Source organism: Marmota monax, unplaced genomic scaffold, assembly GCF_021218885.2.
Source record: "Marmota monax isolate L192 unplaced genomic scaffold, Marmota_monax_Labrador192_F-V1.1 WCK01_AAM20220418_F8-fsc00099, whole genome shotgun sequence".
Classification (NCBI taxonomy): Eukaryota; Metazoa; Chordata; class Mammalia; order Rodentia; family Sciuridae; genus Marmota; species Marmota monax.
Window position 1 is genome coordinate 213454 of NW_026692126.1, and position 60948 is coordinate 274401.

The following is a 60948-nucleotide window of genomic DNA, read 5'->3' on the forward strand; positions in this document are numbered from 1 at the left end:
GAAGAAGACAATACTTTTTCATGAATGTTGAGAAAGGGGGAAAAAAGAGAGAGAGAGAAAGAGAGAAAACATGGAAGTTGAGCTGCAGTGGGAAAGTTGGGCTGCAGGAAGAGTGGAGAGAGGTCCTGGCATTGCCACCAAATTCCTGTGTGTGGAACTAAAAGCAGCATGTCCCTGCTCACAGTTCAGAACCCCTGAAGTGGCAATGTCCTCCTAAAGTGGCAATTTCCTGCCATCACCCTGACATTCTCAGTCAAGTCTCTGGCACTTGCCATGGGAACAAAGTTAGGGTGTGCCTCCAACTTGGGAGCAGGACTCTGGCCAATGGGATATGACTTGTCCTTCCTATGTCTGCCCCCAAAGGAAAACTGCCCTCTGGGATGACAGAGTAGCCCGGTGGAACAAGCAGCGGTGTCAGGACTGAGGACTGGGAGTGAGGAATGTGGAAATAGAACCTCAGGCACATCGAGTGGATCTTCTGGGGCTTGGTCAATTTCCCGTGCACACAGCAGAGAGGAGCCTCCTTTCCCCCCTTGAATTCCAAGACTGCTCTGGAAATAAACAAGATCATGTGCAAAGAGTAATGCATTAGGCTTTTCAGAAACAACTGAGTCACTTCAGAGATCCACTGCACATGGCATCTGCAGAAAGAAGGTGAAACCAGGCTTTCTAAGTACAGGAAGTCCCTCTAGGCCATATGCACACATATGTGACATGTCTCCATGTGCAGGGAGACCAGCAGCAGAGCCTCCTCCTTTTGTTCCAATTTTTTGCCCACTATTTGCATCTGTCTTATGTTATCAGGTGTATTTGTGCCTTGGGTCTAACTGGGTTTGAGGATGGGGTGCACATTACTATCTGATTGTGACCTGAATAAACATGAGGAGTCCCTCTTTTCTCTGAATGTTAGTTCTCATCTGTAAAAAGGAGAGCAGGAGGTTGAAGGAGGGTAATCAGTTCTATTACATGACTTCTGAAGCCCTTTATACTCTAAGAGCCAATGGATTGGAGATTCTGTCTCCCTGAAGTCATGGCCATGGGCCATGTCCCTGAAAGGCTGAGGGCCAGGGAGGCACAGAGAAGAAGAGGGGAAGTTTAGGATGTGCAAAATTTGTGGAAGGGAGGAGGGAGTTGGACTCTCAAGCTTCTGGGAAGCCCAGGAAGAACAGACTGCCTGCTAAGTGGAGTTCTTTTCCAGGGGTGCTTAACCACGGAGCCACATCCCCAGTGCAGCCCCCTCCATTTTGTGTATTTTATTTAGAGACAGGGTCTCACTGAGTTGTTTAGGGCCTTACTAGTTGCTGAGGCTGGCTTTGAACTCACGATCCTCCTGCCTCAGCCTCCTAAAAGGCTGGGATTATAGGCATGCGCCATCATACCCAACCCTAAATGGAATTATTGAGAGTGGCCTGGAAACCTGTGCTCCTCAGCATTGGACTCCAGATATCTGTGCATTTCCTGAAAATAGGTTAGATGGGCCATACCTGCTGCATGTAGTTTAGTGGGTTTTTTTTGTTGTTGTTGTTGTTTTGTTTTGTTTTTTTAATATAGAAAGCCTAACTTCATCTTCTCTGGGTAGTCTAGTGAACCAAGAAGCAGAATTGCCACCATCTTCTGAGGACAGTGAAGACAGAACGTCACAACCCAGGCAGCTCAGGCCTGGTGTTAACACAGCTGAACATATTATATCAAGCAGTGTGGACAAGATGTCTAAGTCCATTAGCGAAACCAGCCAAAACAGTCTTGGAAAAAGCATGCAGTTGGTGGCCCTGTAGGAAGTCATAGGGTCTGTCCTTTATGTACATTCACCCACCCAGGGTCTGCAGGCCTTCATATCAGGTTGATTTCCTCTGAGAAGGAAGGTGGGAGGGGAGGGAGGCCCATATCCACACCGCCCCCACCCCAGGGCCCGGCCCTCTCTCCTTAGCTCTGTTGTATCAACAGGCAGACTGAGAAGGGCAGAGACTCTGCAGACACAGAAGGATCAATGGTGAACCCCTCTGGCTCTCTGAATTAGGTCAGTGTGTCTTCAAGGGAGAGCCAAGAATTGCTCTATCAGAATCACCTGGCTCGCTCATTTTAATGTGTGTTGCTGGACTCTTTATCACAGAATCCGAATCTCCGTGGAAACTGGCATTTTTTTCGAGCTACTTGATGCGAATTTTAGGCCCAGGGGTATTGAAAGCCGTTTGAGAGGGTAATGTAAGACAGATGAGGCTGGACACCCGTGGAATTTTCAGGAAGCAAGTTTATGTAATTGCAGTGGTCCAGAGGGGCTAAGCCTAAAAGTCTCTGGACTCTGGGTCTAGAAATTCTTTTAGATTTATACTCAGCGGGGTGGTTATATGACAGCGGGTGGATACATAACAGTTACTCTTTGTCCCATACTCTTAGGCTAGACAGAGCTTTCACAAGTTTTTACCACAGAATACAGAGATAGTATCTTTTGCACAGCAACAGGCTTAATTGTAGACCTAGATTTTACAAGAAAGAGAAACCTGGCCTTTACCACAAAGAGGAAGCTTCACACCACACTGAGCTCTCTGCAGAAGTCCTGCTGACCTTCTTTGTAAAGATCTTGTTGACTAGGATAGGAGCTTAATTATGGCAAGGGTCTTTTGCAGTCTCCTCCTTTCTTTTGGGGGCTACTTCAAGGCCACCAAGAAGCAGAATTGGACCCAAACGTCCCTAGTTGAGTACAAGTTAAAGAATGGTTACTAACATCTAGACAATCGATCTCTGACAGGTACCTTGTCCAAGAAAAATGGGAACCAAAGAGAGAACACTTTTACATTGTATAAGAATTGCCATTTTGTGTTGCCAAACATGTTATGCTAAGCAACTGCTGATGGGTACAGAGGTGGGGCTTTCCCTGGGAGAAGGATTTTCTTACATGACGTGGAGTATCAGGGCAAAATGGAGTCTGTTTGATCATTGCCCACATAGCCTGGCCCATAACGCTAAGAGAGGTGTCACTATTGTTAACTCATTTACACACCAGAAAATGAAGGTTCAGAGAATATTCAAAATGTCCCCAATATCCTGCAGCTACTAAAGGACAGACATGACTCAGATTCTTTGACAAAGAGCCACAGGCCAGGCCATTGCGCAGTATATCAGCTGCTACCACCCATCCTCACCAAGCACACGATGAAACTGGGCTTGAAGGATGCACATGATGCAGAAGGGAGGAAGGAGACCAGGTGTGGTTAAGGTGGGTTGGTGAAGACAGGGTAGGGTTGGGCACAGGGAGAGGGTAGAGAACGGAGGCTGGCTGAGTACCCACCGTGCTCACAGCCTTGCCCTGTATATGCATCATCTCATACAGTGCTCACAAGCACCCTAAAAAGATTTTATTGCCACCATTCTGTAGATGAGGATAATGAGGTCCAGAAAGGAGGACAAGCATGTGTCTTGACCAGGCATTGAGCACAGCATTATGAAGGGGCACTGTCTGTTCTCTAGTCTTGAGCCCAAATTCAAAGTCCATTCACCTATTCTTTTTTTTTTCCTTCTTTCTTGCCTATAGTTGGATTGATCTAGTTCTTATAATTTTTAATGATTTTTTTCTTTGCTTAGGTAATTATACATTCACTTATTTTTCTTCTAGGAATAATGCTTGATTTTTATTAGCATCTGTGTTAAATTATTTACTCCTAACATTTAAAATATGTACTTAACAAAGCCTAATATGTTTAACATTTGGTCTCTCCCTCCTGTCCTTCAAGCTACTGCTATATATTAGGTTGCCCTATATGAAATTGCCAGTGCTCAATAATTATTAGCTGATGAGAATGGCAATTTCATAAAAATTGTTTTTAAATAAAATAATATTTTGGTTGTGTTTTATATTTAAATTTCCCCAAATTCATTTGATACTTAGATTGACTTAACACATAAACCAATTTACTTACTCACTATTAATTTTGTCATTGTGCCTTTTAAACACAGAATTTATTTATTTAATCACAAAAGGAAAAATCAGCAGGGATCAGACCAATAAATATTGCCCTGGGCACAGAGGCCCAAATCCTGTGCAGAGCAGCATCCTCTGCCTTCTCACTTTCCTCCTATGACTGCCTGGTTTGGTGGCCTCTTCTTTCTAGCTAAACAAATCCTGAGATAGGACTGAAATTATAAAACGATGTGGGAAAATGCAAGTAGCTCTTCCTCTTCCACACCAACCACCACATTTGACCTAGGATAAGATATTTTTACTTCGCTCACTTTCATTTGCACTTAAGTAAAATCCAGGTTTTGGCTCAAGTCTGTTGATCCTAGGCAAGGGTTTGTGTCAGAATCATAGGAGTTTTTACATATCACTATTAGTTTTGAGAATCATTTCTTCTTCTTCTTCTTTTTTTTTTCTGGTGCTTGGGATTGAACCAAACACTCTATCAACTGAACTATATCACTAGCCCATCCATTCCTTCTTTTTGTTCAGTTTCATTAAAAGTGTTTTTCAACATGAGTTTATGAGAAATAAACTCTCAATTCATGAATATTTAAAAACATTTTTTACTTCACATTTACTCTTGCATGATAGTTGAACTGGGTATAGAGTTCTAGGTTGACAGTTATTTATCCTAAGCATTTTGTCTTTCCCTTTTCTCTCTTTTCATAACTCTTGAATAATGTATGAACCCAGGACCTCATGCATGCTAGGCAAGTACTCTGCCACTGAGCTATATTCCCAGCTAATATTTTAATATTTTAAATATACTTATTAAGGTAACTTTTACATCATTTTATTATGTCCCAACATTGGGGGTGCAGATCTCTTTTGACATATCTGCTGACTACCCCTTAAGGTGGTTTGTTTTCTTTTCTTTTTAAAAAAAAAATATTTATTTATTTTTTTAGTTGTAGATGGACCAATATCTCTATTTTATTTATTTATTTTTATGTGGTGCTGAGGATCGAACCCAGGGCCTTGCACATTCGAGGCAAGCACTCTACCACTGAGCCATAACCCCAGCCCTGGTTTGTTTCTTTTGTGATTATAATATTTGATGGTGAATTGCTCTTCATGACATTCCCATGTGGCCTGGGCTACAGAACAGTCTGGAAGTGTTTCTTGTTACAAGGCATCTGCAGAGTCCTATAGGTTTCAACAGATTTTTTTTTTATTAGTTTCTCAGCTGGAGCCTCTGAGAATAGTGGGAACAAGGAACCAGAGTCTGTCCATTGGTTTGGATACCAGTTTCTCAATAGTGATGCTTTGATTAACCATGACCACAGCGGACATCCAGCTTCCCTCGTCAGTTCCCACAAGAGTTTTTCTTATGTCATGGGTGCAGCAGGTCTCAAGGTCTCCACCTTCCTGATAGCTCAACTCCACTTCAGGGGACCCACAACCAAGACTCCTCAGCATTCCAGCCCCCGTGGATTTGATAATTCCACAGCTGTTTTGGCTCTAGCAACAATGCCATCCTGACTCTGAGCCTTCTCTTTGTTAATCTGAGCATTAGGCCTTCTCTCTTGGCTTTGACTTGGCTGTGTTTCTGAAGTTTCCTTTATTCTATTTTACCCAGCAGTTCCACGTGCTTGGAGAGGGTGAGGGGTGCAGCTAGAGCTCTTTCTTGTCTCCTCTGTGCACCCAGCTGGCCAGAAGTCCCAGCCCTCAATTTTACCAAGCATAGCTCCTTCTTTGGGGTTGGAAGACACTTGCTTAACTCAAGTTCTGTTTTGTTTTATGACTGTTCAGAAGGAAGAAAGCCCCCATTCCCTCAGAAGTCAGATAATAAAATGAAGAATTCTCATGTTGAAAAGAGGCAGCCTGAGTGAGTGAGGTAGAGAGTGCCAAGGGGAGATGCTGGCAAGAGGAGCTCTTTTAAAAAGAAGTCCAGCCAGACGGGGTGGTGCACACCTGTAATCCCAGCAGCTGGGGAGGCTGAGGCAGGAGGATTGTGAGTTCAAAGCCAGCCTCAGCAAAAGTGAGGCACTAAGCAACTCAGTGAGACCCTGTCTCTAAATAAAATACAAAATAGGACTGGGGATGTGACCCAGTGATAGAGTGCCCCTGAGTTCAATCCCTGGTATTAAAAAAAGAAGAAGAAGAAGAAGTTCAGAGCTACTTGGGGCAAGTAGAAAATGGAGGCGTCTCCAAGAAGGCTGGAGCAGGAGTGTGCAGGAGATAATTAACATTAGTGACCTGAGCAGAAACTTCTCCTAGTCTGTATTAGACCTGAGAAGAAGGCTGCCTGGAGATGGGGAGACATAAACACATCAATGTTCTGAGAAAGGGAATTTGTAACAGTTTTGTTCATGACAAAGTGTTTGATGGGTATCATGGAGGTTTTTTTTCTCTTAACTCTCCTCTAACAGGAGTTATCTTATCACTTCTAAGAAGAGTTTTCCATGCCATTAGCTAATTAAATACTGTATGTGTTTTAAGATTGAAAATTAGGGAATGCTTCCAGTATTCTATTCCTTTTTTTCCGTTATTGGATAAAGGAGTTAACTACCATCTAGCCCCTAACCGATTCTGGAGACATGGATCACTTGGGGGCCTGGTCTCTAGAAATCGTGTGAACTGAAGAGCAATCTATGGACCTTTAAAGGATGCTCAGCCCCCTGAGTGGTGAGAGTGTCACAAAGGAATCCTGTGGAGCTCTCTGCTATATACAAGGGCAAAGGGGACATTTTCTGGATGCTTAATGCTAAGAGTGTGAGCTACCTCAGCAGATTCTGGGAGAGTCCAGGACAGGGGCCACCCCAGTCTGCTGCCCACCATGCTCCCCACTCACTGGCCAGCTGGGAGCTGTGGTAGTGAGTGTGTTCTTTTGGGATCCGGTGACTGAATTCTGTTCCCCTCAGCTGGTGTGACTCTGTCGCCAGAGCACAAGCGGGCTGATTATGGGAGCTAAATAAATACCAGGAACACAAATATCCCAGGGGTCAGGATGAGGGGAGAGGAAAACACAGGGAAGAAGGTTATCTTACTTGCTGGCTTCAAGCACGCATTAGGGAGCAGATGCTAGGGGATGGAAAGGAAAATGGAAAGGCAAACCTTTAATCCCTGATCTGCAGGGGCTGGGGTCAGAGCTGTCATGGGAACCAGGGTCCACTTGCTCTGAGGCTGGAACCCAGGGCTGCTGAAGGCCAGGGGATTTAGGGACCCTTTCCAGGTGGTGATGATGATGATGATGATAACAATGATAGCAGACACTACCTCCGTGCTTACAGTTCCCCAGGCACTCTTTAAGGACATTACAAGTAATAATCCATTTAATCCTCATAAAACTTTGCAAGTCAGACAAACCAAAACTCAAACTGAGTTAGAAAGTTTCCCAAGTTCATGCAACTAGTAAGTAGCGATGCTAGGTTCCCTGTCTGGGCAAACTAGAGCAGGTGGACCGTGTGTGTAACCACAGAGCTCTGCTAGGCTTCTAAGTGGAGGTACATGTCAATGGATTGTCATAATATCAACAACAATGATGACAGCCATGGATGTTCTAGGCCAGGATGGCCCTGGGTATTTTAGAAACCTGATCACATTGAACCCTTAGGACAACTCCATGAGGAAAGTAGCCGTGTTACTCCAACTTTGTAAATGAGAGAAGAGAGTCCTACTGGTGAAGTAACTTGGGAAAGATCTCCAGGCCATGAGCAGTGCTAGAATATACAAGCCCATTGGGATACAAGAACGAAGTGAGAGACCTATTCAAGGGCCACAAAAAGAGCTCTGCTGGCCGGTTTCCTTTCTTAAGTAAATACACGCCCATGCCCACCAAAGTCTACAATATCCTTTCCTATCTTACTTCTGGAAGAGGATGAAGGGCACCCAGGATGGCCCTTTTTATCCCCATTATTTTCTTTTGCTCACAAAAGTTTTGAGATAAACTATAGAGCAGATGTCTGAAAACGGGCTAAATCCTGTCCACCCATGCTTTTAAATAAAATTTTATTGGGACACGGCCACACCCACTCATTCATATTGCTTTCAGAACATAATGGTAGAGTCTTGAGTAGCTGCAGTGGAGATCACATGTTCCACATGCCTACATTATTTACCGTCTGACCTTTAATAGAAAAAGTAGGCTTATCCCTGCTCTAGAGGTAAAGACTAAAAGGATCTGCTAGTGGGTTGGACATGGAAGAAGCAGGGAAGGGAGGAATCCAGAGTCACTTGCAAATTTGGGACACTAAACAACTCATCATGGCTCGACTGAGCCCTATCACCAATGTGTCAAGCAGTGTGCTGCTACATGCTGAGGCTACAGACAGGCAGAGTATGACCTTCTGCAGGCAGCTGGGGGACGGGGGGGGCACACACATAGGCAAGTCATAGGGAATAAAATTGGGGTAAGCCTGGGGAAATGAGCTGCATACAGCACCCACGAATGACGAAGACAGCAATGACTCATTCTTCTTTATTATCAGATATTTAAGTCAATGTAATGAGATCTTCCTCTTGCCTTCCAGAGGTCTATAAGCAATTAAGAGTGACCTAACCAGCCGGGCAAGGTGGTACATGCCTGTAGTCCCAGCAGCTTAGAAGGCTGAGACAAGGTCAAAGCCAGCCTCAGCAACTTATTAAAGTCCTAAGCAACTCAGCGACACCATGTCTCTAAATAAAATAGAAAAAAGGGTTACGGATGTGGCTCAGTGGTTAAGCATCCCTGGGTTCAATCCCTGGTACAAAAAAAAAAGGAGCGACCTAACCTATCAGGAAAGGATGGAGGCTCCATCCATTCATTCATCAATACGAGGAAGCTGCTGGGTGCGAGGCACAGTGCAATGTGTGCAGGACAAGACAATCCTCGGGACTCTCAAGTCCCCGACACTCGATTGTAACAGGAGCACAGGGCAAAGAAGAAGAATGGAAGAGGAAAAGTTTTTGGAAAGAGAGGAGTGTGCACAACTGGTGGCCTCTATCCTTCCGATAAACTGAGAGGACAGAGGCGGCGTGAGAGCTTGAAAGGGGAAGAAATAGTGTCCAATAGTCATGTCCTGTAGCAGGGAGCAGTCCCAGGGGTGACCAGGCAGAAGGAGCCAGCCTGAGGGCGTGGCATGGATTTAGGTGAGCAGGCTTAGCCACAGGGTCTTGTTCCAGAGGCACAGCGCTGCCCAGGAGCAGGCAGAAGGCTGGTGTGGGAGAAGGTGTCCAGGGGTGGTGGCCTGGTTCCTGGCAGGGAAAGCCATTAGGAAGTACAGGGGCGTGGAGTCTATTAGAGCCATAAGCATTTGTTAACTGGAGTAAGGTCAGGGGTCACAGTATTGGAAGTATTGATTAGGTCGGGGTCTGCTGAGCACACCCAGCTTCCCGGGGGAGGTCTTGAGACCTGAGCTCTTGCGGAGGTTCCTGTGATTCTAATGCAGCCAGGACACTTTGGTTCAGAGAGACGATTAGTGTTGTCAATTAGGCCCAGGTGGATTGATTTTCTAATTAGCCTTCGGGTGTGCAGTGGCCTCTTTCCTTGTTAGGCTCTGGAAGCGTACACTGCCCCCTATGTAGGCAAAGCCCCCACTCAAGTGAGGAGTCAGACGAAATATTACCTACATCCCCTTAGAAATTATAAATGGGCATTTGCTAATTTTTGATGTAAGACCGTGACCTTTCTTGTAAGTATAGATACACTTTTCTTCCCCTCAACTGCCTTTCATAAATCACACCCCTAAGATATTGGCTAAGATTTCTTTCTATTTTACCCAATGACTTGAAAACACTAGGCAACAACCTGAATGCAGAGTCCTTGCGATTTTATAATTCTGTTTTCCAACCACTAATCTTTTACAGACAATTCAACCACAGCTACACAGAAAGCTTTTTTATTTTAAATAAATTGCCTTGAGAAACTCTTTCCAAAGGATTCAACCTAAATTTTCTAGAAACGGTGCCTTTGACTTATTTAGTTTTGATCATATTTCATTGGTTTAAATACTATTTAATTAAAAGTCTGTAATTACAAAAGATTACACTGGCACAAACAGGGTTTGGACCAAGCACTGCTGGCTGTTGGCAAGCAGAGGTAGGAGGGGTGTGTGGAGGGGCGGGGCCCTGGGAGACTCCTACCTCTAGCCCCTCCCTGCATCAGAGACTCTTTTCCTAGGGCTGCAGGTTTGGTTAAGAAGTCGTGGGCAGGGTGCAGTGGCACATGCATATAATCCCAGTGGCTCCTGAGGCCGAGGCAGGAGGAAGGTAAGTTCAAAGCCAGCCTCAGCAACTTAGTGAGGCCCTAAGCAAATCAGTGAGACCCTGTCTCTAAATAAATTTAAAAAAGGGCTGGGGATGTGGCTCAGTGGTTAAGTGCCCCTGAGATTGCCAGTAGAGAGACATGTAAGGACACCTGTACCAATGCCTGTCACGTTAGTGCCTAAATGTCAACGCAGTGGAGTTCTTTCTTTAGGTTTGGAATTGCCCCATTTCTTAGTCATCTTTCTGACTACAAATGACCTTGTTGAGGGATGGAGACTCAAGAAGTTTCTGGCTCCCAGGAAGAGTTTATCAGGTTAGCTTTCTTCTCATGGAGAAACCTGTCAGGTGTCCACAAACACCAGCTTTTCCAAATTGCCAGTTTTGTTTTTTTTTTTTTCCCCAGGTGTGCCCTTTGAGAGACTGGCTTAGGTGTGAAGGTGTCCCAGGCTCCAGGCTGAGTGGGTCCTGGGTTTGGAGCCTAGGCCATGTGTCCACACTAGAGGGCACCAGGCTGGGTGAGAAGGACTTCCTCCTCCATGGGAGGAGTGGGGAGTGGAGAGCTGGGCAGTGGCATTTGGGAGGACGAGTAAGAGACAATCGGGCCATCTCTGCCATTGACCTTGACTGCAGCTGCTGCCAAAACTAGAGACCTCTGCGTGAGCCCAGCACCCTGGCATTCAGTCAGGGTGTTGGTGACACAAGAATTCTGGGTAAACAGAGGGGGCTGGTTTCTGGCTTCAGTTTCTGGGATTCTGGAAATGAGAAACTGCTGAGAAAGCCAGACAGGGACTCAGTGAGAGTGGATTAAAATCTTGGGATCAGCCCTGCCTGCTCATGGCGGAGTAGCCTTGGCTACTGGTACAGCATGGCCTCTATACCTGTGCCTCAGTTTCCTTGTTAGTTTTTTTGTTGTTGTTGTTGTTACTGGGTATTGAGCCCAGGTGTGCTTAACCACCGAGCCACTTCCCCAGCTGCTTTTTATATTTTACTTAGAGACAGGGTTTCACTGAGTTGCTTAGCGCCTCACTAATTTGCTAAGGCTGGCTTTGAACTTTTTTTTTTTAAGAGAGAGAGAGAGAGGAGAGAGAGTTTTTTAATATTTATTTTTCAGTTTTCGGTGGACACCACATCTTTATTTTATTTGTATGTGGTGCTGAGGACTGAACCCAGCGCCCCGCGCATGCCAGGCGAGTGCTATCGCTTGAGCCACATCCCCAGCCCATGGCTTTGAACTCTTGATCCTCCTGCCTCAGCCCTCCGGCCGCTGGGATGACAGGAGTGGGCCACCACACCAGCCTCCTTGTCAGTTAAAAGGGAAAATCCATACCTACCTCAGGGGGTTGTTAAAAGGATAAAGGGACCTGAGACCCTTAGCACCCTAAGGGCACATTGAAATCTTTCCAAAAAGCCGGCTTCTGGGTGCATCAGAAGAGAGATGTGGTGTGGAGAGGTCAGACCTCCTGACCCTGAGTCCTCCTGGTCACTTCCTGTGCCTCACTAGACCCCTGAGTCAAACTGCTGGAGGCCCAAGGGTGAGTGTCTTTCCTGTCCCTGTCGATTCTACTCCTGGACTCCCTTCTCAGGCTTTCCATGTTATGGTTTTAAGTATTTCTGCAAACTTGTTTACTGCTCCCTTCTTCAGAAAGGGAGCCTATTCCCCTCCCCTCGACGGTGAGCCAGACTTGGTCCCTCAATTCTAAAGAGAGGATGTGGTAGAAGGCTGCCATGTGACCTCAAGGTTGGGTCCTTAGAGACAGCCACTGCCTCCCCCTTTCTCTTGCTGCCCGACTGACACCTGCGCTGTGCCCTCCTGAGAGGCCTGAGTCAGAGCTGCCTGGCTGTGCTTCTCTTGGATGCCTGAGGGGCAGACTAGGCTGATTGGGTTTGTTTCCATTGTGCATGTTTTTATTATTGTGCTGTCTATGAATACGCAGGCTAGATAACCCAGCCCATCTCCTCGGAGTTCACTGACCTGTGTGTCTCTTGTCCCCTGCAAAGGCAGCGACACCTGGCAGGTCAGGAGCAAAACCCCAAAGATAAAAAAATGTTGGCTCCCTGAGAAGAGCTAAGCGAAACTCTGAAGCCACCCATGGCTCAGCGGAGAGGTCAGCGGGGACATTGGCATCAGCAAGCAACCGCCTTGCCTCAAAGGACAGGGAGGGCCCTGGGACCCTGAACACAGCCGGCGAGCAGCCACAGCAGGCCTGGTTTCTGGAAGGGTCTCCACTGAGTGGCTGTTCTACCATCAGCTGTCCTCTCTTCACAGAGAAAAAGCATGGCCCCAGCCTGGTCTGAGCAAAGCAGTGTGCCGAGGGAGGTGGATTCCGTGAGGAACCCAGTCAGCCAGAGCTCAGTCCTGACCTCTGTGTGGACCCCTCTTCCCCAGGTGGGCACTGTTCTCCAGAGTTCCATCTTCCCCGAGTCTATGGTAGGGTGGGGTGCAAGTGAGAAAGTTACTGAAAAGTGGTGCCTGTCCGTTTTGAAAGCAATAAATTGCACATAAAATGATGAAAATGTTTGAGTAGGTTTCACATCTCTGCAAAAAAAAAAAAGTGATGCGGGACTGAGAGATGTGGAGAGATGGTCACCTGTTTACATGCTGGCCCTTCCCCAGACAGGTGCACTCTGAAGTCAGAACTGAACACACCCCTGTCCGAACACATTTGTCACTCTACCTGTGATAGTTAAGGACACTCATTCCATGCTTCCTTGCAACATGAGGCCCTGTGCCTAAATTCAGGCAGTGACATAAGCAATAGTGAAATGTGGGAATTCTCAAAAACTGTTTGGAGGAAACTGACTCAGATGGAGGGAGGGAACTTTGTCCTTGCCTTTCTTATTTCTGTTGCCTAAAGTTGAGATGTGAAGGTAGAACTCTGGCAGCCATTCTGGACCATGAGGTGACCTTGAGAAGGAAAACCGTTTGCTAAAGATAGGAGACCAAAGTATATATGACACTGTCATATGCCTGGTTCTGTTCAAAAGATGTTTCTTATATTAAATAATTTCATCCTTACACTATCTTCACAGTTACTTTTATTACCATTGTTTCATAGCAGAGGAAACATAATCTTCCCTGAGGTCTCAGGGTCTGAGAAAGAATGAAAGCCCAGGTAGGGTGACTGAGTCTGTGCTCTAGGCAGCCAGCCACTGTGCATTGCCTGGGTTCCTGAGGCCTGAGGACCATCCATCACACCTTGGCTGCCCAGCTCTGCCCTTCTTTTATGCATGAGAGAAATAAACCCCTAGCTTGCTTAAGCTCCTGCTATTTTGAGTTTCCTATCGTCAGCTGCCAGGCTTAGGCCTGCCTGATGCATTCTGCAGATTGATTTTCATGCCTCCAGGTGCTCGTTCAAATTGTTCCTTCTGCCTGGAAAGCCCCTGTCCCCCACACACTCCTGACACAGGACATCATCACACTTACTTGTTTAGCTGTCTCCCAACCCAGGTGACCACCTTCAGAGCAAAAGGACAGTGTCTCAGCTGGGCCCACAACATTTAACCTACTCTGGCGCATAATAACCGTTCAATAGATGTTCCCTGAATGTAATTGGATTGAGGAAAGAAAACTCCAGTCTTATAAAAAAGTGGGATAAAAATAATATGGCATCACCTATGTTGGGGTACACTACTCCCCACCCTCTCCCTTGCCTGACCAGGTTGCCAAAAAATCCACTTTTTATTCTACAGTGAGATGATACAAATTTGTTTAACAAGCACTGGGTATATAGTGGACGTTTTGCGTGATGTTTGATGTGCTACCACACTAAGGAAGAAACTGAGGCTCAGAGAGGTCATGTGCTGCTGGTAAGAGGCAGATTTAGGTGAACCTACGCCTGTCCCATGCCATACACCCATATCATTATAAATGATAGTCCATTGTTTAATACTGTTTAATCGTCCATTGTTAGTATTGCATGGCCAAGACTACAAATCTGGGATTCCACAGGCCTGCTTCTAATCAAGCCTCATAACTCTGAGTTGGCCTCAGTTTCCTCAGCTGTAAATGGGGTGATCACTGAGGACCATCCTAGTTCTAATGGTGCATGAGAATATGACCCTAAGTCTAAGCAATTGAATCTTTTTTAACGGAAGCAAGTGGGGGTTGGGGGTAGGGAGGCCAGCTTGGTCAGTTCTGCTGGACACTGGCCCTGAGCATCTGCCAGCCAGCACGCCAGACCCTCTCTCCATGTCTTATCCCACATGGCCAGCCCTCTGCACTGGGAAAGGACAGCAGGAAGGACACTTGCTGGGAGAAGCTGAGTCCATGAGCAGATCTCTGTCCCCACAGCCCCTAGGGATGGAGGGGTTCGTCTAGATGGGGCCTGGTGTGTATTGACATTCTCCAGCAAAGCTCCTCTGCATCAGGAATTCCAGGGAGGCTGTCACCTTGGCAGTCGGGGAGAGGTGTACTGAGTGGAAACAAATACAGCGTGTGCGCTCTTGGAGGAACCAGAGTGCCAGAAAAATCCCCAAGGGGGTTCCAAGAGCCACAGAATGCTAAATGCATTCTGTGGCAGATAAGCAGGCTGATGTGTCTTTCTGACACTCTGATGTGTCTTTCTGTCTTTTAGCACTCTGCAGGGCACCCAAATCCACGGCGTCTATATCGACAGTCCCAAATTCAAGTACAGCTTTAATGACACCTGCCATGTGGATTTAAAATTTAAATGTGCTTCTTCAGGTTGCTATTTATTACGCAAACAGAACTAAATGAAATGATCCTTCTGCTGAAATATATAAACTCTAGCTTGCCACCACATATCGATAATAATCAATACTGACATTGTACAGTCCCTTACAGCTTATAAATCACTCCCACATTCATTAAGTTCCTCGGCTCTGAGATGGAAGGGTTATGTTAAATCATGAAATTGCTGATACTCAATTGATTTGGACTACAAAAACGGCACTTCCACATGGCTTAACTCAGTGGTTGTGCCTTCACGCTCATTTTGCAGATGAGGAAACCGAGGCTTTTAAGCCTCGTGTGATTTGCTCGAGTTTTTTTTTTTTTAAGCACACAATAGAGCCAGATCTCTGATTCTGCTTCCAGGCATATTTGTTGATCCCACCAATATTTACTGAAAACTTGCTATAGGCCAGGTACTTGCTAGGGACCAAAGACAGAGGAAAGCACATTGTCACCCTGTCTGTCTGGGTTTGTGCATGAAGTCCCAGGGCCCCGTGGGAAATTGCAGTAACGAGCTCACAGCAAACAGTCATCCTGTGCCAGGCCACTTCTGTGTGTATATTTATGCTCATGTATTATTTATTTATTTGTTTATTTATATATTTATTTATTTCCAGTGCTGGGGAGAGAACCCAGGGCCTCACACATGCTAGGCAAGTACTCTGCCACTGAGCTGTCCAGCTCTCCATGTATTATTTATTCGGATATTTCTGTTTCATTATTTACTAACCTAATGATTACTTTATGATTATTAATACTTGTCTATTAATTGCTCCTCACACCAACCTTACCTATTTTATAGGTGAGGAAATTGAGTCACAGAGGGGTTAAGAAAAGTATCTAAGGTCACCCAACTAGCAAGTGACTGAGCCAGGATCAAAGGCTAAGCAATCTATCTCTGGAGACTACTACAGTAGCTGGCTGGCCTGCATCTGCCTGGGACCATCTGGGCAGACTTTTCAGTAAAGGCGGCCTCTGAGCTGACCCCTGGAGAATGACCAGGACAGAGTGCTGGGCAAAGGGGAAGACGTGTGCGGAGGTGCAGGAGTCCGAGAAAGAAAGGCCATGCCCTTGGAATCAGCCTGGAGCATCAGAAAAGGAAATGTTTAAGAGGTGAGGTAGCTAGATGGGCAAGAGGCTGGTATTGCAAAGGCTTCTTCTTTAGCCTGTAAGTGACAGGAATGGAGATTTTTTGGGGGAAATGACAATTAGATTAACCTGCTGGCAAGATTGCTTAGGAGGGCAGAGGAGGAGTGGAAGGGAGACAGAAGGTTATTATGATTTGGGGGTGTGGGTCCACCCACCATCCCTTCTCCTAAACTTGTCCCTAATTCTCCTATCTTGTCCCTTCACATCCCTGGCCATCTGGCCAAATCATTAACCATTGCTTATGAATCACCTGAGATGCTTCCCTCAGGCCATCTCTTCTCCCGGGAAGACTGGCCACCATATACTGCTGGAAGTGTCCCTGAGAGGGTGTGTCTTCTCTGCTGTCTTTCCAGGCTGGCCCTGAGGGCTGTTCTAAGGCTACTACAGTCCATTGCTATGTGGGGCCAGTCACCTGTCAATCAGGCTCCAGTTTTTTTCCCCCTCAGTCAACAGGTCACAGGAACTGCTCTATATGAAGTCACAGGTATGAACTGAGCGAGCAGTGGCAGTGCACCAGGAGCCAGTGTTGGCTTGTGGGCCACCTGCAACTTGGTTGTGCCTTCAGGATCTGCTTGGCCTGGTCCCAAAGGTACTGCTTCCACCCAATCGATGGGTGATGTGGTGGTTCTGGACACGCCTTTCTTGGATCATGATCAGATCATACCCAGATCAGGACGGGCTACTTGGGCTGCAGTGCTACCAGGTGTCCTGTGTTCTCATGTTCAGTCTTTGACTAATAGTAGAAAGTCAAGAGCTAGCTCTAACATGAATAGTCATAAGACAAAGAAGTGGTCCTCCCTGAGAGTGTCCCTTGGTGCTTTCCAACAGCTCCATACCAAATCCTGACCAGCCATAGACCTTGATCATCATGGCGTGGGCCTGGTCACAAAAGGCACAGGGTAGAGCTGTTTGCATTGAGATCTGAACTCACAATGGAAACTCCTCTTGCTCTGGGCCCCTCTCAAAGAGAGAAGCAGCTGATGGTTGCATTAATTTCTCCAATGCCCCCATGGCTGTGAGAACCCCAGAGACTCCCTCTTGGTCCTTCTCTATGGAAAGAGCCTTATTCCATGGATAAGGAGTCAGCTGGGGATTCTACCAGTTGCTGAGATAATATATTCTGAACTGAGAAAATAAAGGAAAAAAAACAGGATGGGGTAAGTGCCCCAGTGGGTCTACCATGAGACCGACTCAGGTAAAAATCCATTCATCACCTGGCCCACAGAAGCCTTCCAGTGACAGTGGATAAAGTGGTGTTTTGGGTCCCCAAGAATCTAGGTCCAGTGTCAAGAGTCCTTGAAAGACATGGGCAACCCAATACACAGTTGCCCTGGCAAATGGTGGCAGATCACTTAGGGAAGGCTGGAGGGTTCGAGAGGCATCCTGTGCTGTCATTGAAGGGTCTTCCCTCAGGAGCTGGGCCTCCCCATTGTTCACAGTCACCATGTCTGTGATCTGATCCAGGAATGGGGACAGGTAAAGGGCCACAGTCCTGTATCAATCAGTTCAGGTCTCAATTGTCCAGTCTTGGAGTTTTTAGCATTTATAGAATTAGGTAAGGAGGAGCAGGAGGAAGAAGACAAACTCCTTCCTTCTTCACTGGGTGAGGCTGTTGCTGCTTCTCTGGCAGGTCTTTGAGCTCCTGACAGGTGTCATATGCTGAGCCTCTGTCATATATATATATATATATATATATATGCTCTTCAGTGGACCCTGTGGGGACCCTGCACTGCACATTTCCCTGACCCAGGTTATTTGACTCTGGCTTGCCTGTATTCCCAGCCCCCATTAAATCCCACCAAACACAATCAACACTGGACCCCAGCTGCCAGGAGCCCTGGGTGGGAGGGTAGTCCCCTGGTGCGGAGTCACTCGCAAGAGCAGAAGCTTTGGCTTTGTCCACCCAACCATTGGAAAACTCACAGATCTTTATTATGCCCAATGGTGGGAGCACTGGCTGCTCGACACTCTCCCTGCAGCATACCCCTCTCCCATCATCTTCCTCCAAGTCTCCTTTCTTTGGTCAGATCAGCTTAGCAGACATCAACCAGGACAGAAAATGGCAGTCTCCTCTGCTTCCAGCTTTACAAATGATCCTCTTGAAGTGTCCTTTCTCCTCTCCTAACCTAAGAGGCTATGAAGGGAGGGAGCAGCTTCTCATGGTGTATACAGCACCCCCAGGGACCAAATGACTTCTCCTGGGCATCCATCATACATTACAGGGGCAGGTGGGGTGTTGGGACTGTTGCCCCTCAGTATGCCCTTTGTGGAGGTAGGCTGAGGACTCTAAACAGAATGTCTGATACTGTTCCAAGATTTGACCTTCAATATGATTCCAGGATAAACTGAACATGTCCTATTGGACATCCTGATAAATATGGAAAAATAAACTTCTAAGTCTTAGAATGATTGGATGGGTCTCACATAAATCAATCTCTCTCTCTCTCTCTCTCTCTCTCTCTCTCTCTCTCTCTCTCTCTCTCTCTCTCTCTCATTCTGTGTGTCCTTCCCTTCTTTTCAGCTTCTCCATCCTGTTCAGCAGGAACTCATATGGAGTTTATGTTTCAGTCAAGTAAACACAGAATTAAGTCTACTCCCAGTGACTTAGACTTGGCCATTAAATCTAGAATCTCTAGCAACTGTCCCCATGTATTTGAATTGGCACTCTATTCTTATCTCCTGGGCTTTATTTTCTTGTAATTTGTTCCTATATGAATTTCCCAGATTTTTGGTGATTTAAATTAATAACACCACACAACACTTTCAGTGTGTGCGTTTTCAACTCCAGAGTTAAACTGTGTCATTAACCACCTCGGCCACCCTCTGTCCTACTGGGATCCGCCTCTAATTATTTGTTTCAGTCTGGAGATGAAGAAGGGTAGTGATTCCTCCCCTTGCAAGGTTGCTCCATAAGGTTTCCAGGAATAGTTTGGTGGGTAGGGGGTGGGGGGTTGACTCTACTGGGTCTGGCAAGAAAGTCACAGTTTGGATGAGAAGATCACAATACTCTCAGCCCACATCTTCCCAGATATGCCAACTGTTGGGGCCCCATCCTTTCCTGATCAATCTCTTACCTTCCACATTAGAAATGTGGAGGAACTGCGATTTTGAACTAAATTTGCAATGCATGTAATTGGCTTTGAGTGGTTTAGACCTGCTATGGTGAGCCACAGGACCGCGGTGTGGTCATGCAAGCAGGTCATGTGGGTCAAAGAGAGTTCCCAGGTCTCTGCCCTCTTGCCTTCTGAAATTCCGGACAAGCCTGCCGCCCACCTCCCCACGCATCGCCCCACCCAGATGTGTGGTTCCTCCCCTCTTCGCTTCTTCACCCTCCTTTCGAGACTGTGCGCTTCTGAAAGCTAGATGGAGCCACGTTGGGGCTGTCGTAGTTATTTGGGGTGTCCTTCAAAACGCAGATGAAGGAGCAGCAAGAGTGAGAGAGGAAAAGGGAGAAATGCACAAACGTGGTGGGCTCGCTCCTTTGGAGCACGAGAAGGGGCCTCAGAGTTTTCTTCAGAAGAAAAGGAATTGCAACACTTGTCCCCGGGCTCCTAGCCCCTCTGAAATGGTGACATCCCCTCCTGGGGGCTGGCTGCACTGAGCGGAGGGTTTCTCCGCGGCTTTGGAGAAAGCCTTGTGTCGGGAAAGCACAAAGACAAGGACACACACTTGAACTTGAGGTCCACACCAGCACCGAACCCCTCCCCCCTCCAGTGCCGAGGGGGCGTGGCGCAGGCCCCGGAGCACTTGCAACAGAAGTTCCAGCGCCCGCCGCTAGGGGATGAACCTGCGGCGGGTCCCCAGGAACCCGCACGAGAGTGATCCCCTAAGGAGCCATATTGACACGTGAACTTTGAGCTGCTGGAGTTCCGGGCTGGATTTCCACTGCTTTCAGCTCCTGTCAGCCAGATGACAGGTCCCAACACCCCTTCCTTTTCTCTGAGGGTCTGTTTCCTGCCACCACTTAAGATGTCAATTTCTGTATCTAGTCAGGTTCCTGATGGCAGACAGCAGGACCGGCTTAGACTGATGTCATCTGAAAAAGGAATATATGCAAAGAATATTGGCTAGCTCAGGAAAGAGCTGAGCCTGGAAAACCAAGCTCAAATGACAGGCGGGAAAGTGGGCAGCCGGACCCCGGGGACTCGAGCCAGCCCCCCAATCAGAATTTACTAAAGGTCTCCCAGGTACTGACTGGGGGGTGCGCTGTTGAGAGCGTAGGCGAACACATCCAAGGAAGTGTTGGACAACCAAACCTCTGATGAAGAGATCAGAGTTCTAGTGGTCTGCAGTCCCAAGGGAAGAAGGGCCATCTGGACGGTTGGGAGATGCAGGTGTAGAAGACTCCCGAGGAGTCTGCAGTCACATCTGGCCACTTGGACTCTGAGTGATGAGGCAGGCCTCCCCTCCCTTCTTGGACCTCAGGACATAGGCTCTTAACTTCCCATCCTTCTATTCTAAGGAAGGTTATTAGGATTAATAAGCTCAGTCATTCAGGCTATAAATCTACTTTGCTATGGGGAGAGAAAAATCTTTAAAATGTATACACATTGAATCCAGTGGAGTAATTTATAGGTACTCAACCTGATCATTGAATCCAGCTTGGCAACCACAGGGTAAATGTGTCTTTCTTCCATTAACTTGTAGTAGCTCCTTGCTCATGGAAGATCTTGCATACCAGAGGCAGGAGTCGCTACTGCTGGTCAGTCCAGCCTCAGACTGGCGGACTCATCCCAGCCTCTGTCATAGCAAGTATAAGGAGCCCCACCGTCCTTGAGTCACCCAGTCCTGTTTTGACTGCATGACTTAGTTCAAAGCCTTGTTTCTAGGGTGTTCTGGGGTGTCCAGGTTTTCAACAAATACCCATCCCTGGGCAGGATCTCAGCCTAGAAAACTCAGTTCCTTCAAAGCTGAGAGCAGTCTCACACCCATTCATCCTCCCAAGGTTCTTAATTCCATCATTCTTTCCAGAAATCTTGGACAGAGCCCAGCTTGCTGTTCTTCTTAATGCCGGCCACCTACCCATTTGGCTCTTCCTTGGTAGCTGCTATGGCACACCACCCTACCCACCCCTCACCCACCACCCTACCCCATCCCTCACCCTCTCATGTGGTCCAACTCTGCTGGGACCCTTTCTTTTCTTCTTTGATAGGATTGCCTAAGAACTCCATCTCCACCATCATCTCTGCCTACATGCACACAGAGGAGGGTGCCTTGCTAGAATTTCCCCACTGCCTGCAATAGGGCTCCCCATCTGTCCCCAGTAAGCAGTAAGAACTGATTTCTCTAGTCTAACCACTCCTGCTTTGTCCCTTCCTCTGTTTACTGTGTTCTACACTCCTATTTATAACAACAACTTGTTTCTTTGCTTGAGCCTGCCTACTTATAATTCATGCCAGCCCTAGATAATGGTTCTTTTGTGCTGGTTTCCAAGAATGAACAATCCATTGATTTCAGGTAAAAGCTGTCTTTCTACAAGAGAATAGCTTCAATCCTGTTGTTTATTTGTATGGGAAAACAGCCTTTCTGTTATCTGTGTGCTATTACATTTTGTTCATTCACTTAATTCATGTTTATTGAGCAACTACTATACAATCAGGCACTGTGTTAAGTGCTAAGAATGGAGAGGTAATTAAGGCATGGTTCTTACCTTCGAAGAGCTTGTAGTCTGGAAGAATAAATAGTCCAATATCAAAAGAAGTATGAAACAACATGGTAAGTGCTATTTTATTTGAAGCACAAGCAGAATATGATTTATTTTAAAATTGTTTTTATTGTTATAGGGAATAGTGCACCCAGAAAGAATTGAAATCCAATCCAAGGAATGCTTGAAAATGTTACAGGCCGCAACCTCCTAGACAACACTCAGAGGTGGGGTGGGGGGGAAGGTGGGGAGCAAGACTCAGAAGTGAATGGAAGTGAGAATATGAGCCAAATACAAAAAAATTGAGTCCAGGGACTGTCAATCAGCATTGTTCAGCAAGCAGATTTTCTAAGGGATAATTACTCCACATCTTAGACATCTATTTTTCTATTAGCAGAAACTGAATCCAGGAAGAAAGCACAAAGAGTTAATTCCCCAATGTTTTTAAAAGGTGTACAGGGTGAAGTAAGTTGCTGGGCCAAGCCCAGGTGATGGGCACCATCTTATGTGATGTGATTTAAAAAATTAACAAAGAATAACAGATAAAAGTGAGGCTCCCTTAAAAACAGAAAAATCCATCCCTTTATTCTTCCTTTTGGAATCATTAAAAAGGTGTTTTAATGTGGTGAAATTAACATTACATTAAAGTAACCATTTAAAACTGAACAATTCTGGGCTGAGGGTTTAGCTCAGTTGGTAGAATGCTTGCCTTGTATGCACAATGCCCTGGGTTCAAGCCCCAGCACCACAAAACAAACAAACAAAAAACCTGAACAATTCAGTGGCATTTAATACATTGATATATGATGAAATTATCACATCTGTCCAATTCCATATTTTCATCACCCCAAAGGAGACCCCACACTCATTAAGGAGTTACTCCTAAACCCTGGGAAAGCACCAATCTTCTCTCTGTGTGGATTTTACTATTCTGAATATTTTGTATCAGTGGAACTTCATGATGTGTGAGTTTGGTGTCTGGCTTCTTTCACTTAGCATATTCTTTTTGAGGCACAACTACATTGTAACATGTATCAGTACGCCATTCTTTTCTGTGGCTGAATAATATTCCATTGTATGTCTGCACCACGATTAATCCACCCATTCCTTTGATGGACATTTGGGTTGTTTTTACCTTTTGGCTATTGCAGATAGTGCTATTTTGTATATGAGTGAACAAGAATTTATTTAATTTTTTTGAGTGTATACTTTGGAGTGGAAGTATATATGTTAATTCTATATTGAATATTTTGAGGAATCAGCCACTTATTCTTAACCAGGAAATTGCTTTAAACCATTGAATATGGTAGAGAATAAGGACCATAGAATTTTAGATGCCCATATATGGGGAGGTGGGGCACATAGTGCTAGCTGGACAGCAAACCCAGCTCTTCATCTTCCTGCACACACAGCTAGATGGCATTTCTCAGCCTCTGGCATCGAGGGGAGGCCTTGTGTCTTCATTCCTACCAAAAGAATATGAGCAGAAGTGGATGTGTCCATTCTAGGCTTGGCCCACCAGAACCATCATTAGACAATCCGTGCTCTTTCCTCTCCTGCAGCCTTGACACGGATAAACATGGTGGCCTTAGAAACCCCACAATGAAGAGGGGAGATCTACCAGGGGGAGAGAGCTGAGGGTCTTGGTTTATCACATGGAAGAGACTCGCTCCCAACAGGTAATACTTGTGTTAGACTCAGTGAAAAAAATGAACTTCTCTTGTATGAATCCATGAGTTGATGAGTCCTAACAGCTACTTAACCTAAAAGGCAGCAGAGAAGACCACACCTTCCTCGAACAGACTTGATGTCTTGCTCTGGTATGAAGGACCAGAGAGGTTGCAGAGATACCAGAAAGCCAGGTTGAGCAGCTTGGGAATGTAAGGATTTGGCCCTGTGGTCTTTCTGGGTCACATGCAGAAAAAGGTCCAGAAACTGGGTTCTGGAAAATTCCAACATTCTATCAGAACAGTGCCAGGATCAGGCTGAACTGTGGTGTCCTTAGAGTAAGGAGAGAAGGAAGGCTCTGTATCTACTGAATTGTTTCAATCAGGAAAACTGGAGTCTTTAAAAAAAAAAAAAAAAGTGTTTTTGTGACTAGACTGAATAGATTTGAACTTCCTTAGACTCAGAAATCTGTTGATGCTCCTCTGTTTTTATGCTTTGTTGCTTTCTTTGATAATTTCCCATCTGTCTCCTTTTAGTTTCATAAGTTCCCTTGGAAAATTCCGAATCTGACTGATAGGGGATGAGAGCAAAGAAGCCCGCTTTGGAAGCAGGAAGAGCGCCCCTAGGGGCTGAGTGCGGTAGTGAAGGGCTAATGCTCCATCTTGGTATCTTTGAATTTGGAATAACAGGCAGGCAATTGCTTCCTGTGCAAGACTGTCCCAAGAACTTCAGAATTCTTAGAATCCCTGGCTCTGTGAACTCAATGGCAGTAGGTACCCAGTCACCGTGACAAGAAAAAACTCCCCCAGACTTTTGCAAAACCCACCCCAGGCAGGGGCAGTACTCTAGCCGTCTGGCATCGAGATCCACTGACTAGAAGATGGAACATATAGAAAATTTAGAAATGTCGGGAAGACCCTAAGGGACCCCTGAAAGGCTCCTTTCCTTCTAGCTAAGAGGGGGCACTAAATTGAGCTCAGGGGGTTGAGTCTTTGTCCATGATGTCCACCAAAACACAAAAATCCCTCACCTGAAAGGGTTCTCTCTCGAAGTATAGACCAAGGAGTCATACTGACTGCATTTCCTGATTAATTCAATCAGGCAATTGGCTTGACTATCTCTCAATTACCATTTCCTCTTAATTATAATATGCTTCTTCCCCCTTCCCTACACACATTTTAACATTTCTGAAGTAGGGATGGATCTTAAAATAGATGTATGTATTTATTGTTGAGGATTTTTTTTGAGAGAGCTATTAAATCAATGGTGCATCTTATAATCAATGGCATATTAGAATTGAGGAAATAGGGTAATTACAAGAATTGATTTCCCATTTTGATGCAGTATAGATAAGGTTATTCATTGGGTAGCTGGAGACACCTGTGCTTACTCATGCATACAGAACCATTTGTGGACAGCCACAGAGGGCTCCCAGGTGTGCTCAGCACTGCTCCCTGCCCCCCACTTCATGGTGCCTGCTAGCTGTGGGTTTTGGATACCATTGGACCCTTAGGAAGCCCAGAGAAATGCACAGTATTCTAAGCCCCTCCCTTCCTTTGTAAATGTCATGAAAAAATTGCTTTCGGGCCACTATTCCACCGACTTTTTCTTGATTGGTCTTAGCAAGGGGCGATGACACTGTAGCTGGTGGAGATAAAGCCTGGCCAATGAGACCCAGGTGAGTAGATCTGATGACTGCTGCCAACCTAGAGCATCCTGAGCGCTGAGCCCTGGCTCCCTCAGGGGCTTCATTGCAGAGAAACGCTCACTGCTTCCCCAGCTTCCCCAGTTTCAGGATCTGGCTTGGTCATCTTCCTGCAATGGTTAATTTTATGTACCAACTTGACAAGGCTAAGGAATACTCAGATAGCTGATAAAACATTTTTTCTGGGTGGGTCTTTGAGGGTGGTTTTTGGAATATATTAGCAAATAGGAAGAGCCATCCTCACCAATGGGGGCAGGCATCTTCCAACCCATATGGGGCCAAATAGAACAAAAAAGGCATTTGGAGCTGGGACATGCATCTCTTCCTTCTCTCAGACATGGGATTTCCTGGTAATCAGACCTTCAGACTCAGACCAGATTAAATTACCAGCCTTCCTGGTATTTCCAGTTTATTGACAGCCTATCATGAGACTGTTCACATGACCCCATTCCTGTAACACATGCTTCTTATATATCTATATGTATCCTGTTGTTGCTGTTTCTCTGGAGAACCTTAACTAATTTCCTCCCCATCCCTCTTCCTAGAAGAAATGAGCACACTTGTAATCCCAGAGACTTGGTTGAGGCTGAGGCAGGAGGATGCAAGTTCAAAGCCAGCCTCAGCAACTTAGCAAGGCCCCATGCAACTTAGTGAAATCATGACTCAACAAATTAAAAACAGGCTGGAGATGTGGCTCAGTGGTTAAGCACCCCAGGGGCTAAATCCCTGGTACCAAAAAATAAAAATACCGAAGGCAGGATGGGGGTGACAAGGTGATCCAGGCTTGTCCCAGGGAGGGGAGAGAGGAGGATGGACTACCATTAAATCCCATCAGCCAGGCCAAGGCAGAGGAGAATGTGAGTGGTCTGGGGTAGCAGAGCCTCCATCAGGATGTTCCAACAAGAACTTTCCATCAGGGTGGGCTTCCTGCTCCAGAGCCTGGAGCCCAATGCATGGGTCCTTCTCGAGACTCTGGGACCTCCGGGATGCTCAGCAATGTAGGCACAGGCTGTGCTGAGAAAAAGACAGTCCTTCCAGCACCATGTCACCATAGCCCCCTTTGCCCAGGACACCACTCCAATCTAAGTTTTGTGGCCACGGACATTTCTGAGACAGAGCTTTTTTCCCCCCTCTGCCTGGTTCTCCTTCAGGCGTGGCTTCTGTGCTCTCTCTCGGGTGGGGTGAGGGGACATGGGTGAGGTATAAGCTTTGACCTTGATCCAGACCTGCTCATTTTGGCTCCTGTCAAAAGCGAGGGGAGAGGGAAACTGACCAAATGGATTGACTGCCTAGCTGCTGGCAGAGAAGCAGCGGCAGCCCCACTGAAGGATCATCCCCACCCCCATGCACGAAGTCTGCAGAGAAGCCCCAAGGAGATTGATCAGCCAGCGTCTCTGATTTGTAATTTCACTTAATGCTATTAAGGGGGCAGTTTGGGCCATTGGCTGGAGAGGACTGGAAAGTTTCCAGAATCCTTGGCTAATGAATCCCAAGTATTAATCCCATTAGTCTCCTACTGTCTGCTGCTTCTGACTAGGTCTCTGCCTCCTTTCTACCCACCCCCCTCTCACACACCATTTTCCTTCCTCTGGAGGAAGCTCCCTGACCCCCAGGCTCATGGCGTGTGTTCCCGTAAGGCAGGACTGGGTTGGCCGTGCTCACCAGGCTAATTTTTCAAGAAATTGAGCGAGCAGCACGGGTAGTCTCCTGTGCCAGGCAGTTGGGGCAATTGCTTTAAGAGAATCACAGTCTTGGTTAGAAGAACTCTAAGCCATTATGGATTTCTCCCCTTTCTTCTCTACAGCAGAGATAATAATCTCTAAGGGACCAACCCACCCAACCTGACCCTCCACAGCAGGTCTAGGGTAGAACACAGTTATCTGCATTTCTAACAGATGCATTTAACATTGTAGGCAGGTGGCCCCTGAGCCAGACCTCTGGAGACTCTCTTTGATTGCATTTCTGATAGGGGGCTCTTGGTCTCTAATTAGAGAGCTCTGCCCTCCAAATCCACAAAAAGGTAGTTTTTAATCTCATATGACTACTCTTCTTATATTTGGACCTAGATTCCGCAAGGCATGTGGCACAGGAGAAAGAGTCCCTGTTATAGAGTCACAAAAATGTGAGAATACAGTACAGTTCTGCTCTATACCTGTTGTGTGAGTTGGAACATGCAACTTCGTATTGATTGCTTTATACATTCTGGGCCCCCTGGTTTCTTGCAGAAGCTCCATGGTGCTCAGTTTGTATCCTACTCCAAATCCTATCATTTGGGGCATACATAAATGAGTGTTTTTTTTTTTTTTTTTCATTTATGAAATGGAAAAAACAATGAACTGGAGACTTCTGCTTCTAGGACAATGGAATAGACATACTTTCTTTCCCCCTTTCCCTCCTGCTATGCACATCTAAAACCCTGGGCATTATATATAAGAAAACCCAAGAAGATACTGAAAGGTGATGAACAGAAGGAATGCTGCCTAGGGACCTCAGAGCCTTTGAAATGACAAGGAAGAGGTCCCTGGGTTTTCTTCTTGACTAGTACACCTCAGACTTAGAGCTGAAGAAGCCAGCAACCCAGAACCATTAATAGGTGCCTTAAAAAAGAAAAGATAAAGAAAAATCTCCCACAAAAGCCTGAATGAGTCAAAGAATCAGGAAGGGGTTAGTCCAGCAAGTCAGACACATTTTTAGATGATTTTTAGATGATGACTACTCTACTTCAGTTAAAAACCACAGGGGGCAGGGGGGACTCTGGTCCCCTTCCACCTGTGCCAACAAAGATTGAATGGGAAGCTTGTATTTCCACCCTCCACAGGTGGTCGTGAGTAGTCCCAGCACACCTGCTAGGATAGCATCAGAGGAAGCCAAGAAGGGAATTGGGACTTCCATGCTTGATGTCCAATAACTATCTTCCAACATAGTGTCCGTAGAGACCACAGGGGAAGGCTGGGCTTCCACCTTCAGCCATAGTAAGATGCCACTTCCTTTCTTTGCCAGGTAGTATCAGAGGAGAATGGCTAAAGGAAAATTTTGAAACAGAAAGGAAATGATAGAAGAATTCTTGGAACATTAAGCAGAAAAAAGAACGAGGGAAAGAGTAAATGTATGGGTAAATATAATGAGCTTGAAAACAGCTCTGGAGTTTTCTAAATTATATGTGTCCATTGAAGAAAAAACCATAACACAGTCTCATGTGATTCTAATGTTTGTAGAGGAAATTTTTAAGAAAATTCTATTGCAAAGAGGGAGAGGAAAGAGAAATAAATGTGGTAAGGTTTATATACTATACCCAAACTGATAAAATGACAACAGTGATGAGTTATTGCATGTAATAGAATGCCTAGTAAAAAACTGCACTCAAGAACATTATTGATAAATCAAGATGGAATTCTAAAAAGTAAGTAATCTACAGGAAGGCAGGAAAAATAATACAGAAATGATAGGACAGACCAAACATAAAACAAAAATAAAATGTTAGACTTAAGCCCTAGCATATCAATAATTACACTAAGTGTAAATAGTCCAAATATGCCAATTAAAAAACTGAGATTCGGGGACCAGGGCTATGGCTCAGTGGTAGCGCACTTGCTTGGTGTATGTGAGACACTGGATTCAATTCTCAGCACTGCAAATAAATAAAATAAATGTCTATTGACAACTAAAAAAAAAAAAACCTGATTAAAAATTTATAACCAAGCCAGGCGTGGTGACACACACCTGTAATCCCAGTGACTCAGGAGGCTGAGACAGGAGGATTGTGAGTTCAAAGCCAGCCTCAGCAAAACTGAGGCAGTAAGCAACTCAATGAGATCCTGTCTCTAAATAAAATACTAAATAAGGCTGGGGATGTGGCTCAGTGGTCAAGTGCCCCTGAATTCAATCCCGGTTATCAAAAAATTATATATATATATATATATATATATATATATGACCAACTATATGCTATAACAAGAAATTCGTTTCAAATATAGCAGTATAGGAATGTTGAGGACAAAAAGATAGGGAAAGATAGATGATGCAAACATTAATCAAGATGCAGAATATACAATGATATTAATATCAAATAAAATACAAAAAACAAAAAGGGAAGGTCCATCAAGAAGACAGAATATCTAAATGTGTGTACCCAAAACAACACAGATGCAAAATATTTTAAAGCAAAACCTGATATTGCTGAGAGGAAAGAAAAACAAACCACAATTATAGTTGAAGACTTTAACATCCCTCTCCCAACAATTGAAAGAACAATTAGACAGGAAATTAGCAAGACTATGCAGCCCAGAGATCTCTTTTTGTGGACTGTTTTAACTATTAATTTAATTTCCTTCATATTAGGTATGTTTTAGTACATTTTTCTCCTAAGGGTGGTTCATTTCCCCTAAGTTGTCAAATTATGTATGTAGACTTTTTTTGTAGCATTCCTTTACTGTCTTTGATATCTGAAGGGTTTGCGATGTATTTCATGTTTCATTCCTAGTATTGATCATTGGTGGCCCCTCTCTTTCTTTCTCTGACAGCCTTGCTAGAAGCTTGTCAATTTTATTGATCTTTTCAAAGAACCCTCTCTTTGGTTTTTCAAGTGGGAATTTAGATTATTGATTTGAGACTTCTTTTGTGATGGTCCAGAACTTAGGAAAACCAGTAGTGGGAGCCACAGCTCTTCACAGGACATGACAGGGAGGGGCTGACTGTACTTCAAGGTGGATACTGCCAAAAGATGGGTAATCACCTTCTTTAAAAAGGAGGTCATAATTCCCATTAAAACCTGACCGATTGATCACACTAACTTATCTGAGTTTCTTTTCTATATCTCTCTAAGGCAAGAGTAAAGTAATTTAAAGTCACAAACCTTCAAAAAAGATAAGAGTCAAAGATCGAAAAGAAGTGTGTGTGTGTGTGTGTGTGTGTGTGTGTGTGTTTTAAGTTTAAGACCTGGCAAAGTTGGTGTGCAAATGATAAATGATTTAACAGGCCCAGAAACTGGAACCCTTAGAAAGCCAATAAGAAACAAGGCAGCTAGAACCCTATAAAAGTTCTAGAATTGGAGGCATCTGTTATCTCTCAAGTGGAAGTTGGGGTGGGACTGAAATAAGAAGATTGGTTAAAAGTCTTTACCAAAAGCATTGAGATTCCTCAAATCCAACCCCTCACATTCATAAAACCAAAATAGGAATCTATGAAAAAGAACATTCAGAGAATCTAAAAGCGTTCTTGGAATTAAACACATATATGGCAGAAATTTCAAAATTCAAAAACAAGTAGAAAAATAAAAGTTGAATAAATCTCCTAGGAGTCAGAATAAAAGAAAACAGATGGAGACAGAGAAGCATAGAGGATCAAGCCAGATGCAGTGGCGCACGCCTGTAATCTCAGTGGCTCAGGAGGCTGAGGCAGGAGGATCGTGAGTTCAAAGCCAGCCTCAGCAACTTAGCAAGGCCCTAAGCAACTCAAAGCCAGCCTCAGCAACTTAGCAAGGCCCTAAGCAACTCAGAGAGACCCTGTCTCTAAATAAAATATAACAAACAGGCTAGGGATGTGGCTCAGTGGTTAAGCACCCATGGGTTTAATGCCTGGTTAAAAAAAAAATTAAAAGATCAATTTGTGAATAACAGAAGTTCAGAAAAGAAAGAATGGTGAGGAGGGAAGAAATTTAGCAAAGCAAAAATAATTTTTAAAAAACCTTTTCCGAAAGCAAAATGATACGAAGTACCATTTTGACAGTTTTCATTTTCACAGATTTCCTAGTATAATCAACAACAACAAAATACCTAAAACAGGTTCTGTCTTTGAAAAACTTCCAGAAAACGGAGAGAAGTAAAAGAATTCAGATGTTTCCAGAAAGAAAACAAAGGAAACACAAAGACTCAAAGGGAATGAAGGGATACCTGCAAAATAATTCTAAAGCAGGAGTTGGACTGTCAGGGCCTGCAGGTCAAATCCTGCTCACAATCTGTTTTTCTGTGGCTCCTGAGTTTAGAATAAATTTTAGGTTCTTAAAGTATTATCAAAAGAAAAACATAGTCAAAGACAAACAAGAATATATGACAGAAGTCGTGCGTGGTCTCCGAAATACAAAATAATAACTATCTGTTCTGTTACAGAGATTTTCCAGCCCCTTTCTACAGTAAAATTCTTTTCAAAGCATCAAAGCTATTAAACAAGTGTAAAAACAAAGCACACTTCCCAACTCCTTCTCTGAGATCAGTATTATCCTGATATAAAACCAGACAAAGATATCATAAAAAAATCCGTAGACCAATATCTCCTATGGTTACAGAAGAAAAAATATTCAACAAAATAATAGGAAACTAACATCAGTAATATGTATGAAGGATTATACACTGTGGCCAAATGAGATTTAGCCCAGGAAAGCAAGGTTGATTTACACAAGAAAGTCATTTAATGTAATACATCATTGTGTTATTCAACTTTCTATCACTATAATGAAATGCCTGAGACAATTAACTTGTAAGGAGAAAAATTCTATTTTGCTTGCAGTTCTAGAGGTTCCAGTCCAAAATTGGGCAGACCCATTGCTTTGAGTCTCTGGAGGAGACACTGACAGAAAGTACTTAGCAGAGCAAACTACTCGCCTCCCAACCAGGAAGTAAAATGTGTGAGACTGGTTGGGCTGAACCCTCACACTCACCTTTGGGAGCACTGTCCCAATGATCTAAAGACTTCCCACAGGATCTTTCCCCCAAAGGTCCTACCACCTACCAATAATGCCATCCTGGGGACCAAGCCTTTAACATTTGGATCTTTTGGAGGATACTTATTTAAGTCATAGCAGCTACATTCATAGAATAAAAGATAAAAACTATGCTATCATCTCAAAACAAAAAACATTTGCAAACCTAACATCCTTTTATAAAAAAAAACAGCCAACCATCTAGGAATACAGAGGATGCTTCTCAACATGATAATGAATATCTATGGAAAAACCCACAGCTATATCATACTTAATGTGAAAGACTGGATGCTTTTCCTCCTAAAACCAGGAATGAAACAAGAATGTTTGCTCTCATCACTTCTGCTCAACATTGTAGTAGAGGTTGTACCAGGTCAATTATTTAAGAAAAATAGATTGAGTAATCCACATTGGAAAGGAAGAAATAAAACATATTTGCAGATAAAAGTCATCTTGTATGTAGAAAACCCTAAGCAATATACTAAAAAACTACAGAACTTCTAAATTAGTTCAGCAATGTGGTAGAACACAAGATCAATATACAAAAAAAAAATTATGTTCCTATAGACTAATGATGGGAAATCTAAATGCTAAGATAACAATCCCATTTACAATCATAGGAAAATTAAGAAAGTGTCTAGGAATAAATTTAACAAAAGATGCAGTACTTGAATGCTGAAAAACACAAAACATTTTTGAAAGAAATCAAAGGTTTGAATAAATGGGAAAGCATCCCATGTTCATGGGTTGAAGACTTAACATCATCAAGACAGTAATATTCCTCAAACCGATCTATAGATTCAATGCAATCACTATCATAAATGCCAGATTCCTTTTGCTTAAATCGACAAGTCAGTCCTAAAATTCATATGGAAATTCAAGGAACCCCGAAGAGCTAAACTAATATGGAAAAAGAAGAAGGAAGTTGGAGAATTCATTCTTTACAATTCAAAACCTACTGCAAAACTACAATAATCAAGACAATGTAGTGCTGGGGTTGTGGCTCAGTGGTAGAATGCTCGCCTAGCATGCATGAGGCACTGGGTTTGATCCTCAGCACCACATAAAAATAAAATAAAGGTATTGTGTCCACCTACAACTAATAAATAAATAAACAAATAAATAAATAAACAGATGAAAAGAATTGGCACATAGGGGGCTGGAGTTGTAGCTCAGTGGCAGATCCCTTGTCTAGCACGTATGAGGCACTGGGTTACATCCTCAGCACCACATAAAAATAAATAAATAAAATAAAGGTATTTTTTTTAAAGAAGGCAAGTGAAGCTAAAGAGTCTATTTAGGTTTGAAAAAAATAAGAATTGACATATAGGAGCTGGGGTTGCAGCTCAGTGGCTGAGCTCTAACATGCGTGAGGCAAAAAAAAAAATTGACATACAGATCAATGGAATAGAGTTGAGAGCCAATAAACTAACTTACATATTCAATAATTTTTTATCAAGGGTACCAAGATAATTTAAGGAAAGAAAGAGGAGAGTTCTTTTCTTTCCTTCATCAAATGGTAAAATAAAAACAACAACAACAAAAAACTAGGTATCCATAGACAAAAGAATTAAGTTCGATTCTGATCTCATACCACACATCAAAATTAACTGAAAATGTACCCTATACCCAAATGTAAGAATTAAAACTATGAATCTTTTAGAAGAAACCAGGAGTCTTGTGATCTTTGGCTTATGCAATTTTTTCCAAGATATAATATCAAAAACAAGGGCTAGAAGAAAAAAAAAATCGAGAAATTGGCTAATCAAATTTAAAAAAAATCTTTGTGTATCAAAAGACACTATGAAGAAAATAAAAAGACAGAATGAGAAGGTATTTGCAAATCATACGTACCAAAAATTATACAAACAACTCTCACAGCTCAATAAGAAAAACACAAATAACTCAATATAATAATTGGCAAAGTTTTTTTTTTTTTTTTTTTTTTTTTTGTGAATAGACAGTTTTCCAAAGGAGCCACAAAAATGGGCAGTAAACACATGGAAAAAAATGTTCAGTTTCCTTAGTCACTAGAGAAATGCAGATCCAAACCACAATGGGCTAGTATTTCTTACCCACTGCTATAGCGGCAATGAAAAATGCAGATAATAACAAGTGTTGGTGAGGTTGTAAGAAGTCAGAATTCTCATGCACTGGATGGTGGGAGTATAAAACAATGCAGCCACTTTGGAAAGCGGTTTGGCAGTTCCTCAAAATGTTAAGACAGGGAGTTATCATGCGAGTGCTGTGGTTGGATAAGTGTCCCCCAGAGGCCCACGTGTCAATGACGTGATCAGCAGCTTGTGGCACTAATGTTGGCATCTTTAAGTGGTGGAGTCAAGTGGGAGGAAGTCAGGTCCCTGGAGGTGAGCCCTTGAAGGTGATATTGAGATCCCAGTCCTTCCTGTCTTTTTCTCTTCTTCCTTCCCTCATCCCTTCCTGTTTCTCCTCCTCCTCTTCCTCTTCCTCCTTTTCCTCCTCCTCTCCTTCTGCTCCTTCTTCTATTTCTTCTCCTTTTCCTCTTTCTTTCTCTCTCCATTTTTGCTTCCTGGATGCCATGAGGTAAGAAGCTCCCTTCATCACATGCTCCTGTCACGATGTACTATTCACCACAGGCCCAAAGTGACAGACAATTAATCATGGACAGAAACCTCCCAAACTGTGAGCCAAAGTAAGTCTTTTTTTTTTTTTTTTTGCTCATAAGTTGGCTACCTCAGGTATTTTGTTACAGTGATGAAAGCTGACTAGTACACCAAGCAATTCCACCCTTACATATATTGAAGATAAATGAAAATATATATCCATACATAAAAACCTGTATGTGAATATTCACATCAGCATTATTCGAAATAGCCAAAAATTTGGAACAACCTCAATTATCCTTCAACTGAAGACTACAAACCTGGTATCTTCATACACTGGAATAATATTCAGAAATTAAAAACAAATGAGTACACATATCCCAACACAGATAAACCTTGAAAAGACTATGCAAAGTGAAAGAAATCAGTGACAAAATACCATGTATTATATGACTCCACTTAGATGAAGTTTCTGAAATCAGTAAATCCACAGAGATATAAAGCAGATTAGTGTCTGCCCAGGGTTGGAGCAGTGGTGTGGGGGAAGCGGAATGAGCAGAAATGGTGAAGGACTGCTAATGTGTACAGGGTTTGGGGGGGATGGAGGTGGTTGAAAATGTTCTAAAATTAAATTGTGATGATTTCATAATTCTGAATATACTAAAAACCACTGAAGTATACACTTGAAATGGTTGGATTTTATGGTATGTGAAATATATTGCAATAAAGCTGTAAAAAATACGTACAGACATTTTCAGATATGCAAGATTTCAAAAAATTAACCTCCCGCTTATTTTTTCACAAGAAATGACTTGCAGATGTAGTCTTCAAAAAAAGGAAGGAATAAACCAAGAAAGGGAAAACATGGGATCCAGAAAACAAGAGATTTAACAGAAAAGAGACAAAGAGAATTCGAAGATTAATTAGGGGAAGAGAAGTCCCAGTAACAGTTGTGTAACATGCTTACAGAGCTATGAATTATGCAAAATAGAGGGACAAAGGACACCAGGAAAAAAAAAATCTCTGAATGGAAAAAAAAAAAAGAATAAGAAAAGAAAAAAGAAGCAGACAACCTCATGTTTCTACCTCTCTCCATGGAGTTGGAGAATGAACTTATGATAGGTACATGGAAAACTAAGTAAGACAATAAACAAACATTGAAGCAACTATTAACTCCAGGTAAAACATAAAATTGTCTTAGTGTATCTCCTAGGCCAGCAGCAAATCAAATTACATTTCATGATAATAGCATCATAAACCTTGAACATTGATTTCACCCACAAGGTGACAATATTGGGAAGACAGGGAGAAGTGACGTTGAGAGAGTTGAGGACAGTGGGAAGGGGTGATATAAGAGAACCTAAATCTCATCTTCCATACAGGAACCAAAAAATTAAAACCGAAAAGCCAAGAACAAGCAGTCTCATCTGCTACTTAGAAATAAAGGGAAAAAAATTTTAAAAACAGTAGAAACAAGAATAATTGAAAACAGTTGACTCTAGGAAGCAGGAATTCAAAATAGGGCAAAGGATTGACATTTTTCATTATAAATGTAGTAGTACTACTTAATTAAAAAAAAAAAACTACTTGTGCACTGGTCTGATTTTTTTAAAAAGAAGAATTTATTTTTAAAAGAAAGTTGCCGGTGGAATTGGAGCCAGTCTTTCCAGAGGAGCTCCTCAGCTGTAGCCCTCCAACCTGTTCTTCCTTGACTTCAGTCCTCATCAGCCTCTCTCCCGGTAATTGACTTATCCCCCTAACCACCTGCTCCTGTCCATCTCACAGGCTATGCTTCAACTTCTGCACCTGCTCCACTTGCAGTCATCCAAGTCCGTTGCCTGTCTCTCTCGACCCTTCCTTCTGCTTTAGGATCCAAGATGTGAGCCTGGGCCAGCTAGATTACCAATCTGTCAGCCCCAGCCAATTAGTCCGCTCCAGTCGGCCTCTCTTAGCTGTAAGTATCCTGTGTGTCCATCAGCAGCAGCTGTCATCTCTGCCTCTCCCTGTGCCTACAGCAAGCAGCGCTGAGCACAACTGTCCTGGGTGGGCTGGCAAGATGGGCACAATGTCCTCTCCTAGGAGCCAGATGCTGCATCTGCTAATGAAGCCACAGAATGCACAGGATTATCAGCCACCAGGTCACTCACTTCCCGACTCATCCTGAGTCCATTAAACTCATGCTCTGTCTCCAACTATGTTGCCAAGTCCCCCCTTTCCTGGACTGATATAATTGATATTTTAACATAAATGCAGCCTATTCACCTATATAATATTTTATCTTGTTTTTTTTTTTTTTTAATCGCGTTGTTTTAATTCAGCTGAGAACTACAAACATACAATGCAGACTCGAAGCATTTCTCAGGCACATGACTGGCAGGGTGGATATGATCCTCCCAGACCCTTGCCACCCCATGAAGAGGCATGAATGGGCTGAACATGGATCCTAGCGTCTATTTATATGATCCAGGAGAGGGACTTTGGTGACCCATCTTCTTGCATATTAATGATGGATGTGGGAGGGGATGGATCCTGAGCTTTGCAATCTGGGTTACAATCTTGCCCACATGAGAAATGACGTGTTCCCCAACGCAGGTGACGTGAGGAGTCTGCATTTCAGCAGACTCCAACCTGAGTTCTGGAAGCCCTCCTAGAGCATCAGGATTTGCTGGGCTACCCAAGGAGAGCCTCCAGGGTCACGCAGCAGACAATCCGGTTCCTCTCTCCTTATCTAGTTGTTAGGTATCTGATTTTGTTGATGTTTGCATTCTTTTCCTCTAAGTTCTGTGTCATTTAGTCTTTATCAAAGTCCTGATTAAAATATTGAAGAAGCCAAGGTCAATGGAGAGGCCCTCTTGCACACACGGCTATGGATTTCCTTTCAGGATAACAATGATCAACACTGTGTTTAAACAACAGGGTCTCCGTTTAATATGCCGTTGCAGCCTTACTCATCTAGTTTGTCCCCAGAGATAGCTGTGGGCGCCTTTGTCCAATTCCTGCTAAAACCAAGAAGGCCCCCCATTCCTCAGGTCCTGTCTACAAGCCCAGGGGCTGGGCTCAGAGGCGGGAAGCAGAGAGGGGATTTGGGAAGCCGGGGCAGGCAGTATGGAAACGAAAGCTTTAACGGACCCAAGGGATGCATCAAGAGAGGGAAGAAAGCCAAACTGGGAGGAAAGGAAGCCCAGCTCATTAGCCCATCAGGGTAAATGTGTTGAGTAATGTATTTATCTAACCTTTCCCTCTAGGACTCGAGAACCCCCAGACAACGCTGATATCTAACAATTGGAGATCACTAAAAGTGGAGAAAAGACAGGGAACTAGGGGAGGAGGGGCCCTCACCACTCCTTTCTTTCCATCAACCCCTTCACCACTCCTGGTCTCCCGTGGATGAAGGTCATCTCAGAATTGTGTGGCATGTTAGTACTTTTGGGGGGATATTGATTCTTTTCCCTGGGGGAGGACAGTGTGGAACCCAAGAACAGAATTCCTCATTCTAGGCTCCATAAGAAAAGGATTGGGGGCCTTCAAACCAGACCATAAGGAGACACCTGGGTACACGTGAGGCTCAGCCCAGGCGTCACTCTTCTGTGAGACCTCTCCTCCCCGCTCCCCGTGTCCCCTGCGCACACGTGGTCATTGTGCTTGGCACAGTGGATTGTCAGATATTTGTTTTCATGCTCTCACACCTACTGCAAGGCCAGCAGCGTGACGTGACTGAGTGCAGGTACTGGGCCCTTCATCTCTGCATGCCCAGGGCCCAGCATGCACCTGCAGATGCTACCCATTTGCACTATGAAGCCTGGCCCCGGGGTTCCTGGATCGGGCCAGGGTGGCATCATCCCAACTCCCCCTGCCTCCTGTACCCAACCCAAGTTGGAAACGCTCTGTACTGGGTGCCTCATAGTTGCCAAGCATGTAAGTCAAACAAGTGATAGCAAAATAGCTGCGTGCCTAAGAGAAAGATCCAAGTTCCCTTCCAGAGAACTTTGCCTGCACAGCGCATCCCTGCCCTCCAATCAAAGCCAATGAAAACACCCTGTGACGTGCCACCTTGGACTACCCCTCAGGTGACACGAATCATCATGGGTCCAAAGGGCCTTCCTGCAGCCCAGGGATCCAGCAGCTTCCAGCTCAGAGGGCACCTGCCTCTTTGCCTTTGTACTGGCCGTTTTGACGTGGGCACCGACTGAGGGAGCCCTACTGCATACAGGATGCGGACAGAGCCGTGGGCCAAGGCAAAAGGCCTGCCTTCCTGAAGCTTAGACAACACCACTGCATACATAACAGGCCGGAGGGGGTGAGAGAAGACAATGAGAGAGAGAAGGGGAGCAGAGGGCGCTGGGCAGAGCTTCTGTGGGGATGGAGCAGGATCCTGCTCTCCTCCGGGCGCCCCCCCCCCTCAGCCTGCACTTGCCACCCCAGCCTTCACCGCATGTTTCCCTAATTTACTTGTTTATCATATTTATTGCTTATTGCCCTTTTCCCTGCAGCAGAATGTAGCTTTGACTGACTCAGAATTTCTTATTTCTTTGGTTCACGGATATACATCAAGCTTCTGGAATAATGCCTGGCCCAGGGTAGGTGCTCCCTAAGAACTTGGAATATTCGCTCATCACCCCCCCACCCCCATGCCAGACACTGCTCTTTGGTAGGCAAGAAGACCCTTTGTCATGGCAGAAGGGCAGTGGGAATTGCCTCCCTGTCTTCCTAGTCTAAAGCTGATGGGACAAGAAGGTGCCATGGGTGGCTTGGGATTCTCTTTGGGCTCCGTTTCCCTGCCGCCTGACCCCTCTGTCCTCTTTCCTCCAGAGGGTACAGGGCTCGGGGCCTTTCTCATGCAAGGAAGCTGAAGGGGCCCCCAGGCAGGGTGGGCCTGGCCAGAGGCCTGGGGAGATCGGGGGAGGGAGGGCTGGAGAGCCAGCAGAGGGGTGGATGTGCAGGGTGGGTCGGAGCTGAGGTGGGCAGACACAGAACCCCCGCAGAGGCCAGGGGAGGGGGAATCCCTGTCCTTATCCAATTCCCCAGGGGCTCCGTAATGAGCCTCGCAATGCCATTCCATTTTCAACTCTACAAGGCTCCTGGCACTCTCAGCGGTAGGTCTGAGAGAATTAGCTGCCTGAATGCCTAATGACAGACAAGGGTAGCAGAGAGAGGGAGGGAGAGAGAGAGAGAGAGAGAGAGAGAGAGAGAGAGAGAGAGAGTAAATAGGTGGGGGGGGGGATGGGGAAGTCACAGTGTCTTCTCTCTCTTTGGAATCTTTGGTACCGTATTGCAGATTTCCAAGTTCAGGGTCCCCTGGGGCCACAGCCACACCTCCCTGCTCCATCACTTCCTGGCTGGGGAACCCGTTTTCCCAAGCAGGCTTTTGCAATGCCCTCTCCTCAAGCTGAGTGCTCATGCCCGCCATGCCCAGGTGCCCTTATTGGCTGTGATCCACTCCAGGCTGACACAGCCACCTTCTCCAAGGACCCGGTCACTCTATGGACAACAGGTATTCTCTGAGGCCGATCAGAGTGAAGTCCAGAGTGGTACGTTTCTTCCTTGCCTCCTCCACTTGTGAAACTATGAAATTATTCACTGAGCAGATCAATTATTCAGATTATTCACATGGAGTCTAAATTAGACTGTATCGCCTCTGGCGAGGCTTTGAAGTCCTGCCTTACCTGACTCCCCGACCCCCGCCAACTTTCCACCCGACTCCAGCCACTTGCTTTCATGCCAGGCCCCTTCTCCCCGTCGCACGCTCCCCTCACTGTGACCTGCTGCCTCCAAGCTTGAGCCCCGTCTGATTCCCCTGTCTGAAGCCCAGCCTTCTCTCTTCATCCTAATCCAACTTGCCCTTCAAGATCTCACTTTTGAACTTGGACTTCACCCTGAGCGTCCCTGGGCTTCTGCAGCAGTCGGAAGTATTTTAGAATTAGAAGCACACAATTTTGCTTTTAATTGCACTCCGTTTGCAGACGCTGCCTTCCCACAGAGTTGTTAAGCAACACAAGGGCAGGACACTGTTGGACTCCTGGGGTCCTCTCACATACCAGCTCGGCGCGCACCATGAAGACGCCGTGGAATCCGTGCAGCCTGGCTCCCGCCTGCTTTCCCGCTCTTCCTCTTTCCCTTCATCCCAGCTTCCTCCAGCCTCTCCGCCCTCAATCACTCTCCCTCCCGTCCCAGGCATTAGACAAGCCAAGGTGGAGATCAGACTTGGGATTTTAGAGATCAGGCTGGCTGCAGGCAGTTCTCCAGAAGGGATTATGGTGAATTTGGGCCAACTCAGAGGAGACCATTGCAGCAAACCAGGTGAGAGGTAGCAGGTACTGGCCTGAGGAGCCGTGACAGAGATGGAGAGAAGTGAGTGGATTCAAGACACCATAGGAAGGAAGATGCTGATCCATTTGTCTAGCGCTATATAGTTTCCATAGCACGTTCCCATCTACGACCTCCACTGACCCTCAACCACCCATGAGACAGACTAAGTAGCATAATTAGGAGATGAAACAGGCCAGGGGAGGGGAGCTGGTTGCCCAAATCCACACAGCTGGTTAGCACAGGGTTGGGTTTCACATCCGGGGTCTTGGACTCCACGGTCAGGGCTCTCTCTCCAAGTTTCATGTCCCTGGGACTCAGTGCAGCTGAAGAACCCCGACTCCGACTACCTGCCTCGGGCTATTTACACAGTTCCAATTGATTTGTTGTAACCTGTAATTATTTTGCTGAATGTTTTTTTTTCACGCTTCATTTGTGTTCTCCTCTCTGGCAGACAGGCTCCAGGAAAAAGTAGCTTGGGAGATAAGTTGGAAGCCAGAGAAGCTGTATGTGATTCTGGGACAGAAGCTGGGGGGACCCCTGGTATGTTTCCCCACCCCTTGTCTATCTCCATTGGCTCTTCCTTAGTCTCTTCCTCCCCAGGGTGGGAGGTGAGAGCTTGGGGGCCAGGTGGGACAGAGTCTGTCTCTGGCCTGAAACCTCCCAGTAGGGGGCAGAACTTCCAGCATCCTGATTCTGTCTTTCCACCATGTGACTATTTCCTATTGACACATCTGTCAAGCCACTGACATTTTGGAAGAAAAATAGAGATGTGCATATTTTAAGGAGACTCTGAATTTTGTAAATGAGGTATGCCTCTGAGACCCGCCCTCCTAGCTGAGGAGACGTTCCTCAAGGTGGTTTGAACGTTCAGAACAACAGACTGTCTTCTGTGACCAAAATTGTGGCCAGAGTCCTCTGAGTCCTTTGCTTCACGAGGCCTGAACTTGGATTTCCCTCTCTGGCCCTGGAGAATCCAGTCTGAGCAAGAATCCTGCTTGCTCACTTTATGGAAAACCCCTTACTCTTGGTATCTTACCACGCTGAAGAGCTCATCGCCCTGGCCTACCTTCAGCAATGACCAAGTCAGCTTAGCTAGAAAATCTTTATCCTCTTTTTTTTTTTTCTTGTGATATTGGGGATAGAACTCATGACCTTGTGCATGCTAGGCAAGCGCTCTACCACTGAGCTATATTCCTAGCTGCATTGATTTTTTTTTTTTTAATTTTATTGTGAGATGAGGTCTCACTAAGTTGTTGAGGCTGGCCTTGAACTTGTGATCCTCCTGCCTCAGCCTCCCAAGTAGCTAGGATTAGAGGTGTGCACCATCATACCCAGCTAAAACCTTTGCCCTTGATGTTTCTTTTTCAATAATTTTCCACCCACTAACCCCCTGTCCTGCTCCTTAGTTATAAATTCCCACTTCTTGTTGGAGTCAGAGCGGAACCTAATCTCTCTCTCCCACTGCAAGACCCCATTAAGTGAAGTCTGCCTTTCCATCTTTAACAAGTGTTTTCTTCTTCTTTCTTTTTCTTTAACAGGGATGGCCACCAGATTGAGAAAGCTTGGGGAAAGGCCTCTGCCTATTTCCTGAACTGATGGGGTCGCTGTGGGAGGTCAGGGCTGCTCACAGCCTAAATCTTCCATGCCAACTTAACTGTGGCAACCCAGACCCTGGAAGAGGGTTTGCTGCATCCCGTATTTAGAGGTTAAGTGTTCTGATATCTGCAACTTACTCTGAAATGTGTCAAAAACAGAAGAAAAGACTGGTGGAGGGTAGATGGACAGATTCGTGGTAAGACAGATAGAGCAAAATGGGAGTTCTAGAATCTGGGTTGTGGGCATATGGGTGTTTGCTGTGTTATTTTTTAAGCTCTTCTGAATGTTTCCATTTTTCATAATAACATATTGAGGGAAATAAATCACCTAGGGAGTCACACCCACCTCATGTTGCACGTCACCCTGGCTCGAGGGAGTTTCATCATTCGTCATTGGGTTCTTTCTCAAGCCCCCTTCGGGAGAGTTCTCGACCAGACACTTGAAGACACAGAATAACAAGCAGATAGGCAGTCCCCGCTTTGGGGAAATTTAGGATATTGGGAGAAAATAGGATGGAATCATCAAATTAACGTCAGTAAAGACAGCTCTTTATTTTCTGGTCTAATGGATGAGAAATAGGGGTGTGATTTCCTGTAACTATATATTGTCCCCAAACCTCTTCTGCTTGACTTTGATGAGGTAGAAAGGCCCATTACAGGAAAGAGACAGAAGTGGGGAGTAGGGGAGGCTGCACCTGGCAGGTGACTGGAGATCCGGTAGTGGACAGTCACCTGCAGGTCCCTGAAGGTGGGTTGAAGAACAGATCTGACTCCTTCGGGGAGGGTTGGGATCAGCGTACTAGGAACCAGGTCAGTCTCAACTCTGCCAGTCTACGTCAGCTTGAACAAGTCACTGTTTTCTTGGAAACTCAACCTCCTCTTTGTTAAGATTGCTGAACTATCACCTGCAAGCTGAATTCTACCTGAGGCTTGTATATCTATATATCTATATAAATATATATATCTATATATTAGTTGTCAATGGACCTTTATTTTTAGTTATTTAAATGCGGTACTGAGAATCGAACCCAGTACCTCACACTTGCTAGGCAAGTCCTCTACCACTGAGCCACCACCCCACAACCCCTGGGGCTTGTTTTTATATAGCCTATGAGCTAAGCCTGGTTTTTATATTTTTAAAAGGTTGAAAAATATTAAAGATTAACACTTGGTGACACATGAAAATCATGTATAATTCCAACTTCGGTGTCCATCAGTAAAGTTTATGGGAACGTAACCACGCTCCTTTGTTTATCTGTTGTCGGTGGCAGCGTCCAACCCTCCCCAGTGCAGACCTGGGATGGCCACAGCCCCGTGGCCTGCAAAGTCCAAAATATTTACTCTCCAGCCCTTTCCGGAAAATGTTGGCCAACTTGGTGTGACAAGGTTCAACCACAACTTCACTATTCCGCCTGGCTCCCTGGAGCCGGGAGGTGTGCAAGGGAAGGTGGGTGTGGACACGGTGGGATGGGTTCCCCTCACGACTGCTGCAAGAATAATATGAGAACAGGGCTTCCTGAACTGTAAGATTCCAGAATTTGCAAGGTGTCTCTCCTGCCGGATCAGAATTCTCTCAGTCCCAAAGGAGACAGAACCTGGGAGGATTGTCATATGACAGAGAAAATTAACAAAGGGAGGCGAATTGGGTATGCAGAAATAGATGCCCCTATTTTAACCCCAAGGCCTCCCCATGGCAAAGGCCTCAACTGCACACTTGGCAAACGTTGGGAAGGACAGCTCTGGAAAGCAGGAGAGGGGAGAACCAAGCATTTTTTTTTTTTAGTAATCTAGTGAGCCCATTGTTAAAACACACCATTATTAAGAAGTAAAGGAGCCAGGTGTGGTGGTGGACACCCGTTCTCCCAGCAACTCGGGAGGCTGAGTCAGGAGGATCACAATTTTGAGGTCAGCCCCAGTAACTTAGTGAAACCTAAGCAACTTAGCCAGACCCAATCTCAAAAAAATAAAAGGATCTGGAGGTGTGGCTCAGTGGTGAAGCACCGCTGCGTTCAAACCCTAGTACAAAAAAAAAAAAAAAAGTAAACGACCTAAACTTATTATTCAATATATTAAAAGCAAAGGTAATAAATACTAAAATTCCATGGTTTCCTGGTTCTTTGCCTCTACTCTCTGTGCTCGTGAGGTCATTTATGTCTGTTGTATCTGTGTGGTGAAAATACCATGCAGTGCTGTGTGACTGTGACCCTCCTCCCGGCTCTGCTCAATGATGTCATAGTTGGTATCTTGCAATTCCTCATGGTGGGAGTATTTACACCTGGGCAATTGGCAAACCCTGCAAATCAGGCATCCCCCCCTCCACCTCAGAGCTGGTTGATAAACATATAGCAGCACCATGCTTGGAAAGGGCTTCCATTTCCAGGAGATTCAGAAGGGTCAAGGGCACTTTGGTACCAAGAAGCCTTTAAAGCAGAGAGGGGACTAAAGACCCAGTAGTTTTCCTGGGGAACCCAAGGGCCTAAGTGTCTGCAACCATTTCTATGGTCACAGCTTTTGTTCACACCTCCCAAAAGCTGAGGTCTGCTGGGGCTGTAGCTCAATGGTAGAGCACTTGCCTAGCATACATGAGGCCCTGGGTTCCACCCCCAGCATCGAAAGGGAAAAAACTATGATAACCAAATACCAAGGTGGCATAGAGTTGGGGACACAAGGCTGGGGGAGGTGAAGGACTTGCCTGGAGTCAAGCAGCATCTCAGTGCCAGGGCCAGTGTCCTGACTGCTTCTCCCAGACTGGCTCTGCCCAGGACAGTGATGCTGTGTTGCCAAGCACCTGCCAAGGACAGGAAGTGACCTGCATTGCTGCTGTCTTCCCAGCAGTGGGAACCTGTCCCCCTCCCTCCTGTGAGCAGAGTCTGACCCCCCACCCCCAGTTGCTCATCGTCCCTCTTTCTCCAGCCCTTCAATAATCTCTCTGGACTTTTCTTTTTCTAAAAACAGGCTCTTTAAGTGCCTAGGGAGTGTTCAGCACATAAAGTGTTTGGCACACTCGTAGAGTGACTGAGTACAGCTCTGGGAAGCTCCAGATGGCTGTCTTGGAGACAAGCTGTCAAAGTGTCTTTGTTCTTCAAAGAGGGGACTTTGCAGCTTGACTTTGTGGACTCCTTCAAGCGCAGTGCTTCAGAGAAGACGCGTGCCAGGAAGCAGGAGGTGGTGTTCTGGAGGAGGTCCACTCGCTAAGCTCGGGGAATGGCTTGAGGCCATGGCTCCCACTTGGGACTCTGTAAAACAGTGGACTCTTGGAAAGTCATGTCTGGAAGAAACCTAAGAGACCATCACACCAGAACTTCATTTTACCGATGAGGAAACTGAGGCCAGGAGGAAATAATGAGAAAAAAAGGAACCTTGCTAGAAAGTGATGGTGTTGGGTTCGAATTTAGTGTGCTATTGTAATATAGTAATAAATGCATATTTGGGGGCTGGGGTTGTGGCTCAGTGGTAGAGCACTCACCTAGCATGGGTGAGGCACTGGGTTTGGTCCTCAGCACCACATAAGGATAAATAAATAAAGGTATTGTGTCCCTCTACAACCAAAACATTAAAGAAAAAAAGAAATATATATATATATATATATATATATATATATATATATATATATATATATATATTTGGTCTCTGGCCCCAGTTCCTGGCACACAGCTCCCCAAACCCTGTATCACCAAATGATGAAATTGATTTCTGTGTGCTAATGAGATGACTAGTGGCTGGAGTCCCCTAGAGAGCTTCCACATGGAGGCTGGTCACCAGAAGGATCGAGTCATGATTAGAGTGTTGGGACTTTCAGCCACATCTTCTAGGAAGAAGAGTAGATTGAAGATTAAGTTGATCTCCACGGTCAATGCAATAATCAATCATGGCGATTAATGAAGCCTTCGTAACCACCCAAAGGACTGGGTTCAGACAACTTCTGAATGACTGGACATGTGGGTGAGCTGGAAGGGGGTGTGCCCAGAGAGGGAAGGGGCATGGACGCTCCTTCCCACTTACCTCACCCTACGCCTCTCTCCACCCAAATCCTTGGTAATATTCCTTACTTAAAGAAAAAAAAAAAAAACCAGGGCTGGGGTTGTATGTAGCTCAATGGCAGAGCGCTTGCCTTGCATATACAAGGCCCTGAGTTCGATCCTCAGCACGACATAAAAACAATTAAGTAAAATAAAGGTATTGTGTCCAACCACAACTGAAAGATAAACATTTTTTTAAAAATCAGCAAATATATGTAAGGTGTATCCCTGAGTTCTGGGAGTCACAATAGCAAATTAATCAAACCCCCAGATAGTGGGAGCCCCAATCTTACAGCTGGTAGGTCAGAGCACAGGTCACAATGTGGGCCTTGAGGCTGGCGTCTGAAGTGAGGGCAGACTTGTGGGTCTGATCCCACCCTCTGTGGGGTCTGATGCTCTCTCTAGATAGACAGTGTCAGAATGGAATGGAATTATAGGATACCCCGTTATTTCTTCTGGAGAATTAGTTGGTATGGGGTGGGGGAGAAAACCCCACACATCTGGTCACAGAAGATGCAGTGATAAGAAGTAATTTTTTTTTTTAAAGAGAGAGAGAGAGAGAGAATTTTTTAATATTTATTTTTTAGTTTTCGGTGACACAACATCTTTATTTCATTTTTTCGTGGTGCTGAGGATCGAACCCAGCGCCCTGCGCATGCCAGGCGAGTGCGCTACCACTTGAGCCACATCCCCAGCCCAGAAGTAATTTTTAAAGAAAAAATTTTGAGGGCGTACTGGGGATTGAACTCAGGGGCACTCGACCACTGAGCCACATCCCCAGCCCTAGTTTGTATTTTGTTTAGAGACAGGGTCTCACTGAGTTGCTTAGCCCCGTGCTGTTGCTGAGGCTAGCTTTGAACTCTTAATCCTCCTGCCTCAGCCTCTGAAGCCCCTGGCATTACAGGTGAGTGCCACCGCACCAGGCCAGTATTTTTTTTTTTTTTATTCAGACCAGATCTCCTGAAAGTTTGTTCTTTTCTGAGAGCAGAAATAGAATTTGGTCTCTTGACTTCAGGTACAATTTGAAGTTTATGGAACCATGACTCCTTTAAAAAAGTAATCTATTATATATATATTCCTGGAATTGTGCTGAGCATTATGAAATGAATTCAATAAGCAGAGTTGATTCAGTCTCTAGTCTGACTTACAATTTAAAACTGAGAGATGGGCAGAGGAAAGGGCTAGGCTGAGACAGTGGACAGATGGGTAGATGGATGGAATTTGCAACTGGTGATGTTACCTGTGAACAGAGTGTGTTGAGGAAGGCATGGTCTTGAGAAACAAAGACCTGGGTTCAAATCCTGCCTCTACTATTAATTGGCTGTATGACCTTGGACAAACTGCTCAGCTTCTCAACATCTCAAATGACTATAAATTGCAGATGGTGGAGCTGGGGTTGTGGCTCAGTGGTAGAGCGCTTGCCTAGCATGTCTGAGGCACTGGGTTCGATTCTCAGCACCACATACAAATAAATAAAATTAAGGCCCATCAACAACTAAAAAATAGTTTTAAAAATAAAAAAAATAAATTGCAGATGGTGATATTCATTAATCACGGATAGATGTGAGAATTAAAGAGATGTCTGTAGAGTCCATAGGAGCACCTGGGCCACCACAAATGCTTAACTGTCTCTTGGTGAGAGACAGAGCAAGATATAGGGGGTAGGTAGGGCCAGAAACATGTGAATTAAGGGAATATAATTCCCCTAGATATAAACAGAAAGCAATATAATGGAATATAATGACTTCTCTACTTGCTGTTGGTCATGATAATGGTAAAAAAAAAATCCTCATATTTACATTGTTCCTTATAATTTATAGACCTTCCTGAGAGACAGAGCAATGTTAGTTCCATTTCATGGGCTAACATGCACTCGTATTTATTTAGTTAAGATTTACTGTTCCCGACATGTTCTAGCTTATGAGCCTATACTGATTGTATTAGTTTGTTTTGATTTAATATAACAAAATACCTGAGGCAGGCTAACTTAATAAAGAAAAGAGGTTTAGTTAGCTCACAGTTCTGGAGACTCGGGGCACAGTGTCTGCTGAGGACCTGCTAGTGGATGGCATCACGGCAACAAGAATGCATGCGAGAGGAGGAGATCACATCAGGAAGCAGAGACCAATCCAGGGCAGGATGGCTCATAAGACCATTGACAGCTGCCTTAGTCCCCCTGAGGGCAGTGCCCCTCGTGTCCTAAGGACCTCTCAGTAGGGACCCATGTCTTAAAGGGGCTTCCACCTCCCAACATAGCCAAACTAGAGACCCCGCCTCCAGCACACGAACCCTGGGGGACAAGCCACATCCAAACCATAGAACTAAAAGTTAGACTCTGCCTCTGGGTCCCCTGAGCCGGTCCATCTTCTTGGCCTGTTTGTTCTTAGAGTCTGGGAAAGACCCACAAGCCCCAAAGTGTCCAGAGTTTTGAGAAGAAAGGAGGTAAAGGGGATGCTGGGTGCCGACTCATCCCATGGCTCTCGGGAGCACCGGGGAGGGGCTCGGTCACTACGGAGGCTCCCTTCTTGCTGTCCCCTCCTGCCTTGGCACATACCAGGACTGGGCTCCTGGAGGCTCGTTCCAGCAGGACAGTGGCTTCCGGGCTGCTGCTCTGGGCTCTGTGCCAGACAGACGCTGGCAGTCACCCCGTCAAAGCCAAAGCGCAACCGATGGAAGACGGGACAGGTGCTGCATGTCACCCCCAGGATGGGGGTGGAAGTCACTCTGCTCGGCTAGTCGGTGCAGACACTGGCATGGCCTGCTGTGAGTCTGCCAGAGAGACAGTGTGAGGACATAGGAGGACATGGATGGAGCAGGGGTGGACATCCGATGACCGTGTCCGGTCAGGAACCTCATGCCTGGGCAAGTGGGAGAAGCGGGATGTTCGGGAAGCGCCTTCGGGGGGGTTTGTGTGAGCATGTTTGTGGCATGGGTGTTTGAGCGCGGGCTGTGTGTTTTGAGAGTGGTGGGTGGGTGTGAATGTGTGTGTGAGCTGTATACATCCTCGATGTAAACAGAAAGCAAACAGGCTAGAGTCATGAGCCACAGGCGGAAGATGCACAGACAAATACTTGCAGAACCTGTGTGCGTGGCTTGTGTGTATGATTGGCAGACAGCCCTGGCCAGTGTCTGGTGTTCAACGATATGTGTGAGTAGGTAAGGGGGCACTTGAGTTGAGCATGAGCTCATACAGAAGTGTTGGGTGTTGCTGTGTCTAAATGTTGGTACCCTCCAACCCTCAAATTCATACATTGGAATCCAACCCCCAGTGTGTTATATTAAGAGAAGGGGCCTTCTGGGATTAGATCAGTGCCCTTATAAAAGGCTGAAGGAAGCTGCTTTGCCCCTTCTGTCCTGTGTGGATGCAGCAAGAAGGTGCTATTTTTAAGCATAGAACAAGCCCTTACCAGACCCTGAATCTGCTGGTTCCTTCATCTTGGACTTCCCAGTCTCCAGACCAAGGGTGTTTGTTACAGCAGAAAATGAACTAAGACAAGTGTGTGCTCTGTGTGCTTATGTGAATCTATCTGCAGGTCTGGCCAGGATTGGGGACAGGATACTATTGTAGGACAATGATGGATTCCTATTGTCCTGTAGGCCCAGGATTCTCTTTTCTTTCGATTGTTACAATGTGTTCATCCAGAGTGAAATCCTAAAGGTTTCTATAAATCCAATAAAGCTTTGACCATGATCTTAGTCCATTTCTGTTGCTATTACAAAATACCAGAGACTGAATACTTTAAAAAGCAGAGATTTATTAAGCTCATAATTTTCAAGGCTGAACATTAACCAGGTGGTGACCCTACCTGGTTGGCCTCTGGTGAGGGCCTTCTGACTGCATTATAACATGTGATGGTATTACACGGAAAGCACATGTGCAAGATAGAGTGGTCACATCACAAGAGGGGAAACAAATGACCAGGGAGCGGCCAGATTCACTCCCCTAGGAACTAATCCACTGCTGCAAGAGCTAGCCCGCTTTACAAGGGAGGCCCTGACCAGTCCTCACCCACTGGGCTCCACCTCCTAAAGGTCCGACTGTTAGGTAACTAGTCAGTCATGAATGAGCCTGGACAGGACAGGGAAGGGCCACTGAACCCCAGGGAACCTTATCTGACAGACAAGCACGTGGGAGATGAAGGCCCTGTGTGTCAAGACCTCCCCCAGCCATAATTACAACCTTAAAACCTCCAACTCCAAGCATCAGGCCATCTCTTCAGGGTGGTCCAGGAGGTCAGTGCAGTCCCTAAGCTGTCAATCAGAAGTCAAAAGGTGGACCTGAGCAGGGCTCTCTGGAAACTTCCCTGGGACCTCCAGTACAACGGGCGGGTAGGAGGGGCAATGGTCCTTCTCTCTGAGAGGACCCATTCTCTCCCCTGAGAGTCTCCCCTTCTCCCTTTCTCTGTCCCTTCTAATAAACTCCTGCCTGTCACTTTGAGCCACAGGTCTGAAGTCTCTCTGGCCTGATTGCAAGAATCGGGGCTGAAGGGGGCCTCATGGCTGCCTCAGTTTCAGGGCTGGCCGCTGCCATAGAACACCCCCATCTTTCAATACTATTACACAGGGGACCATGAAACAGGGTGCTTAGGCTCACCCACTGTTCCAGCCCAAGTCACCCAGAGGCGCTCTCCGTCACCAGGAAGAGCTCCCAACCCAAGGGCTGGACAACCCAAAAGACGGTCATCGTCTCCTCCCGCAGCTGAACTTGAACATTTCACCCCTGCTCTGTTCAGCAGAGATGTCACACGGGTGTCCCGTGGGGCTGGCTGGAGAGCCCAGATCATTTCCTCCTACCTTGTCATCTCCGGAAAGCTGCTTGCTCTAACTGGCCTCCTTTGCTCTGGGGCTGACATTACTTCTTTGCTCATTTCTCTCTGCTTTTGTCTAATGAGGTGCAGGAGGCGGCAGAAACTGACAATAGAATTACCTGGGACGCTAGATTCTGTCAATCTCCATTAGGAACCTGGGGAGAGAACAGTCAAAGCGCCAGGACACCTTGGTGCTGTTATTGCAACAGGGTTTGCTGTGAGAACTAACAAACTTCACCCTAGACACTCACCCCCGGCCGCCCATGAGTCAATCTGGCTTCCAGCCCAGGTTGCTGCGGCCACCTCAGCCCCCCATCCAGGAAGCCAGATCCCTGGGGTAGGAATGCACCTCTCTGCTGGGGGTACTCGGACACAAGGCCAACCCACCTTCCCCAGAAGGGATCTGCCTGGGTGGGCTCAAGTGTCCTCTCCCCATTTTAATGACTTGTGGAAAGTCCAACGCCTCCTCCCAGATTTCTATGATTTTCTGTATTTTTTGACCCCATCTGGCTTTGAGCTGCTGGTAAACTACTTGGTACCCGGATCTCTCCAGTCTCTCTTTCCTCTAGGATTTTGTTACTCATTACAATTGCCACCTGTGATGGAATTCAGCCTTTTTCCTCAATGGGCTCAGACAGAACACCCAGTGGTTAGACTTTCCAAGAATTCCATTTCTAGGGCTTTCTGGAAAAGGCCTTCCTATAAGGACAAAAAGCAGAGCCAAGATTGCCAGGGGTCCGTGGTGGGGAGAGCGACTGCCTACAAAGGGGCAGGACAGGGAACTTTTGGAGAAATGGAAGTGATCTATGGTGTGGTGACCTGACTGTGGTGACTAGTCAGTGCCATGTTTGTCACATTTTTGTCACATTCTGAACGCCTAACCTTATGCTTTGTCAAGACCTATTGGACCACATACTGCAAAGAGTGAATTTCACTCTTTGCAAAATTTTAAAAACTAACCAAAAATTTGGAAGAAACGAAAAAGTCATGCAAGCTGACAAATAAAGCAAACTGTAATTATAAATTGTTTTAGTCAGCTTTTTTAGTCTTTTGACTAAAAGACCTGACAAGAACAATTTTGGGAGGAAACGTTTATTTGGGGGCTCACGGTTTCAGAGGTCTCCATCCATACACTAGAGGCCACATTCCTCTGGGCTCAAGGAGAGGCAGAACAGCATCGATGAAGAGTGTGGTGGAAGGACGTGGCTCAGATGACCATCAGAGAGCAGAGAGATGGCTGGGGCTGGGGTTCAGTGGTGGAGCGCTTGTCTAGCATGTGTGAGGCACTGGGTTCGATCTTCTGCACCACATAAAAATGGATATATAAAATAAAGGTGTAAAAAAATGCTGTAAAATTTTTTAATTAAAAAAATAAAATAAAATAAAGCAGAGAGACACTAAGCTCAGCTCACCAAATATACACCACAAGGACCCGGCCCCAATGACCAACCTTCTCCAGCCACACCCTACCCACCTTCAATCACTACTCAATTAATCCCATCAGTGGATGAATTCGTTGATTGGTTTAAGGCTCTCCCAACTCCATCACTTCACTTTTTAATGTTGTTGCATTGTCTCATGTGAGCTTTTGGGGGGACACCTCACATGCAAACCATAACACAAATTCATCATATAACTATATTGAAATCACAGCATAGGTGGGAAAGAAGACAGCTAACTCACCTCGTAGCTGGACAACAGTTCTGTTTGTTTTTATTTTTGTTGTTGTTTGTTTTTGCAGATAGATCCAACCCAGAAGTGGCCTACCTCTGAGCTACATCCCTAGTCTTTTTTATTTTATTTTTTTAAATCTTTTTTTTTTTAAGAGAGAGAGAGATTTTTTAATATTTATTTTTAGGTGTTTTTTTTTTTTTTTTGGCAGACACAATATCTTTGTTTATATGTGGTGCTGAGGATCGAACCCAGGCCGCACGCATGCCAGCTTGAGCCACATCCCCAGTCCTTTTTTATTTTGAGACAGGGTCTCACTAAGTTGCTCAGACTGGCCTTGAACTCATGATCCTCCTCCCTCAGCCTCCCTAGCCGCTGGGATGACAATTGTGCGCCACCAGGTCTGGCTTGAATAACAGTTTGAGAGACAAAAAGAACTTCACAGAAGTACTGCCCTCTAGCCAGGAAATTTGCTTCTCGCAGGGGCGTGGGGGAGCAATTCTGAAAGGCCTTTCCTGTGTGTTAGGGTTGCAGAAACAAGTGCACACAGTCAATTCTCTTTGCAGAGGTATGTTCATAAATTACGGCAAACACTGAATTAGCAAGGACTGCGTTGAAGCACCGGTCCCAAGGGAAATACAGGGTGAGGTTCCTGGGAGCTTCTGTTCACTACATTTTCAACAACCAATCAATACCTCGCTGTGTTCTCTGCATTTCTGTTTAAAGACGTCCTTCTTCATATAGATGGTTGATTCATTAACACTGAACTCAAGGCCAACGGCCCTATAACTCACCCCAGAAGGAAGCTTACCTAACCCAACCCATCTATTTTTTTCCATAAAGCACCTCACAGCCTTCTCGTGTTTGGGAGACTAGACCAAACGTTGTCACCAAGCTTGGGGTGGGGTGGAGCACTTTAAAGAGCAAAATCACTAGTGAAAATGACCAAAATGTGACAAACGTGGCACTGACTAGACTGTGGGGAGGGGCTCTTGTTTGCAAAGTGAGAGCTGAAGTCAGACCTGGGGAGAAGCGCGCAGGGCAGCTCAAATCTTCTGAGGCTCCGGGCTTGTCTCCAAATGATGGCCAAAGTGGCGCGAGGACTGACTTTGGGGCTTTGATGAATTTTACTCAGTGGATGAATTTGCAAACGCGGCGTGGCATCCATAAATAACGAGGATGGAGGATCGACAGCGTGTGACAGCCAGGCGAGGAGAATGAGGTATCGATCCAACCAGCTCCCGCAGGCCGGTGACATTTGCTGAGTGCACCGGACTTTCCAGGGTTGAACCCACAGCCGGAGCTGGAAGGGCCTTCCGAGACCAAGCCTCCACCACACCATTTACAAAAAATGAAACCGAGGCTTGGGAAGGGACGTGCCGGCTCAGGTCGCACCCACCGCAGTTCATCTTCTGTCTCTATTTCCCCTGAGGACATGGGGTTGCCTCGATTCACCTCCCCAAGATTGGAGAGATGAGAGTTTTGTAGGTGTGCAGGCTGGGAGATGAGAATGCTTGCAACCCAGGCCTCAGTTTACCCAGACTGACAGCCCCCTGTACACCCAACTGCCAGAAAGCACCTCTGAGTAGCTACAGCCCCTGTTCCTGAAGAATCACTTCCCCAGGCAGGTGAGCTCACCCCTTCTCCCTACGGTGAGTACCATCTCCATGCAAATCTGTGCTCCAGCTCAGGCCTCTAACTCTGGACTCCAATTCCCAACTGCCTCCTCCACTTCACCACCTGGTGATCTCAGGGGCATCTCAAACCTAACATCTCCCAAGGAAAAGTTTGATCCCCTCTCCCAAACTTGCTCCTCCCCAGTCCTTCTCTATCTCCGTCAATGGTGGCCTCAACTGCTCAGGCTAAGCCTGGGGCACACTCCTTGAATCCTCGCTCTTGCACCCTTCGCACAACCCAGCAGTCAATTTTCTTGGCCCCAAGGACTTCTGGTCATCTCCATCACCTCCCTCTGGGCCCTGTGACTAGTGCATCTGCAAGCCCCCTGACCTGGTTCTCTATGTCCAGCCTTAGCCCACAGCCCACCAAGCAGCAGCTGGACTTGTTCTTATAAAATGTCGTCTCATCACGTCACTCCTTGGCTTAAAACCATCCAAGGGCCTCCTTTTCACTTCACAGTAACATCAAGCCCTGTAGATGACCCCTGAGGTCTACTGAGCTCTGCCGTCTCCTCCCACCCCATAACCTTCACTCTGTTCCAGCCACAAGGTGCTGGGCTGTCCTGGACACCCAGGCACACTTCAAATGGAGTGTGCCCTTGGCCTGGGAAGCTTTCCCCAAAGAGCGGGTTTGTGATTCGTCAATAATTTCCACCCTCATCCTGGACAAGCAGAAGATCCACCATGGAAACCGCGGCTGGCCAAGCAGAGGCCAACCTGGAGTGACAGCCTCGTTCTCTGCAGAGCTCGGCTTAAATGACCCTGTATCAGAGTGCTTCCTGATAGGGGACAGACAGATGTGAGTGGTGGGAACACAAGGTTAAGGAAATAATTCCATAAAATGGGCCCACTCTGCTGACCCCCCACATGCTTTCTTTTCCAAGAAGCAATTTACTGTAGCCCTGCCTGGCTTAAGTGGACAGGATACGTCACATTCCTCAGCAAACTACCTGCTATCTGCAAAAAAAAAATGCAGCCTTGATATAATGTCTGTAAGAGGAGCCCAAGTTACCCCGAAGAGGGAGTCTTTGGTGACCCTTTTTACATTCCAGACCCTGAAGCTCAGGGAGATAAGGATAATTCCTCCCAACTATAAAATCTGTGAGAATTTATGGTTAAGAATCCAATTAGAACTGGCCAGCATCCGCCAAAGTGCCTAGAGTTGTCACGGCGCTGATGTCATCCTGCTGTCAGTCAAAGTCAAGAGGCGGACCTGGGCAGGACTCTGAAAACTTCTGGGGATTCCCAATAAAACTGGGGTGCAGGAGAGGTTTGCAGTCGCTCTTCGCTCTGAGAGGACCCTCACTCTCCCTTCAGAGCGTCCACTTATCCCTTCTATTAACTCATCACCTGTTACTCTGAGAGACAGCTGTGAATCTTTCTGACTTCATTGCGAGAATCAGAGTTTGAAGGGAGGGGTGTGTTCATGCTGCTTGAGTTTCCCAGAATGCACCAGTAACACTTTACCAAATTGCGCTTTCCCTCTCTCTCTGGCTTCTTCCTCCTGTTTTTTTCTTCTTAGCACATTGCCACCTACTATGATACCTGTGTTTTGTGAATGGACCTCTTTCCTCCACCAGATTGGGAGCTCATGTCTAATGTGTTCACTGCTATATCTCCTGCACCTACCTTATCACCTGGAATATAGTAGCTACTCAATTTTTTGTTGAGCTGGTGAATGAATAAACAGAAGGGTTTGCATTTAAACCAGAATCTGCCTGCCTCCTCATCTGCCCTCCCAGAGTCACTGGGAGATGGCAGCTAAGGAGACCAGTCCTGGATGTTCCCCAGGGGCAGTGAGTGGGCCCCGATTAGGGATTCTGGAAGCCAGTGAGGCTGGGAGTGAAACAAGCCAGTTCCCTAAGGCTCCACACAGAGAGGCCCCTGGGGACCTTGAACAATAAGGATTAACAGGGCTTCCCACACCTTCCCCTGCCCTCCCAGGCCCCTGTGGGATCAGCACAGCCCCTGCAGCTGCGGAAGGGCCTGTTTCCCTGCAGATTCTGCTCTTACTCTCAGAACCAACTTCCACCCGCCCCACACAGACGTTCCCAGAGCTCATCTGGAACCTTCTGATTTGCATTTCCGAAGAAAAAAATACAAATCCCACTAAACGCTGTTTATTTTCCTTCTGTTTGCCCTGAGGCGGGCCTGCAGTGGCTCCCGGGATCTGGAGTGGGGAATCAAGGCGATTTCTGTGGTTCAGGGAGCCAGGGACCTCTGGGACTTTCACAATAAAAATAGTGGGGAGACCTGCAACTCCACTTTGAAAGGAGATAGGGGGAAGCGGGGGACATAAATGACAACAAAACCTCCTGACACAGTTACAGCCACATTTGCAAAACAGAGGCTGAGCACTTGCTTAGAAGGAGGGATAATCAGATTCTCCAGTGATTAGGGGACACTTTCCAAATGTGGGGAAAGATGAAAATCCAACCTTGAAGTGGAAAAAGAACAGAACTGAGGATCTCTCCTGGTGGCAGTGGTGAGAGGAGGACTCACAGGCTGAGTGAGAGCTGTTTGACTCACGGCTGTCCCTACCAAGAAGCCTGAGTTTCCAGTCCAGACTTCCAGTTTGTCAGGACCCCCATGAGAAAAGTGTGGACACCCACAAACTTGTCTGTGTGACCTTGTTTGTGGGTGACCTCCCTAAATCTCAGTAACTCGGTAACTCAAACATTAAATGAGGTTTGAAGGGTGTAGTAATCTGGTTTTCATTACTATAACAAAATGCCTGAGGCAGGCTAACTTTATAAAGAAAAGATTTGTTTAGAGCACAGTTCTGGAGGCTCAAGGGCATGGCACTAGCATGGGCCTGGGTTCTAGTGAAGACCTCATGGCAGTGGGGAGCATGTGTAGGAAGCAGACAACTATATCCAAACCATTGCAGGGGGCTGCTTGATGATTGAATGAGATTCCATAGGAAGAGGGGTAGAGGTTAAACTCAGGCCATATGCTCACCTGGAAGACTCTGCCCTGACTCCCTTCCCAGAGTGGCTCCCACAGCCACCGCCCAGCTTTAGTAGGCTCTGCAGAGCAAGGTCAACACAGAAGGTAGCTTTGGCGTGGAGCAGTCAGGTGACCTTGAAGGTAAAGAGGTTGACAGCATTGTAGGGGGTGGGGGGTGAGGGGCGTGGCAAAGATGGTGGCCCAGGAATGTTAAGAGACTTGGTCTTAGATCAACTCTTTCTCTACTTACCCCAGTTCTCACCCTCTCCCCTCAAGAAAGCATGACATCATAGGGGTCACCTTTAGTGCCATATTTGTGCCTATATATAAAAGTTATTTGCAAATGTGTACCTCTTATTATCAATAGCAGATAATTTGTGTCATTGCTCCTAGTACTTGAGTTGTAAGTTCTTAATGACAGGGACAAGAATTTTATTTTTTATTATTTTTTTGCAGGGGGGTACTAGGGCTTGAACTCAGGGGCATTCGACCACTGAGCCCCCTCCCCAGCCCTATTCTGTATTTTACTTAGAGACAGAGTCTCACTGAGTTGCTTAGCACTTTGCTATCTATCTATCTATATATATATATATATATATATATATATATATATATATATTAGTTGTGGATGGACACAATACCTTTATTTTGTTTATTTATTTTTATGTGGTGCTGAGGATCGAACCCTGTGCCTCACATGTGCTAAGCAAGCACTCTACCACCGAGCCCCAGGCCCAGCCCAGTACCTCTCCTTTGCTGAAGCTGGCTTTAAACTTGCGATCCTCCTGCCTCAGCCTCCCAAGCCGCTGGGATTACAGGCATGCACCACTATGCCTGGCAAGAATTTTATTATTTTTTGTGATCATTTTTAATTCCTGGCACTTGGCACACATAGGTGACCAGAAAATGTTTCATGAATGACATGCCATCTTTGATAAGTCCTCTGTCTCCCACACCGTGGGATTGGCCAACTGCAGGGGACTCTAGCAAACCAGACAGCTTAACCTCCATCTATGGCCCTTGTGATTCAGCAAAGCACTGAGGGACTTTGGGATGTAACCCTCCCTCCATGGCTTCTGGGTCATGTTGAAGCTTTGGAACAAGTGCCCTGGGTTTGCAGGAGGAGTGGATTGCAAGGGGCTTCTTTAAAAGGGAACAGATGTCATCTCCTCCTCACCCTGACTCCAACATTAGAACCTAATTGCTACAATTAGAGAAGAATGAGTCAACATTTGTTCTTGTTTTAAAGGTGTGCGTGTGTGTGTGTGTGTGTGTGTTCATCTAAGCTATAGGTATGGAAGTATTTCTGCAAGTCAAGGATTAGCTGAAGCCAGGTTTGTGTTCAGCTGGTTTCCATGGTAACTTGTCAGCTTCTTTGCTTCCTCCCTGCCTCTCTCTCTTCTGTGATAGGGGCATTCCTTTTCTAAACAAGAGGGCCAAGAGAGGGTCAAAGAGAGGAGACTGTCCACAGCAGCCTCTGCTGCTCCCAGACCCTATAGAGCTGACAGGGTGCTGTTGTAAACCCAGTGAGCTGGTCAGTGTGTGGCGGGGCCCATGGCTGATGGGCTTCCTGCTCCAGGGTCACCCACTCCCCAGATTCCTGGCCAGGCCCCCACCCTTCCTGACAGCCTGGCTGGTGCTGAAGGCACAGCTGAGCCCAGGGACTTCCCTCCATACATGGGATTCCCTGCTCTCCAAGACTAGGTATTGTTTTATCATGTTTTATTTTGTATATATTAGGAATTGAACCCAGGGGCACTTAACCACCGAGTCACATCCCCAGCCTTATTTTGTATTTTATTTAGAGACAGGGTCTTGCTGAGTTGCTTAGGGTCTTGCTAAATTGCTGAGGCTGACTTTGAACTTGCCATCCTCCTGCCTCAGCCTCCCGAGCTGCTGGGATTACAGGCGTGGGCCACCTCGCCTGGCAGGTGATAGATTTTTAAATGGAACTACTGCAAAGGGTTAGAAGGAAAACGGGAGAAAACAGAGAGGACAGAGGCAGAGGCAGAAAAAGAAAACAACCATTATTTGATCTTCTACTCTTTGAAGCAAACAACAGTCCCCAGAATTCATAGGAGGAATCACAAAGTCGGACCAGGACTTGGGCTCAGAACAAATGTAGGTTTAGCCCAACATTTCTCAACTTGCAGGTTACCCATTGGATGATACAAGACATATAAATCCATAAAACTTTCCTTGCAATATGTGAAAAGAAGTCCCCACATTTATTTCTTTTTTTATACAGTTAATCACCTTCGTAGATCAAAAGGACACATCCAAAGAGCCATAGATCTAAGTTGTGTTTAACTTAGACCACTACTGTGCGTGCCAGACACTGCTTCAATGCCACCACATATATTGATAAACAGACATTATTACTGTATGCATATATGTGACTGCATGACCAATATGATTCTGCAACACGTACACTCAGAAAAATGAGAAATTATATCCATCTAGTATGATATATCAAAGTGCATAAATGCATTCTACTGTTATGTATAACTAATTAAAACAAATTAAAAAAAAATTTTTTTAAAAGCCACCACTTTACCAAGATGGAATTGAAGGCACAGAGAAGTAAAGTCAATTGTTCAAGTTCACACAGCAAGCAAGTGGCAGAGCCAGAACTCAAAGACCAGGGTTTGTGTTTGTGACCTCCATGCTAACATCTCATCATCTCACCGAACCACTTAGAATAACCCAAAGCCCAATGTCTGTGACTTGCCCAAGGTCATACAGCTTGTAAGCCACAGGTTCCCGAGGGAAGTGCCCAGATAATGAAGCCACAGCTGTTCTTGCCCCTTCTGGAAAAGGTTAACCAAGGCAAAGTTCTCACCTCCCACCCAGTTCACAGGCCTTGCTCTCTTCCTCTGAGGTGTCCCTTCCCAGATGCCCTCTGTCAGCCTGTCTCACCTCCCCTGCAGAAGGGGAGGAGGCTCTGCCCAGCCGTCCTGCTAAGAGTGACAACATCGCCCACCACCCTGTCATCTCTGCCTGTTCGTCCCTGTCAGACGCCTCCCAGCTCCCAGCTGTCTGTCAGCAGCTGCTGGGGATATAAATAACCAGTCGTTGGCAGAGGCGCCCTGGCAGAGGGGGCGGGGGGGGGGGGAGACAGAGCAGGGTGGTGACAGGCGAGGAAGGAACACAAGGGTCTTCCTCTGGGCTCAGCTATTCCAGGCTGCTCCTCGGAGGAGCTGGTAGAACCCGGGAGGGAAAAGAGAATTTGGGTTTAGCCGGGAGAATGGAGTAGAGGGAAGGGGACCATTGCGCCAGCTCGCTCTGTGGGTCCCAGGCCTTCCATCTGTTGGGCATCTGGTATGGACTGCGCCAGTCCAATCCTTCCCTCTGTCTCTTGGTTTGTTTTCCCCCCAGTGCTGGGGATCAAACCCGGGGCCTTGCACATGCTACGCAAGCACTCTACCCCTGAGCTACACCTCTGGCCTTTTTTCCGTGAAATTTTGATTTTGAGACCTGGTCTCACTAAGTTGCTGAGGCCGGCCTTGATTTTGTGATCCTCCTGCCTGAGCCTCCCGTGTAGCTGGGATTACAGGCGTGTGCCAGCACCACGCCCGGTTCATCCCCGATTCTTGAGGAAGTACCTGGAGACTCCTCGCCTCACAGGACTAGTAGGGTGGAAGGGTG

At 45.8% G+C, this 60948-nt stretch overlaps 1 protein-coding gene across 24 annotated transcripts; it reads left to right on the forward strand.

Annotated features, from left to right (window-relative positions):
* Window positions 1-10057: 10057 nt before the first annotated feature.
* LOC124105696 (uncharacterized) lies at window positions 10058-43151 on the forward strand. Of its 24 annotated transcripts, none has more exons than XR_009228643.1 (11): window positions 10058-10144; window positions 11550-11673; window positions 12140-12246; window positions 12408-12527; window positions 36062-37015; window positions 37522-38573; window positions 38767-38853; window positions 39690-39804; window positions 40237-40573; window positions 41034-41122; window positions 42121-43151. XR_009228643.1 is itself a non-coding variant. In XM_046462998.2 (6 exons), exons 2-6 carry the CDS (start codon window positions 38840-38842, stop codon window positions 42136-42138), a joined length of 333 nt encoding a protein of 110 aa, XP_046318954.1. In that variant the 5' UTR covers window positions 37760-38573; window positions 38829-38839; the 3' UTR covers window positions 42139-43151. The 24 variants fall into 24 exon arrangements, 8 of the variants coding, with proteins under 8 accessions (XP_046318954.1, XP_046318949.1, XP_046318947.1 ...); XR_006855851.2 differs by having other exon boundaries at window positions 39690-39767; window positions 40448-40573; XR_006855847.2 differs by having other exon boundaries at window positions 39719-39804.
* The last annotated feature ends 17797 nt before the right edge of the window (window positions 43152-60948 follow it).

Bases quoted from the DNA above. Each gene is read 5' to 3' on its own strand.
- LOC124105696 (XM_046462949.1), top strand. From the start codon at position 38,587: ATGAGAGAGAGAAGGGGAGCAGAGGGCGCTGGGCAGAGCTTCTGTGGG. The intron at 38,854-39,689 runs GTAGGTGCTCCC...CGCCATGCCCAG, and splicing joins GGAATAATGCCTGGCCCAGG to GTGCCCTTATTGGCTGTGAT. The intron at 40,574-41,033 runs GTGAGAGGTAGC...CCTCTCTGGCAG, and splicing joins AGACCATTGCAGCAAACCAG to ACAGGCTCCAGGAAAAAGTA.